At 44.1% G+C, this 72,089-nt stretch overlaps 1 long non-coding RNA gene across 1 annotated transcript; it reads right to left on the bottom strand.

Moving 5' to 3' along the window:
* Positions 1-41,458: 41,458 nt before the first annotated feature.
* On the bottom strand, positions 41,459-54,784 carry Gm38917. Its single transcript, XR_869559.1, has 3 exons — positions 54,498-54,784; positions 54,256-54,393; positions 41,459-41,646 (listed from the first exon to the last, which is right to left on the bottom strand). It is a non-coding gene; the product is annotated as a predicted gene, 38917 (long non-coding RNA).
* Positions 54,785-72,089: the final 17,305 nt, after the last annotated feature.

Consider the following 72,089-nt stretch of genomic DNA (forward strand, 5'->3'; position numbering starts at 1 on the left):
CTCTCGGAAGCTGACAGAATCAGAAAAGTGGCCCCCATGGTTCTGGAAATAAATCCACACACTTGCATACAAAGGCAGCAAGAATGCAGTGATATCCATACACAGCAGAAAGGACCTAGGTCCTTCCTCTCACTGTTGAACGGCTCAGAATGAATCAAAGAATTAAACCAAAGCTGCTTGAAGAAAATACAGTGCAAATGTTTCAGAACATTACCCTGGGCAAACGTATCTTGGCTTGATCCCAAAAGCAAAACCCGGCAAATGGGATTCCCTAAAAATCCACACAACCAAGGAAACGATTAACAACTGAAGAGACAACATACAGAATGAGAGAAAAATATTTGAAAACTCTTTACCCATTAGGGGACTAATAGCCAGAGCATAAAGGGAACACAACTTCGACTGTGAATGTAACTCAGTGAAGGGCTGTGTGTGTGTGTGTGTGTGTCCCTGGATTCAACACCCCAAAGAAAAGAATCAAGTGGGCAAACGACCTGTGCAGACATTCTTCTAACAAGACCAACAAATGTTGATCAGGGATATGAGAAACAATCCATATTGTCAGGGAAATGCAAATCAACACTAAAGTGAGATATCAGCTTACCCCCAAAAGAGTAAATACCATCAAAAATAGTTTTTAAGAAGCGATTGATTTGGGTGGAGAGATGGCTCAGTGGGTAATTAATGTTTGCCACAAAAGCTTGAAGACCAGAATCTGATCACCAGAACTCATAGAAAATGCAGGAAGTGGCAGAGGGTGTCTGTAACCCGGTGCTGAGGGGGGACTGTGGGGGCAGGCAGGTCCTCAAGTCTCACTCACCATCCAGCCTACCCAAAACAGGAAGTTCTGGGTTTGAAGATCCTACCTTAAAAAATAGGGTATAGAGAAATAGAGAAAAAGACCAAAGTTTACTTGTGGCCTCTGTTGTCTGTACGCAAGGCTTCCAACCATCCGATCTGGCAAAGTGGCAAGTCCTGGCTAGGTTTGGTGAAAAACCCCGCCCCCATCTCTATCATCTCTCGGTCATTTCAGTGAGAAATCTCTCCATGGGCTCATCAAGTTTGAACACTTGGTCCCCAGTTGGTACTACTGTTTGGGGAGGCTGGTGAACCTTGTTACTTCGTCTCTGGGGGTTGGAGGGTATTGCTTCACCCCACTTCTAGTTTGGTCTCTCTCCGGATTGAAGGTGTGAAGGCATGATTGAAGGTGTGAAGGCGTGAAGGTGTGCGTTCTCAGCTTTCAGCTCCAGCAGCCTGCTCACCACGCCTCCTCTGTCATCATGGACTCTCCCTCTGTAAACTCTTCCCTCTTAAGTCACTTTGGGTCAGGGAATTTCCTGACAGCAACAAAAAGTAACAAATACATCCTGTGTCAAAGACTAAGGAGGAGTCTGATGTAATGACATATCACTTTAATCCCAGTACTCAGGAGGCAGAGGCAGGCAGAGCTCTATGAATTCCAGGCCATCCAGATCTACACGGTAAGACTCTGCCTCAGGATACCAATCAATCAATAAATCAATAAGGTGGATCTCGCAATAGAGGAAGACGCATGGCATTGACATGTGGCCTCCACTATGAATGTACAAGCATACAAGGCACACACACAAAATGTCATTTCAAATGTTTTACAGATTCAGAAAGAGAAATAATATGTATTTCCTCTCAAATGTGAAAAGTTTTGTGTGTGTGTGTGTGTGTGTGTGTGTGTGCATGTGTCCACGTGTGTGAGTGTGTTTGTGTGTGTGGGTGTGTATGTCACAAAGCTAGAAAAGGGGTAGTGAAAGGGAAAGGAGATATTAAGAGATGTAGCAAGCCACTACACCCTGCATGGCTTGCTCTTGGAAATCTGACTAAGGTGACCAGTGAGTGGAGAAAGGACAGACATACAGACATGGGTGTGAACAACCTGGGATGGGGTGTGCCATGCGCACTCTGATGGAGCAGCACTAACAGAGATGCCTCAGCCTCCTGAACCTCTGCGTGTTTACTAATATAGCACTAGGAGGAAGAGTTAGCTAGTCTCAGTAGGAGTTCTCTGTGGACAGCAGTCTTCGGCTGTAAGCATCCTGGAGAGTGAAGCTGCCGTTGCTAGTTTTTGCTTCCATTGATCAATCATTCCTAAAACTCAGGCTTGGAGTGGAAGGCAGCTTTGCCAGCCTCCAGAGCCTGACTGGAGGAAAGCTTTGCTGTCTTCCTGAGTCTAGAAGAAGAAAGGAAGTCAGCCAGGGGAAAGAAAGTAGACGAAAACAGTTGGGGAAAACAATGAAGGAAGATAATATAAACAGCACATCTATAAAGAGTCCAATTATTTTCTATTCTAAAAAAATTAACTTCAAATGAATAAAATAAAATGTATTCACACAGATGTAGTCAAAAAAAAAAAACTCGTAAAGCTTTGGTTGAGTGATAAGTCAGCTAGGGAACACTTCACATTTTATCAGGCATCTCTCTTCACAATTGTGCCTTACTCATTTTTCTGATGCCAATATAAAAATATCCTGATAATATCCTCCAGCAGATGGGGGGGGGAGGCAGACGGGGATGCAATGACAGGACATAACAGCCAAACATGAGCTGAAGCCCGGGAGTCTGTGGAAGATTGAAGGATAGAAGCGAGCAAGTCAGAAGGGTCAAGGACACCACCAGAAGACCCACAGAGTCAACTAGCCTGGGACGGTGGAGGCTCACAGAGACTGAACCACCAACCAGAGAGCGTGCAGGGACTGGATCTAGAACCCCTACACATTTCTGGCAAATATGCAGCTTGGTCTTCATGTGGGTCTCCTAACAAATGCAGTGGGAGCTATCTTGGTCTCTGTTCCCTACCATTGGGTGCCCTTCCCCTACCTGGACTGCCTGGTTGGGCCTCAGTGGGAGAAGATTTGCCTAGTCCCTCTGCGGGGTGGCACTTCAGAGAAGGGGAGGGACCAATTGGGCAGGATTTGTAAAGGTGGGACTGGGAAGAGAAGAGGGAGTGGGCTGTAATCAGGATGTAGAGTGAATGAAAACATATATATCCTGACAAAAGTGTCTTACAAAGAGATGCAGTCAGTTCATTGTGATGGGAAAGGCTTGGTGGTGGGTGCATGTGGCCAGGATTCCCGAGAGAAAACATGAAGAGGGCACCTATAAAACCTCAAAGCTCCGCCAAATGACCTCTGCCTCTAGCAAGGTTCTGGCTCCTAAAGATCTATTAATCTTCCCAAATGGTCAAACATACGTGTCTATGGAAAAACAATGACTTACAACGTCTACTTTAAAAGTTGTTCAATAAGTCCTTATAAAGAGCAGCAAAATGTGATGCCCCTGGCATACCTGACCATAGCTGAGAAGTAAACACAATTAAAATAGGAAACGTTCATGTAAATCAGATGTCTGCTCGGGACATGAATCCCACTGGTTTACATTTAATAGAGATTAATAAATCATTATCAGTTCAAATCAAAAAAAAAAAGTTGTTCAATAAAATTCTAGTTTCTGTGTTTTGTTCATTTGTGATGAGGTCTCACCATGCAGTCTAGAGTATCTTCCAAACCATGGTCCCCTGCAGGGGCCTCCTACTTGCAGGGATTAGAGCATATGCCACTCCACTCAGCTAAATTCTAGTCATTTTTAGATCACATAAAATGAACATTTCCCCTCCAAAATTCAGCTGAAATATGATTAAATTCAAGAGCTTAGTTAAAACTGAGGCCATTGAGCAATAGGAATGAAGAGAGAAGGGGGTTAGTATATAAAACAATGAAGAAAAAGAAGTGTGGGGAAAAGCCAAAGAACTGTGCTATGTCACACTGTAGCTCCAGGAGGGAAGAGCTGAGCTATGTCACACTGTAGCTCCAGGAGGGAAGAGCTGAGCTATGTCACACTGTAGCTCCAGGAGGGAAGAGCTGAGCTATGTCACACTGTAGCTCCAGGAGGGAAGAGCTGAGCTATGTCACACTGTAGCTCCAGGAGGGAAGAGCTGTGCTATGTCACACTGTAGCTCCAGGAGGGAAGAGCTGTGCTATGTCACACTGTAGCTCCAGGAGGGAAGAGCTGTGCTATGTCACACTGTAGCTCCAGGAGGGAAGAGCTGAGCTATGTCACACTGTAGCTCCAGGAGGGAAGAGCTGTGCTATGTCACACTGTAGCTCCAGGAGGGAAGAGCTGAGCTATGTCACACTGTAGCTCCAGGAGGGAAGAGCTGTGCTATGTCACACTGTAGCTCCAGGAGGGAAGAGCTGAGCTATGTCACACTGTAGCTCCAGGAGGGAAGAGCTGTGCTATGTCACACTGTAGCTCCAGGGGGAAAGTCCGATGTGACATTTAAGTTGATCAGACCTGAACTTGGAGCATGTGCCAAAGCCTTGCATTAAAATCTGATGACAGAAAGGTTTTACTCATCCTTGTTAATGCAGAAGATCATTCATCTGTGCCACTCATTACTAACTCTGGGAAGGTTTAAGATTATGTATCACGTGGTATTGTAATTATATCTAATATGCCTACCATATGTGCACCAAGTTTATCTCAGTAAATCTGCCAATGCTGTAGAATGACGCTGGCCATCTTTCACCAGATCATGTTGTTGGAAAACAAAGCACCGTCCATTAACAGTTTGAGAAGATATTTTTCTAAGCAGTCCTTGTGAAAATGCAGATTTATGTGGAGAATTCAATGGCAGTTAGGCAACACCAGCAGTAGATGAATGGAAACTACTAGTTTCTAGTTCATTTTGGCCTGATGTGACTATCACAGATCAGCTGAGACTAGGTCATGTTTAAACACCAGAACTTCATTTTGTTTTTGTTTTTGTTTTTGTTTTTGTTTTTGTTTTATATATAGCTCTGGATGTAGGGAAGGTCCAGAGCTGGCATCTACTGAGAGCATTCTTGATAAGTCATACCATTCCTGCTAAGTCATACCATTCTTGCTAAGTCATACCATTCTTGCTAAGTCACACCATGCTGGAAGGTAGAAGGGGAAGAAGGTCAAAGGTAACTATGTGCATTGCTTTTATACCAAACTTACTCTCACTATAATGAACCTGGTCCTTGCCTGAGGGCAGAAGACTCATAACCTACTCAGCTTTCCTCTCCTTACTGCACATTACATCCCTAACACATGGTCTTTGGGAGGCACCTTTACCACCATGAAAACTGTGACAGTTTCCTCCTTTTCAACTGCATATTTGTTATTCCATGCATAAGTATTTAAATTTCCAAAAGCTCCAGAAGTATTAAAATTGCCTTCCCATCATTCCTCCCCAACCTATGTATTCCCTACATCCTACTCTCATAGCAGAAGTCTTCATTGACCTTAGAGACCTAGAAAAGTCAGGCAGAGCATGTGGAGGGAGGCGTGACTCCATAAACCCTCCAGGTACTAGAGTCACCCTTAACCAAGGAACCGTTTCTCAGCAGATAGGATATCTGTCCCCACTGACTTTGAATTTTGAGAAATTCCAGAAGAGAGACAGGGGTGGGGAGGACTTCATTGATCTAAAAGCAAACAATGTGGCTCAAAGTCGCTCAAGAAAATGAGTTACCTTGTGGAGGGCTAGCCTTCCCTGTGCAATGGCAAAGACTCTCAGGAAAATGACAGTTACCTTATGGGGAGTCAGCCTGCCCTGTGCAATGGCTTGCTATCTGAAATTAGGCAATCAATTGCTTTTTTTTTTCTTCAAAGACATTGACTAGTCAGGCGCATCACTGTTCAAAATAGGCAGTTCCAGTAAATGGGGTCTGATACATGATCATCTCCATCTATTTCCATCTGTGTTTCAACAGTTACAGCCCTACTAAATAATATGTCTCACCCAAAACACCAGTGGTAAGGTGACTGACTCTTCCTGGGGTGACCTGATCCAAATGCCACACAGAAAAACACACTGTGGAGAGCTAAAAATAAATGCAGCTGGAGCGAGCACTCCTCTGTCTCATCTTCCACACTGGGGTATTATTCCAATTTTAATGATCTGCCTCGACTTTTTCATAAACTTGACACCTTTTGAAGGAAGGACAGGAAACCTATTGAAACACACTAATCTCCTTGAAATGTCTCTGGCTACAGAGCGGTGGGAATATATACTCTGCTGTAAAGAAGGCGAGGGGAGAATAAAGCAGTCATGACTGCATTGCTTCAGTGTGCTGTAATATACTGTCTTTGCTGTAGAGAGAGCAGGTACTTGGGTTGTAAGATTGTATTTTCATTGCTAAAGTATTTCTTTAAAAGAATGGAGAACATCAAAGTCTTCCACCATTACCCCACCTCTCCACCTCCAAACAAATCTTTTCTCTAAATATTTATGCTTCAAAACTTTGTGGGCAACCCAGTGCAGTCATTTGATTTCTGTATATCTGGCTGTCGTTTCTTCCCAAAGGAAAATGTAAGCATTTTCCCAAGAGTAGGAGCTCATTTATAAAGCTGAACTCCATTCTATACTGATTTAATATTTAAGTTTTGCCCCAAAAGGCATTGGAAGCACTAGAGCCGGAAGGCAGAGGCAGTGAAGAGGCTACTATGATCCGAGCAGTTTCCGTGCATGAGCTACTGTGTTGGGTGCATTCAGAGTTCTGACATCGGGGGCTGTGGAGGTGGCTCAGTGGGTAAGGCAGCTTGCTCTGCAAGCAAGAAGATCTGAGGAGAAATCCCTAGCACCTACATAGAAGTCAAGCATGGACACATATACCTATAATCCCATACTGTACAATAGAGACAAGCACGTCCTAGCAGCTCACTGTCTGGCCTACCTGGTTCCCCAAGAGGTAGAGAGCAAGAAAAGACAACACTGACCCCCTCCTCTGGCCTCCATGTGTCTATGTACAGGCATGCACACCTTCATGTGCACATGTGTGTGCATAAACACCCCCCCACACACACACACACACAGACACAGTTACAACATTTCAATTTTCTTCTGGCAAGGAGCTGGAGATGGAGCTCAGTGGTTAAGAGTTCTTGTTGCCCTTCTGACTTCAAGTCCCAGCACCTACATTAGAGAGCTCACAAGTACCTCCAGCTCCAGGGGATCCGATGCCATCTTCTGACCTCCACTGACCCCTGTACACCTCTCTCTCTCTCTTTCTCTCTCTCTCTCTCTCTCTCTCTCTCTCTCTCTCTCTCTCTCTCTCTCTCTCTCAAACACACACACACACACACACACATATAACAATCCAACTCTTCCAGCAAAATAGGGCAAGAACTAACATGTTCAACATCCAATATTTCCTATAAGAAAAAAATTAACATTCCAGCAAGCCCTAAATTCCAAATAATTCTTTGTGGAAAGAAAATGTTCCAAACCTCAAGGTCAAATTAATTTACTTGCCTTACAATCCACCAGTTATCTCTCAGGTTGGTGGCGTGAACCTGGAAGAGCGGAGCCTAAAAATGAGATGAACTAAAGTCTCAAGTCTCACGCAGTAGCCAACTTTACTCAGAGAGTTTGCACTCTGAGGGTTAAGAAGAGTCACCTGAGTAAGAACGCAACCACAGAAACAAGACCCTCATGGCAAAAACATGTTTTTCCATAGAGGCAGACAAACAAAGGATGTAACAAACAATCCGAAGTAAACTCACCCCTATCCAATACACCTGGGAGGGGCACCAGAGCACATTCCAAGAACAATGCTGTGCTTTGAAGAAACTGAGGTCCCAAGACTCTTGTCCTGTTTTCTTGGAGTTTCCTTACAAGCACTCAGAACTCTCACATGACTCTATTCTCAGACTGTGTTCCAACATCCATCAATTACTTAAACTTGTACCACACATTTGTCCCACTGTGTCTTTTGCCCAGTCCCTCAGCACACTGGCACCACCAAGAAGAACACATGCCAGCTACCTCCCAAGATACTCACATGCTAACATACATACGCCCCAGTCACAGCAGGTCTGAGCACCCAGGATGGGGGTGGAGGTCAGCAGATGTCCCCAGCAGCAACACTGCTAGGCACCCCCCAAGCTATGGCCAAAGCCCACATGGTCCTCCATGTTAGTGTGTCGCTTTAGAGGTTTGCCATGGGTTCTCTCCCTCTGTCGGACTTGCTTCAAAAGAAGGAAGGACAAATGGGAAAGCAAAGAACAAGGTGAAGAAAGATGGCTGAGGGCTTGAATCCTGGCCTTCAAGGCCAGAAAAGAGAAAGAACTCAAGCATACTTTGGGGCCAGAAAGCAGCTGGGTTAGGTGTGGGACTCTCTTCCTTCCACCTCAGCTGAGCGCCACATCCATTTAGTGAGATCATTTCATTAAAACTGATCAAACGCCCGCTTAGAGGTCATAGGAGTCTAAAGCATTAATGTTTTCTTGAATAAAATGACAATATTTCTGAAGCATAACGGCCGCATTTCTGAAAGGGGAAAAAAGCCAGACACACGGATTCTAAAATAGACAGCAACTGTGGTATGGGTTGTCTCGGTTAGATTTTAATGTCAACTTGACACAGTGTAGAGTCATCTGGCAAGAGGAAATCACAATTGAAGAATTGTCTCCACCATACTGGCCTGTGATCTTGTCTGCAGGACGTTGTCTTGGTTAATAATTAATGTAGTGGACAGTGCCATCCGTAGGCCTGTGGGCATGGGCTGTATAAGAAAGCCAGCCAAATGGTAGTCAGCAATTGAGCCAGCAAGCAGCGTGTCTCCATAAATTCTGCTCAGGCTTGACTTCCCGCCCTTCCCTCTGTGACAGGGTGGAATCTGGAACTACAAACCAAGTAAATGATTTCCTCGCCGCCGTGTTGCTTTTATTCAGAGTGTTTTTATCTCCGCAAGTAGAACAAAACAAGACAAGCCAGAATGGGGGCCACAGGTATATAATATGCTCAGACTAAGAGGACAAGAAACATTGCAAAACCAGGTTCTCTCCGTCAGGGAGCTACATCTGAGGCCAGGAGCCTGTGCTGGGCTTTGATCTGGGTAAACGCTTTTATGAATATATACCACAGTTCTTACACAACATGTTTGTTTGAGCACTTTTTGTATGTACCTTATGAAAGAAGGTTTTTTTTTTTTGGTTTTTAGAGACAGTGTCTTACTGTGCAACCGGAATGAGCCTCCAAAGAATGGAAATCCTGTCTCAAATCTTCCCAATGCTAGGGCTGTAAGTGTGAACAACACGTTAAACAACTTTTTTAAAAGAGGGATCTTAGTGATTTTGGCTTGAAGACATCTTATGACACAGAAAAATTAAGAAAATAGCACACGCTAACAAAGGGCAGCCACAGAAGGGCATGACCATGCATCTCTGAGCTATTCATTCTCCACAGGTCACAAATGCAATGTCAGACTCGTGGGCAAAACTAAAACAAAATAAAATCATTAGGGAATGATGGGCTTTGAGAGTTCATTATTTGTTTTGGAAAAGACATTTAATTGCATTCCCACATCACTTAATAGTTAATTACATATTTGTTTGGTGTCAATCATAAGACTCCTGAAACCAGTAGTGTCTCTGGTCGGTCATATGTAGGTATTTCCAGCATTATCAACAAAGGTCTTAACATGGATGATAAAGAGCTCCATCCAGCTGAATCCAGGATGCCAACTACCAACTGGCCACAATCTATTCTTATATATTCGGCGTTCTATAGCACTAACAACACAGCTGATTCTACATTGTAACACTCAGTGCTTAACCTGAATCAGTCATCTAGATTGCTCAAGTTTGGCCAGGGTGAAAGAGCCCCCAAGTTTATGTAGCCATGGTTCAAGGCTTACTTGATAGCCCAGGTCAGAGAGAGTTTAGCGTCATGTGGGAAGGAAGTGAGCAAGGAGGTTACTATCATGTGCATCGGGATGAGAACAGCTATTGACAAAGCCTGGTGCAGAGGAGGTCACAGTTGGGTATGAGAGGAGAAAGGTGTATTATCTAAGAGGAGCTATGGAAGCTAGGGTGGAGGGAGGGGTCAGCAAGCTCTAAGAGAGACACAAGATTGAGTAGTAAAGGACCATTAACAGCAAACACTGCTGTCTCAGGACTGTGGGAGCCCAACTTGCGTGGTCCCTAAGCCACATGAAATACATTCCAAAAATAAATTACAAAGGGGAAAAACTGTCACTCCTGCAAAATGCAAGGTTCTAAACAGGTATGCTGACACACACCTGTCATCCCAGCCATCAGTAGCTAGAGGCAGAAGAGTTCAAGGTCACCCTCAGCTGCAAACCAAGTTTGAGACCAGCTTGTGCTATTAGAGACTCTGTCTCAGGTAGGTAGACAGGTAGATAGATAGATAGATAGATAGATAGATAGATAGATAGATAGATTAGATAGGTAGATAGAGATTAGATAGATAGATAGATTAGATAGATAGATAGATAGATAGATAGATAGATAGATAGATAGATAGATAGATAGATAGATAGATTAGATAGATTAGATAGATAGATAGAGATAGATAGATAGATAGAGATAGATTAGATAGATAGATAGATAGATAGATAGAGATAGATTAGATAGATAGATAGATAGATAGATAGATAGATAGATAGATAGAGATAGATTAGATAGATAGATAGATAGATAGATAGATAGATAGATAGATAGATAGATAGATAGGTAGGTAGATAGATAGATAGGTAGACAGATAGACAGATATGGATAGAGGGATATATAGATAGATAGATATGGATAGATAGATTAGATAGATAGATAGATAGATAGATAGATAGATAGATAGATAGATAGATAGATAGATAGACAGATAGATTGGTTCCTTTAAAAACCTGATCTCACAGCATCATATAAATAGAAACCCAGTCTCACGATACAAATAGAAATGAATAAATGGATAGTTTAAATGTTTCTAAGTTCTACCCAAATATAATCAGTATAACATAAAAAATTTAAATTATTGCAAAATTATAAATGGTGTTTCAGAACTTCCGGCACTTGCCCAGATATGGGAACCTTAGAACTCGGTGACTGTGGATAGCAACTTCTTAAATTTAAAAGAATAGCTACATAGCACAATGTAGGAAGCTGTAGAGTTTGAGCCCTAATTGGATACAGGTGTCAAATGATAGGTTTGGCCAAACTCTAAAACTCCTGCTATATTCTATCCTGCTACACTGGCCTCAGCCATAGTGTCATGGCAGTTTTTACATGAGGGACCCAGGGAGGGTGCTTTATTTTTCTGTTCCAGTGTTAAAGTCACTTACATAAATCTCCCATTATTGTTTACACACACACATTTCTGCTTGTAACCTAATAGATGTTAGACATGTTACCTGAACATTAAAACCTCACCTATTAAGCCATATATATAATATTTATTATATATTGTTTATACACACATATATGTAATAGTTGAGGCGACACATATTTATTGTATTGATAGTAGAGATTCCTCAAGGTCCAGTTCTCTGTGGCAGAACACGTAAGACAAGAAGAGGCCTAGCCCATGCCCTGAAGGTTTGTAACCTCAGCAGGGCAGACAGACCTGTGATCTGACTAGCAGCTTTCAAGGAAGACTGAGTTCCTACGTGGATTCATTTGCTTTAGAAATCTTTCTAATCAAACAGAGAATTGTGGGACTGAGAGAAAATGTCATTTTGGAAAGATGGATGTCTGATGCTTTTGCTACCTCCTCACTCTGAGTCTTGCCTGGGGAGCTCCTGGAGCAGCAAAGACATAGTCTGCCAGGCGGCTGCCTGCACCTAACGGTTAGATGCCGGAGGCATCCGTGGAAGTGCACCAGGGAAAACTGGCAGTGAGGCTCCGGAGGTCCTCTTTATTCTGTTCTAAAACCAAAGCCCAGAAAACAACAGACCTTGCTGTTTTATCTGAGGTCTTGCCTCAAAATGGCTACCCTGAGTAACCGCACAAATAAACTACGTCAAGACTCTTAGGATGCGTGCCTATGACTGGAAGCAGATCCTCCCGGCAACATCCTCCATACCTGCCAAAGTCCACCTCTGTTTGCGACCTAAATTAGAATAGATGCTAAACCTGTCCCCTGCACATCAGCACCCTCCATAAATATTGAGTCCTATGTTCTTGAAATGTTGGGAAAGTCCTAGCCTTCAAGAAAAAAAAGAATTTACTTATTTGTTGGCTGTTTATAAAGATAGGCTCTCAAGTAGTCCTGAACCTAGAGCATCTATGCAGCAAGGATGGCCTTGGATTTCTGTTCCTCCTGCCTCTACTTTCTGAGCTCTGAGGTTACAGGAGGGTACTAAGGACCACACCAGGTTTTAAGGTGTTAGGGGTAGAGCTCGGGCTTCCTTGGAAGCCTGAAGCCGCATCCACAGCCCGCTTCCCTCTTTACGGTCGTAGCCCATGGATGGAGAGGTGGTCTGGTAGTTATGAGTGTTCACTGCTCTCATGCTGAACACAGAAGTCCAGTTGCCAGGCCCCAAATTGGTGCTCACAACTACCTGTAACTCTAGCTCCAGAACTCTCTTCTGGCCAGTGCAGGCACTACGCTCAAACACAAATCCACACTCAAACAGACAGACACGTAAAATAAAAAATCATGGCCTACTGAGAAAAGACCTATCTCCCCCTCCCCCGTCCCCCACTGCTATCAGTTGCTCCTCCCACTGCTTTCTGTACGCCAATCACATGAGGCAGTTTCAAGAGACTGGGTGTCCCTCTCCTTTCTCTTAGCTGGGACAGCAAAGAACACGGTCAATGCAGAGTGTTAGAGAGTCAGCCAGACTCCATTCAAGTCTGGATGCAGCCACTCCCATCCTTCTCTCTGCCTGGGACATAGGCAGGAGAGGCAGATGGAGACAGCAACTGACTGCCCAGCCCTCTCCCCTGCCCAGGGAGCAGAGCCATGCAGCTGGATTTGCATTGCCTAGATTCCACTGTGTAAGATCACCACCTCTCCCACCAGGGAAGACAGACAGGAGCTCCATACTCTTTTATATTTTAGGCAGAATGTGAAATTAGTTGAAATCCTTTTGCACACATTCTCTCAAACAAGGGCTGTTTCCTGGGGAGTTTCTGAGTTTTGAGCCCTCTGACCCCCTGCCCCTCCCCCCACGTCTTCCATCCTACAACTCCTCAATGTGCATCTCCTCTGCCTCCCACCCCCTCCATCTCCGCCTTTGGGGGAGGCAGAAAAACTAATGAATAAAATCGCAGGGTACCATCGCAGGAGACTGCAAACAAACCACAGTAGAAGAAATGGCCATAATCTTATGGAGCTGAAATAATTACATCAGCTGAATCGGCTGCATACATTTTCATGTTGCATCTCTCAGATCTGCTGGGTTATTATAATATTTCTAACGGTTCTTTTCAATAGACTGGCAGACTCGGGAGCATGGTAGACCTAAAGAAACTCATGATAAAGGATTTTTTAAAAAAGAAAGAAAGAAAAAGAAAAGAAAAGAAAGCTGATTTCTGCAGCAGAGTTTTAGGAAACAGTCAGTGACCCAAAGCTCACTGCTGAAATTTTAAATCTTTAATTAACTTTTTATGGGTCTCTACCCTGATATTGACAGAAGGGTTTCCTGCTACTACATTCTCCATTTTGTTTTGCTCTGTAACTTTGTCTTTTTGTTTTTAAATGTGGCGTGTGCATGTATGTACGTGTGTCTGTGTGTGTGAATGTGTGTTGATGTGTGTGTAGGGTACAGGCACGCACGTCACAGCATGTGTATTTAGATCAAAGAACAATGTGTAAGGGTCATCTTTCTCCTTTTTATCCTGTGGAACCCAGGACTTGAACTCACGTCATCAGGCTTGGCAGCTCGTGCCTTGGCCAACTGAGCCAGCTCAGCAATTTCACCTTGTTTTCTGAGTCGGGGTCTCTGACTGAGAATTGATGATCCTAGGAATCTACCAGTCTCTGCTCCCCAAATCCCTGCAAGCACAAGTGTGTGCCACCATGGCTAGTCCTTCTGGTGGTGCTGTGGATCTGAACTCTGGCCCTCATGAGCACATGGTGCTATTGGCTGTCTGAGTCCTTTGCCCTGGCTTAGAGCATCACCACCCAAACTCAGCGTTTCATAGAATGTGTCTCCCCACATGTAGATATGGTCATACACAGTCACACATTTCCAATTATCTTGGCTAGAAGTGTGACCAGGAGGGCAGAGATGGTCACAGCCAATGGCTTTCCTACAGTCTCTTTTGCCATTATTTCATTTTCAAGATACTTCTCCGCCAAATTTTTCACAAAGTTTTCTGATATAAACTCAAAGGAAAGACCTATTTTTTTCTGCCTGACTATTCTAACCTACCGATGAACATGAACATGCTAATAAGCAAATCAGTGAATCAATCAATCACAGTAGAACTGTAACTGATCTAGAAAGAAACCTGCGCTCAGTGTGGTGATGAGAGCTGCCTACTCAGTACTGCCTGCCTCCTTAGATACTCTTAATAATCTTGGGAGTGGAAGGGAGATGCTCTTTGCTGGGACTCATCTGGTCCTGAGCGGGGCAGGGTGATGTTGGTACCATAGAATTAATCCTTGCATTTGAGATATTGGAGACTAATGGTCAAGCCAGCTTGCTCAATAGGGCAGGCAACCATGACTTCAACACTGAGTCTCTGAGAGCCACAAAAGGAGAAAGCACGGAAGTGGCTGGACAACACGCAGCAGCTCATGTAAGAGGCCCCCCAGATCTTAGCAGTAATGATGCTGTGAAGGGCGTATTCTGGGTCCAGCACATAGGCAACAACATCCGCCAAAACAAGAGCAAAGACCTAATCCATCAAAGCCCATAGTTCTGGAAACATCCCTAAATAAACTAACTTTGCTTTTGGCTTCTGTGGTTCCAATTCTGGCTAACTCTTCTCTCTAACTGAGGTGTGTCAAGCCAGGGTGTGTGTTTTGTGCTTAAAAAGTCACCCGGAGAAAGGCTCTGGACTACTCGGGTCTCGAACATCCAGAGTAGTCGCCAACCTGCTAATTTAGTCTTTCCGTTGGCTGGAATCCGTGTCCATGTGGTCCTTGCTAATGGATGCCTCACAACACTAAGAGGATTTTGCACTTGTGTGAGACACACCAGCTTGAATCGGCATGAGTGAAAATATGATGCATCTTCTAGATGTAGCAACACTCTAGCTGCCTTTGTGGCCAAGCCAGAAAACCATGGGAACAGACCTCATCAATGTGCTTGAGGGGGGGTGTCATTTTTTTATTTATATTCTTAAAGATGTTGTCTCTGTCTCTCTGTGTGTTCCTTTTTTTTTCTTTTGTGATTTGATATGTTCCCTCTTGCCCTGCCTTTAGGTTTATTTATTTTTCCCTTACTCTTGGATAATGTGTCTTTTTTATATCACAGGAGTCTGGTAAAATGTTATTTCCTTTCTGATAAAAGACTGAGATGACCTATCTCAAGTCAACCTAGAATTATAAGGTAACCTGTGTCCTTGTAAACACCCAAACTCACTCAAAAGCTAGAGTATTTCCAAGATGTGAGGGGATACAATCATACGAGAGAAGAAAACTGACCGGAAACACATTCCCTTTCTTCCCTTGGCTCCTGGTCTCCCTTACCCTGGGGGGATGTGTACCCCAACTGCATCTGAAGGAAGACTGAGTCGACACAGCACAACTATATCCCTAAAGACTGCTTAGTGGCCTCAGGTCTAGGAATACATTCGTTCTGCCCCATAAGCAGGATTCTTTCCCATCAATAGTAGTTCAAGTCACATTCCGTTTTAAAGAGCTGGGTGGGAGTAAGGGGGGTCTGTGAGGTTGAGGACAAGAAGCAAACAGAAACTACAAAAGGAAGCCAAATGTGCCAAATGTGTGCTCATGGACGTATTTGTTTGGACAAGTTTGTCCATGGAAGGTTGTAACGTCAAGCCGGAGAAGTAGCTCGGTTGGTAGTACACTTGTCATGCATGAAGCCTTGGCTTCCATCCCCAGCTCCACATAAAACTGAGTGTGGTGGCACGTACCTGTAATCCCGGCAAGCGGAGGGTGGCGAACGGAGGATAAGGACTTCAAGGACATCTTTGGCTACTTATAAGGATTTCAAGGTCATCTTTGGCTACATAGGGAGTTTGAGGACAGCTTGAAAATCATCATCATCACTAGAAACTCCAGCTTCTCAAACAAATGGTAGGAACTACACTGTCAGGTGAACCCAAAAATGAAGTTCAACGTTCAAACCTCAGTTTTACAGTTCCCTCGTTGGGTAACTTATTTCTCTAGGACAATAAAATGAGCGTGGATTTAGGGAGGAGTTATATGATAGGATACTTACAAAGCTCTTAGTTCCTTACACAGGGCCTGCCAACTATCAGAATTATAATATGAAGAATCATGTGGGATCGTGAACACCATGTGACACTCACATAATACACAGGGTGGTCATATGGTAGAAGGGCTTGATCTCATGTGGTCCTAGTAGACAGGGCTCAGAAAAAATTTTCAGTTTGCTTTGTAGAAACTCTGTTATGAACTCTGAGTGGTACCTGATGACAGTGATGTCTCAAGGAAAGGGAAGCTGCCACTAGATCCTGGAGCAACATCCACTGGGCAACATAGTGGATGCAGCAATTTCTGCAGCACTTGAGGGATTTCAGGTTTCCTCCAGATGACCGTTGGGAATTTTGCATTTTACTGATTTACGTTTATGTGTATGGGTGTTTTTCCTGCATGCGCATCTGTGCAATACATGCACCAGTGCCCTCGGAAACCATAAGGGCCAGAGGATCCCAAGCCTAGAGACTAGAGTTGTATACTTCCATGTAGGTGCTGGGACTCAAACTCAGGTCCTCTGGAAAAGCAGGGGATGCTCTTGGCCACTGAGCCATCACTCCAGCCGCATTCCATATCCTGTTAGGATTCTTTCAAACCTGTGAGAGGTGAGACACTGATACTTTTTTTGCTTTCATTTGCAGTAGAAATGAAGGAGAAGTTAAGCTTTAGCAATGGCAGAAAGGACAACGGAAGCAAAGACCGTTGCTCTATACTCATTGCACAGACACGACAGCCAGAAAAAATAACCTCTCCGACACTCCAGAGGACTCTGATTTTTCAGTCCCATGGCAGCCAAGGCTGGCTAAGAGAGATTCTGACAATTCATCCTTTTTCTTTCATGGTATACGCTTTTCAAAAGTTATTTATTATATTGTTTCTCTGGTGTTTGTGTATGTGTGTGGAGGTCAGAGAATAATTTGTGGGAGTCAGTTCTCTCCTTCCACTATATAGTTTCGGGGATAGAAGTCAGGGGGTCAGGCTTGGTGGGAAGCCCCTTTGCCAGACAAGCTACCTACCAGCTCACAGGCTTTTTTTTTTTTAAATTGTCAAATATCATCCAATATTTTGATTGTGCTAACATGATGTTATCCAGTACTTAAACACCACAGATAGAACGGTTAAATTTTCCTAATTACAAATACCTGATCATGTGGCGTTGTCATCCCAAGTGCTAGCAAATAACACCCCCTCTCCTTACATTTCTCAAGGATGCAGTATGTCACATAAACCATGGTCAAAATGTGTTCAAGGAATGGAAGAGATGGCTTAGCAGTCAAGAGCACAGCCTCATCTCCCCAGGAAGCAGGTTCAATTCCCAACTATCATATGGTAGCTCACAACCATCTCTAACCTCAGTTCCATAGGCTTCAATGCCTTATTCCAGCCTTCATGGCCACCAGACACAAACATGGTCTACAGACTTAAATGTGGACAAAATAAAGACCCATGCACATGAACATAGAAAAGCACTCAGGAGTCCATTAATCAAAGGCACTCATCCACATATATCAGAAGCAAGACTCTTCTTCCTCTGAGCAGATGAATTAATTCAGATTATGACGTGATCTGGTCCAGCAGATATTAAATGGTTGGTTTTCATTAACAGGTAAGTGAAAGGGACACACAGGAGTGGCAAGACTCCTTGCCATCCCAAGAGCAGACTTTGCACATAACTCCCCAGTATGGCAGAAATGCCTCTTTATTTGCTTCCTGATTTATGCAGGAATTGATGGAACAGCAACTATGTTCCTGAGACTTAGAAAGCAACAGTTAGCTGGGCACAGTCCCTGCAGCTGTAGAACCAAATAACTCTTCATTCTGTAGTCTGTGAAAACATGCTTGCTGTTTGCAATAATTTACTATATACATAGATAGGTACCTGGTTTAGGGGGAAGTTTCAAAGTAACTCTTTCTGACACTTAATGAGCTATTGTGCCATGTGAAATTGGTCCTTACTCAATACAGAACAGAAAATGTCTCCATTGGTTGTCACTAGCTTCTGGAGAACTGCCACACGCAAATGAAGACCACTTCTAAAGGATGGCGCTGCTTATAAGTTTTCTCTCTAGACTCAAGGAACCTGGTTCATTTGAAATAAACGCCTGGTTCTGTTTAGAATTAACTAAAAAGTCTACCCTATTGGGGTTGGTTGGATGCTGCCCTGCATTTAAATGCTAAATACTGGCCCTCACTGTCTGGTTGCCCCAGGACAGCGGATCCTCATGTATACCAAGTGATGCTATGTAACCCTTGCTCCTCAATTTAAAAGTATTGATTGAAATGAAGTGGTTACAGCCAATTACTGGGGAGAATAGAAGAGGTGGAGTTTGAGTTATCAGGTTGAGGTGGCAAGTAGGGAAAGTGAGACTAAGGAGAGAGATAGGAAAAAGGAAGGAGGAGGAAGATATGGAGAACAGGAAGTCTCCATTGAACTTGATGCACCAGGAACATGCACCTGAGTGTATTGCTCCCCCAGGACAGACAACAGGAGCAGAAATAGCCTGGGAAGACTCAAACAGCAAATACTTGGGTCACACAGCTGAGATGTAGACAGTAATTGTACTAGAACTGATTTTAAAAATTCATAGTACTGTGCCTTGATTATTGGGCGACTGTATGGGTCATAAGATTGAGTTCATTAAACATCATTTACACTACCTGACTCTGTAACTGAACGTAAAGGTGTGAGAAATTCATATTTACAGGAACTGAAAACACAAACTGGAAACACTTAGGCAAATCCCCCTGCTGAGAACCCAGTTTGAAACAGTGCCTAATTTGAATCATCAAGGACACAAACTCTGCAAAGAGAAAAAGTTTTTCAGTTCAAGTATTTAATAATAACAATAAAAAAAAATCTTCACAGGTCTGCTTATCAAAGGTCCCAGCTATTTTTATCCTAGTGTGGGCTTTAGCTTTTTAGCTTGTACTTACTATTCAATGCCCAGAGAAAAAACTGAAAAGTCTACAATATCTAAAACATTCTTTATTCCTGTTTCCCTAAGAATGAGACAGAGAGACAGAGAGAGAGAGAGAGAGAGAGAGAGAGAGAGAGATACTTTAGACACCAAGAAATCTAGAGATTAAAGGATTAAAGAATGTAATAGTTACAGACTGTGGCATCTACACACTGCAGGAGTCTTTGCTGGTAACTGTTGCCAGTTCCACTTAAGGATCAGACAATAGCGAAGCTACCTACAGGCTGCATCCATTGTTGGAAACCAGTTCTCTGAGCATAGAGCAGTTGCCAGACAGCAGGTCCAGACAGAAACAGAAACATCCAGGCAAAACTCGTTGTCAAAGAAGAAAGATGTGCATCTTGAAATGCTAATGTGGAAAACTGCTTATAGTCCATAGTCCAAGGCCCTTTACTAGGTGGTGAGCTGCAGCTGGCCCAAGTCATCACCAGAGCAGAAGTTTCCCAAACCCCCAGATGGTAATCCTGTCTTTGCCCTCCATCACCCTGGATGAGGCTTATCTTTTACTTCCTAGAGCACTTATTCAATATTCAAATTTTCAAGTTCCTCCGAAAACCACTGCAGCAGTGTCTAAAGATGAGGGGCCTAGAGAGTGAAATATTTGAAAAGATCCTGGCAACTAGTCTTCACAGAGTATAGGAAAAGATTATGAAGAGCCCTAAGCCCTTGGTCACCAGTGACCCTTTGGGGCTCTAAGTGACTTAAGCCCTTCCTATCAATGAGTGCTGGGGTCCACAGCCACTGTGCTTAGTTCTGCAACCTACAAGTCACCACACAACATCTTAGGATGGAAGCTAAATGATACAACTACCCTGCACAAAAGGAAACAGTGTGACTCATTAAATCTCTCAGCACTTTTGGGAAGTCAAAACTGACTAGGCTGCCAGCATATTTGAAACCCTCTTTCAGTGTTTTCTCCCTGAAAACTCTGAATAAATTGTAAATATAGAAGAGCCAAGGCCCTAAAATGCCCATCTGGGATTAAATATAAATACTAATTTATTTTCTATTTTTGTTGTTCCAGGTTTTTCTTTCTTTTGTTTTGAGATGGGCTTCCTGTAGCCCAGGCAAGCCTAAAATTCACTATGTAGGAAAATGTTCTGCCTCTGCCTCCCAAGTGCTGGGATTAAAGGTGTGTACCACTACCATACACAGCCTACTTAGTTTCAATATATGGTGATAGTCTTACTTTTTAAACATCTTACATAGAATTCACAAGTATTTCGAAAACTTTGAGTAGTATTTACAATGCTATATAATGAAAGTTTTATCATCTCAAGTGAAAGTTAAGATAAAATTATTTTATTAGGAATAAAGAGATATGAAATTTTTGGTTTCTGTTTAAAGAGTGTTATTTCTTGTTTTGTTGTTATTTGTTGGTTTTGTGCATCAAAACGTGATATTTTAAGATGGCTCCAGACATGACTCAGTGTTCCAGGTGACTAGCCATAACCATTTGATTAGATTCCACTGAGCAGAATATGTACAACATCAGGAGTCTTTGCAAGGTATAGAGATGTGACCAAGGAATCCCAGAATTCAAAGGCTAAAGTAGGAAGACTGTACATTTAAGGCATCCTGGTGTACATAACACACACACACACACACACACACACACACACACACACACACACTACAGCTGAACCGTCCCAATCACCCCACTCCTATGTTCATGTCTGTGTTTTCCAGTGTGTGTCTTGCCTGGTTATTCTGTTTCTTTGCTCCACTGAGTTTAATTGGAGTTTTCTGCATGAGCATGGCTGGCGAGATATTTACAGAAGCAGAACATTAACAGCAGCTACAGCAATAGTGAAATGGCGCTCCTCCCAGCTCCGCCATTAACTGTCAATACCTCCTGGGGGGCAGGGCATGTTAGCATTTAAAGCCAGTTTAATCTTGAAGCTTAAAAAAAAAAGAAAACATTTATTTGTGTGTTTATCTTATGTGTATTTGTGCCTACACAGCCACATCATGTGTGTGGAAGTCAGAGGAAAACGTGAAGGAGTAGCCAGGACTAGAACTTAAGCTATGAGGACTGGCAGCAAGCATCTTTACCCACTGAATTCACACTGGCCCCTAGTCTGACACATTTCTCTTGCATAATCTAGCCATTACTCTAAATAAAACATCATTATGAGCCAATTGTGTGTGTGTGTGTGTGTGTGTGTGTGTGTGTGTGTGTGTGTGTGTGTAATACACACACACACTATACTTACCAGTAGGAAATTTTTCCCAAAATAATAACACTGAACCCCAGTTGGATACCATTTTTTAAACTTCTAATATCTAAAAAATAAAATCTATGAACCATTTTTAAGGTAATTGTCAATTGTTAACGTCTGATAGTCTCAGTCTCTTCTCTTTGGATGTTATTGAAAACTCTGAGTGACCTTCTAGGTTATTTGTGATGTGAAATGAACGATCCTTAAAATCATTATGCTTTTAACTGTCAGCAAATCCTCTCAAAGTTCAACAGAATCATAAATAATGGAAACTAATATTCTGCTACAATATTTATGAAAACTTTTAAAACAGGCATATATACATTTATTGCATTGCAGTTTAGATCAATGAAGACTGCGTTTCCCAGGCAGAGGTTCTCAAGGTCTCTAAAGGAAAAGGTTCGCTTTTCTTTCTGTCAATTGATGTGAGTGTGCAGAGTCTTTGACCAAAGTTTCAATAGAGATTAATGAAACTCAGGAGATCACAATTCGGAATGTGAAGAATTCTGGAATGTTCTCTTCTCGTTGGTTTCCTGGGTTTTATTCTCTAACTTTGGGGAAGTCATCCTTGTAGGTCAGACCTGTCTTGAGCAATAGCCAAGGTCACAGGTGACACCCTCAGAGATCTTAAATTCTAAGTTGTGTGTGTGTGTGTGTGTGTGTGTGTGTGTGTGTGTGTGTTCATGTTTGTATGCACATCTATGAAGGTATGCACACCTGTTTGTTTGGAGGTCGGAGGTCAATGACGTTTCCTCTTTGACCACTCTCCACCTGATGTTTTGAGACAGTCTCTCACTAAACCTGAGCCTCACCAGTAGGACTAAGCAAACAGCAAGCTCCAGGATTCTAACGCCTCTGCCTCCACAAGCATGGGCTGCCCTGCTCTGAATTTACATGGGTTCCACTAACCACCCACTACCCTAAGCCTAATGTCTAGGGTTTTACTGGCAATATCGGTAATGAAGCCCACAAGCATGTAAAAATTAGTGTGTCTGAGGAAAAGAGCCACAGACATGAGGAAGAGGGGGAGAGGAACTGCCTGTCACCATCTTCCCAGCCCTGCGCACAGAGGCCCATGCAGAACTATTTTATAGAAAGACTGTAGACCCAGTCTTAAGACGTTCTAAACATCGTGAAAGAGAGGGTGCTGCTGCAATTGGTGTCCAGATAAGGATGTCTCCTCTCCACTTCCAAATTGACTGCTTAGGAACTCAGGTGGATACCCTTGGGTACCCTTGGGGGACCCTCACTAACGTGGGCCACCGCATTCAGGCAGGCATCACCTTTAATGGATAAAAATGTATTTCTTTTATAAACAGATGTGACATGCTGTGCATTTGACCATAAATAGCCAGATGAGAAGCAGAGAGACCAGACACCCGTGCATGCCCAGGTGTAGACACCCTGTGGTTATTACCATCCCTGTTTTATTGCTTGTAAATAAATTGCTTATTATCAGTTCCCACCTGATATCCAAACAGATGAGGCCGAGGAATCCAGGTTATGATCCTTGGTAATGACAGAGGTGTCCCCAATCATGCTACTAGGAAGATCTGTGCAAGTTTGAAAGGCATAGACTAGGTCTTTTCCAGGTTGTGAGTGCTCCTGGGGATTTTTTTGTCTTCTCTGAAACTTTCCTGCCTTTCAGTAGTCAGCAGGTTTTTGAGTAGGAGTTGCTGATGGCATCTCAAGATTACCGAGAATTTTCTAACGGGTGAACTTTCAGTCCAAGAGGCTATTCTCTGCTGTCCTTGACTTGGTTACCCTTTGGTCTCCTAAGAAGCCCTCCCATTATACTCAACAGCACTGTATCTGTCAACTACAGATTACCCACCTTTGCTGTTCTGGAAGCTTCCAAGTGCAGCTTTGCTGGAGACAGAAGTCTCCATCCTGTTGTCCCTAAGACACACATCCCTCCATCCAAATATTCTTGAAGAAGGCCTGGAGAGAAGTGTGCAAGTCCTTGGATTTTATTTTTTTACTCTCCTCTAAATAAACAAGTGAAGTTAAGATGCCATCACACTCTCAGATTCCCAAATAAGAGATGCTGGATTGTAGAGTCGGCAGATATGTCAAGAGTTTTCCTCGCCTTCAAAAGATGTCAGAGGCCAGGTGGTGGTGGCACACACTTTTAATTGCAGCACTTCGGAAACAGAGGCAAGAAGATCTCTGTGAGTTCTAGGCCAGCCTGGTCTACAGAGTGATTCCAGACCAGCCTGGGCCACACAGAGAGAGACCCTGTCTCCAAACGAATAAACAAACAGAAAATGTCTGTGATGACTGATGTGGTTGTCAGTTTGCCTTAATTAGGGATTCCCACTACACCTGTACGGAACTGTTAGGTTAGCTTGCCTCTGAGCATGCTTCTGAGGGTTATCTTGGTTAGATTACCTGAAGTGAGAAGATTCCCCCTAAAGGAGGGATGGCGTCAATCCCACCTTACACTGCTTGTAAGGAGGATGCAAGCTGACTACCAACATTCACTGCTCTTCTCCCTGACTTCAGATACAATGTAAACATGCTTTAATTTCAATGTTTCAATTTCCTAATGCCTTGACTTCTCCCCATGCTAGAGTGTCTCTCCAACTGTGAGTCAGAATAAACCGTTCTTTGCTTAAATTGTAACAGAAAAGAATGACGTCTAAGTTCATACTATCTCCTGATTTTAGCAAAGGGAGCTAAGGTGAGTGCGGAAAGCTTAACAGACTTGCCTGAATTTGACCAGGAGAAGTGAACTTGGCATGGCTTGCCTTCCAGTTTCATGCCCCAAGACCACGTAAGTGCAGAAGGAAGGAAATTAGAAAAGACGCTACATAGAGGTTGTATTAGCTGCTTTTTCTTGTTATGACTAAACTTTATTTTCACTTACAGTTTGAGAAGGATAGAATTTATGATGGCAGGTGCCATGGCAACAAGTGAGAGGAGCAAAGGCAACAGGAAGCTGAGAGATCATGCATGCCAGAAGCAGAGACTGTGAGCTAGAAATGGGTTGACTCTATCAACTCTCAAAGGTCACACCAGTGACGTGTTTCAGCGAGGCTCTGCCTCCTGAAGGATCCACAGCCTCTGCAAACAGCACTGCCAAATGGGCAACTCGAGCATCTGCGGGTATCTGTCACTCAAATCACCACAGAGCCCTACAGTCAGAGTCAGAGATGATGTCTAATCCATTGACACCTATCTGTGCAGAGAACAAAGAAAAATCTAGTCGCTGAACTGTTAACCATTATGGGGGAGGCTCCATCTTCAAAGCCATCTCTAAACCGTGGCCTTGCAGGGGCAACACGTCTCAGGCCCATATATGGACTTGCTGACCCAGAAGCGCTTACTTTAGCTAAACCTCTCCGGAAATGCCCTCACAGACACCTCAGAGGTCTGTAGAGTTGACAGCGATGATTTACCATTATAAGTTGGCAGAGTGAAGCTCAGTCCCGCCACTGTGGGCAAGCACCATCCCATTCACTAACAACGAAGGACCAACCAGTTTTGTCTTCAGGAGCATTTGACTCCAGTGGCCCTCAGGTACCCAAACTCCAAATTTAGGGGTATTTGGGCTTCAACCAGAAGGCTGACATCATGATCAGCAGTTCCTAAGCCTTCCAGCCTGGAGTAGAATGACATCAGCAGCTTTCCAGGGCCTCCATCATAGAGAAGGTACATGGTGCGACTTCTCTTCCTCCATAATCTTGAGAGACTTCTCTAAACAACTCCGACTAAAGGAAAAGTCTAGTCTCCCAGCCAGAGTCAATAATTCAGCAGTAGGAACTGTCAGCACGTTTCAGTGGATGAAACTAATGACCTGAGTTTGATTCTAGAATCCACATGGTATAGAGAACCACAGGTTGTCCCCTGACCTTCGTACATGTATTATGGCAAACACATCCCATACATACGCATGCACAAACCAAAAATGAAATTTTAATAATATATCTAGGATATATAATATCAGAAGGTTTAGGGTTGAAAGGAATGGGAGCGAGCTATGGGTGATTACAGAGCTTCTTAGCCGTGTGGTAAAAATGCTGGAAGATGGTGGTAACTGTGTAACATGTGAATGGCCTCAATAAAGTGAGATATATATATATATATATATATATATATATATATATATATATATATATATAATATGCATATATGTGTATGTATATATATGCATATATGTGTATGTATGTGTATATATATATATATATATATATATATATATATAAAATTCTGTAAGTTCAGAATATCGATCCTTTGGGTTTTAGTTTGAGAGACATGGTCTAGTATTTTAGTACATGCTAGTCTGGAAATCTCAATCCTTCTGCCTCAGCCTCCTGCATACTGGCATTACTGGCATGTACTACCATACCCAGCTTGGGACATTTTTTATAAAGATGTACTTTATAATTTTACTTATGTGTTCTGTTTGCACGTATGTGTACATGTGTATGCAGGTACTCACAGAAGCCAGAAGAGGGCATCGGATTCCCTAAAGCATTAGAGACAATTGTGAACCACCAGAGGTGGATACTGGGCATTGAACTTGGGTCCTCTGTAAGAGCAAGTGCTCTTAACTGCTGAACCATCTCTCTAGCCCTTGTTGAGGAATTTTTTTAAAAGCAGCATTTTCTAAACATATAGATCATAGCATGACCTTGTTCAGGAAGTCCTTGCTAAAACACAGGTTTCTTGGTCCCACCACATAAAGCCTACCAAACTAGACTGTTTAAACATGGGACTGTAGCAGGAGGCAGGAGCGAGCTTAGCAAGGATTCAGGAAGCAGAGAGCTGAGATAATTTGTTGTTCTTACTTTACCATTTTAATATTCAAAGTAGCAATTGAGAAGTTTGAATGCTGAGACTATTTTGAAAGTTAGTGCCAGCTCTTAGGTGATTCCTGCCTTCCCATCCCTGTGCCTCGCAGAACACATCTGTACGAAAGCTTCGGAACACCGAGGAGGTAGTCTGAAAATATAGCTTACTATATTGTGTTATTACATAATTACACAGATTTAGATAGAATATTTTTTACATCAAGTATTTATATAATTATCTCGGTTGCTATGCTACTTTCTGTTGAATGGTAAAAAGCATATTAAGATAACACAGAAATCCTCACTCTGAAATGAAAGCTACATACTTCCAATTTTAAAAAATGGAAGGATCATTCTAGCAGGAATGATTGATGCTTATAAACAGGAAGTTGCCGAAAAAAAAAAACAAAAAACAAACAAACAAACAAAAAAAACAACAACAACAACAGCAACAAAACTCCTGGCTTGAAGGCTTTCATCAATGTGATGAGAACAGCAACAGTCCAGAAGGCCAAATCCTCAGCCAGTCTGGGTCCTAACAGGATTTATACATCCTTCCATGAGAAAAGAACACAGAGCAGAGGGTAGAAGGGGAGGGTTGGGGGATGGAGATGGCTGAACCAGTAAAATGTTCACCTTGCAAACATGAAGACCTCAGTTAGATCCCCAAAATTCATGTAAAAATGACAGAAGTGAGGGTATGTGGTCATAGTCCCAGCACTGGGGAGACAAAGACGGGTGGTGTTGTGATCATAAAAGAGAAAGAGCTATAAGAATATGTCTGGTGGGGTGTGTGGGAATGGGGTGCCTCAGCGGGCCCATGCCAAGGCATCCCTTCCCCCTGAGGGACCAGACACACACTGGTATAGGATAGGATAGAGTTTATTTAGGGCATGGGGAGGGGAGTTAAGAGAGTAGCAGAGGCAGAGAAAGGCAGTGAGAAGGAGAGAAGAGAGAGTAGAGGCCAGCACCATGGCCACATGGGGGGGGGGGGAGATGGGGAGCAAGGGGGCAAAAGGCAAGGGAGAGCCAAGAGCATTAGAGGATAAGAGGAGGGACCACGTAGCCCTGTTATAGGGCCATGCCTACCTGACTGTTGCCAGGTAACTGTGGGGAGGAGCATACCTGGCTACTGCCAGTAACTGTAGGGGTGGAGTTTAGACAGAATACCAATAGGTGGATCTCTGGGCTTGTTGGTCAGTCATTCTAGTTTAATGGGTGAGCTCCTGACCTAAAAACAGGGAGGATGGTAACTAAAGACTGACATTCACGTTGTACCTCTGCCCTCTAAATGCATGGGCACTCAAGCGCACGCTTGAATAGGCGTGGGTCAGAAGGGTAGGGACACTATGCATCATGTTTAAATTGTCTCATTGAAAAATATTACATCAGCCATCTATCCCAGAAGATAAATCCGACCATTATCTCTGCAAGCATTTTTCCTGCAAGCTTCGCAGCTGCACTGCACTTTATTAAATTGCAAAAATAATACATACTTGGACCATAGGAGTTCAACACTTGGCGTATTACTTTGGCTGAGTTATGCTTTAATGATACCTTAAGCTTCTATGAAATGTTGCTATAAAAAACAGTCAAAAAGACATTTGCCTCTGTTTGCTACTTAAAAAGTAATCGAGGGTTGGGGCTATTGCTTAGTGGCAGAGCCCTTTCTTAGCACACGTACAGCTCTGGATTCAGTCTCCAGCACTGGGAAAAAAAAACTTTTATGTTGTTTTATTTTATTTTACTCTGAGTGTGTGTGTGTGTGTGTGTGTGTGTGTGTGTGTGTGTGTGTGTGTGTGTGTGTGTTTTACCAGCGTGTATAAATGTGCACCACTTGCATGTAGTTCCTAAAGAGGCCAAAAGAGGGTGTCAGACCCACGGGAACTGCAGTTACAGACAGTTGTGAGCAGACAGTTGTGAGCTGCAACATGGGTGCTGGGACTTGAACCCATGTCCCCTGGAAAAACACCTGGTGTTTTTCTGAACCATCTCTTCAACCCCCAGTCCCTACCCCTCCCAAATTAATGGAAATAAAAAACAGTGGACCCTCCCAAGTTAATGAAAATAAAACAGTGGATAATCAAGTCGATTATTTCACCTTTCCTCTGATGAAAATCCCTCAGTTGAAGAGTGTTCTGAAGCAGCTGCCAGGGACAACTGGTACTTTTGAAATGCATTATCCCTTGTTCTAGTTCGTTTTGTTCTGAGGATTTTTTTTCACACTTTCGAGACAGGGTCTCACATAGTCCAGGCTGGTCCCAAACTCACTATATAAGGATGTCTTTGAACTCCTGATCCTCTCGCCTCTGCCTGAGTACTGACATTACGGGCACACACCCTCATACCCAGCTTTAGGCTTTTGCTTTGTTTATACTTATTTACAAGTTGGCAAGCAGATGCCGTTGTACACTTTGGGGGCGGGGGGACAGGGGGGAAGGCAGGTTAGGATACAGTTTGATGGACTTGGCTCTCTCCCTCCATCATGTGGGGTCCTGGGATGGAGCTCAGGTTGTCAGATTTGGTGACGAGGATCTTTGCCTGCTGAGCCATTTCAGCAGCCTTGGCTTTTCTTCTAATTTCCTAACAAACTGAATAACTTAATAATTGCATGCCTGTTCCTTGACCGCTTACAACTATGTTGCTGATGGCCACACAACAAACATGGGAAAATCTAACTGACCATGTTAGGCTTTTAGCTAATGAGTATTAAGTAAATATGTCATAAGATCTTGTAGACCTGAGACATCCAATACAAGATGATGACGACGACGAGAACAACAACAACAACAAGGTCATGTCTTTAGATACCAGTCAGGGTTTCTAGTGAGAAAGCCCAAGAGCAGGGAAAATGGCCAACTCTCATCTCATCAGAAAGGAAAGGACCTCAGCCCTTCCTGTGCCCCCCTGAGTTTTTAACTCTGCAAAGGCCCTGATCATGGGCAGCTCTCTAAGACTCCCACCAGGTGACCCAGAAAGGAGCATCCACTGGAAGCACTCAATGGGCAAGGGTAAACCTAGGAAAATTAAAGGAGGGTGTGCTGCTGTGTATACATCCTGAGCCTGGAGTCTACAATACAAATGTGCCTGAGATACAGTTACATAACTTGTTATATAACTTCATTATGATAAAAGAAGGAGCTAGTCCAATGGTCCCCACTAAATCTCTCCTCATCTACATCTCTGGCCCCGTGAAGAGCAATACTCCAACTGCTCCCACTGCTATCTTTACTGGCCAGGTCTCCAGTGCTACTCCCTGTGCTGTATGCTATTGCTTTCTTAAATACTTCCGCTTCCAAGTAAAACTTTGCCTAGTTGATCTTCTGTGGCCATGTATCATATACTTTTATTTTATTTATTTTTTCATTGATGAGAGCAAGAACTTAAGCCAGAGGGGTCTGACCTCAACTAAACAATACGAGTACCAGTCTCTCTTTCAGAAATTAAATGCTCACCATATCTTGGTCAACTTAAAGAGACAATTTCTTCATGAGAAGTATCTCTTGGGCACACTTGTCCTCTGTTGACACTGCTATAATTTCTTTTCTAACCAGAAAGAATCTAAAAGATTCCTGTCCCCAGTATACAAACCAACGTGTGTGTGTGTGTGTGTGTGTGTGTGTGTGTATGTGTGTATGTGTATAAATGTGTACATGTAGATATGTGTGCATGAGTGTATAGGGAATCTGCATGTGAACTCTGAAGGTTCTGCTCCCAGTTGGTTCTTGATCAATCAATAAAGATGCTAGCAGCCAATGGTTGGGTGGAAGAGGTGGGACTTCCAGGTTCTCACAGGCAGACTAGCAGCCAGAGCAGGAGGAAAGAGGATTTGCCATGCTTTGGAGTGAGAGAGAGCCACCAGCCATGTGAGATCTCAGGTGGAGTGGCCATTGGCTACTTCTCTGACTGGGCCTGGGGTATCAGGCAGGAGATTAGAAACAGAACTGAGCTGAGGGCAAATTTAGGGTGCTGATCCAGGAGAAGGTAACCAGGCAACTAAATTGAGGGCAGACTTAAAGCATTGAGCTGGAATTGAAGGTAAGGGCATGTGAGCTGGAGGAGACTAGGAGATGCAACTAAGCTGAAGGCAGATTTAGGGTTCTGAGCTAGGACTAAAAGTAACTGAGCAACTGAGCTGAGGTCAGAGTTAGAGGTGTTGAGCTGGGAGTGAGGAGAAGGGCAGGCTAGCTGATAGAAGCTCAGAAGAGCCCAGCCATTGAACATTTAATATATTAAGAGCATATTAAAAATAAAATAATGTGTGTGTGTGTGTGTGTGTGTGTGTGTGTGTGTGTGTGTGTGTGTGTGTGTGTTTTATCCGTGGGTCCAAGGGAACCAGAGCAGTGACTTATAGCTCAGTCCACCTGGAGCTTAAAACAGCATAGTAGAAACTATATGCTACATGCATGTGTGAGCACATGGGGAAGCCAGAGGTTGACATTGAGTGTCTTCTTTGTTACTTTCTGTTTTATTTTTTTGAGACCACGTTTCTCACTGAACCTGGGCCTCATAGATTTAGCCTGAGGCTAGCTAGCAAGCCTTAGCAAGCTTCCTGTCTCCATCTTCCAGTGCTGGGATTCCAAGGGCACACTGTCATACTGATGCTGGAAACTGGAGACCTATACTCGGGTTCTCATCCCTGTGTGGCAAGCATTTTACCAACTGGGCCATCTCTTTGGTACCTTGGCTTAGGTTTGGAACAGAGATGTGCAGATAACTATGGCCATGTTAAAGAGTGTCACAGGGTTGTCCTTTGCTCTGAGAGAAGGCATAGTGTTTGGGTCACTCCATTTGTCTCTCTGACCTGGTTTTTGTTGTTGACTCATCCATCCCTCCTCTCTAGCATCTCAAATTCCAGAACAGTGATCCTTACAGACAACATACACCAGGCCCTGCACAGCAACAACCCCAATGGGTCCAGCAGAGTGAAAATTAACCAAGCCTGAAAAGCAATCACCGTGACCACAGCCAGATCAAGGTGGCTAGCAGCACATATTTCTCAACCCAGCCTTGGCCTTTCCATATGTAATCCTGGGAAATTACCTTGAAGAAAAAGGTGTTTGTTTGCTTATAGGGGTACTAGAGATTAAACCCAAACTCTCCCCTCTCCAGGATAGGCAAGCATTCTACTACCACTGGGTCACACCTCTCTCCCCTCACTGCTGGATTCTAGGTAAATGTTCTACCACTGAACTATACTCCTAACCATTGAAGGCTCTTCTTAGGAAGTCCATGGACCATTGTCTTCTAGTTTGGGTCATACTGAAATAAATTCCTCTCTTGGTTTACTCCCCACTCCCCACCCCACCCCACCCCCGACTCGTTTCTCTACTGTTCAGAATTGAGTGTCTAAACATGATCTGTGTATCCAGAAACCAGGCCTCTCCAGCCCAGGCCTCTGCTAATAACAGAACAGCTAATCCTGAAAATGTGCTGTGAAAATCGTTTTGAGTTGATTTTTATAAACTATGGTCTCTGGGGTTGGGGAGCCCCTCTTATCATGAGACCTTCTTGACTGTGGAGAGCTAGAATAGTCTAAGCACAGAACCAATTGTCTACTGCTGCCTTTAACCCCCCCCCCCCCCCACAGGCATCTATGGCCCACTTCTGTATCAGACCTAACAGACTGTGTTTATCTCATTAACTCTTTAGGGGTGGGCTAACTTAACAAACCTTTGATTCTACCAACCCAGAGGCTAAGAATGCTCTTCAACAGCATCAGAGCCCATATACCCTCACTTAACTGTAACATATAATTTCCTCCAATGTATTTGAAACCTATCCTGACCCATGACATTTTTTTTTTAATCTGTAACTCCAAAACTTCACGAAATGGGTATCACATTGGATCGTGGTATTTAGACTAACCTAAATGTGTGGCCATTCATATGTAACTCAATAAACTTCTGTCTCTTGGAGGTGACAATTGTGTTTTTCACTGACATTTTTATCGGCCTGAACCAAATCCTTTAAAAGAATTAAATTCTGTAAAATTCTTTCTCTTCATAAGAGCATCTCAAGTCTGTCTTCAAGAACAAGAACTTCACCGCACCTGTCCTGCTAAGTTAACCTTTCAAACTTGTTGAAACCCAGAATCATCTGGAAAGATATGGAAATTGTAAATGAGATTGGTCTGTGAGCATGTCTGAGGCAGACTGTCTTGACTATTAACCGATGTAGGAGAACCCAACCTTCTATGAGCAATACCATCCTCTGGTAGTTGGTCCTGAACTGTATACAAAACCTAACTCCATACAAGCTGACCTTATGGCCAGCTAGCAAGCATCGCCTTCCATGGTTCCTATGGAATTTCTTTGACTGTAAAGTGAGTTCCTTGGTCACGCAGTAGGCCTACCTTCAAGGTCCTGCCTTGAGTTTCTGCTTTGACTTTGCTCAGTGATGGACAGAATCCTGGAATTGTAAGCCAAATAACCCTTTCTCCCCCTACAGTTCGTCACAATCAAGTTATTTGTTACCACAACAAAAATGAAACTGGAACACCTTCTGTTCTATCTAAAAAGTACATTTTCCTAAAAGGTCGTTTTTCTTCCCATCGGGCCCTTCACCGAGCTCTCTCCTAAGAAATCATCTGCTCCCCAGGCACACAGTACCCCCACCCCACATCCTCACTACCTCCTCAGTCATTTTGCTGTGAAGATCTACATGCATATGGGAATAAAAAAATCTATTTTTCATCTTGCTGACCCATCTCTTTTCTGTTTAACTTGTGTGCTCCAAGACTAAAACTTAAGAAGATAGAATCCATGCTTTCAATGTGGTCTTGAGTGTTCTCCCACAGTGGTCCTGTATTGAAATTTAAGGCACATTGTGAAGTTTTTGAGAGAGGAAGCTTTCTGAGACAAGAAGTCCTAAATTTAAAGACAAGGATTAGAGGACAGAGGCTACAGGAGGTAAGGGATGAACCAACAGCTTTAGGCCAGACCAACAAAAGACCGTTTGATGTAGCTTGACACCTTGACTTAAATCCAGTCACAGTTGGCCACCAGGCAGCCATGCTCTGCTTACACATAAACAAGACTATTCAGCCCAGCTAACCCAGAAACAGCAGGCACTTCCTAAGCCCTGTTGTCTGTTCTTGTCACCAGCCAACACCTAGCTTTAGTCTTTGTAAGAGCAATGTAACCAATCCAGTGTTTTCCTTCCCAAATTTTCATTACAAATACACCCTTGGCTCTTAGTCTTATTCTCCCTGCTATCTAACCTCCTTGCTGTATTTATAAGAACTCAACCAAGACCTGCTCATTTTCTGACTGACATCCATTCAATAAATGTAAGTGTAATAGTTACAGTGTAGGCTCTAGAATTACCTAGGAGACAAACCTCTAAGCATGCCCCTGAAGGGATTTCTGAACTGGGTGAGTTGTGGTGGAATGATCCATCTTGAATGCTAGAGCCTCCACCCTATGAGCTGGAGTTTGGAACTGAGTTAAGAGGAGAGTGTGAACTGAGCACCTGAACTCACCTCTCTCTGCTTCCTGACTATGCACAAAGTCAAAGTCACCAGCCACCCGACCCTTCTGCTGCCTTTGAGGTTTTGAAAGCCTATGACATTCCCAGCTAGCTCCCCCTGCCTCCTGATTGTGGATCAGATGTAAGCTCGAAGCTTCTGCTTTCATATCATGCCTGCCTGAAGTCATGTTCCTGGTTAGGTCGTGGACTCTAACCCTCTGAAAGTGTAAGCAAGCCCCCTTAAATGCTTTCTTTTATAAATTGCTTTGGTCATTGTGTCTCTTCACAGCAGTAGAAGAGTAACGTAAGACACAACATTTTTTTTTCTGAGATTCAGTCACAGGAGTTTTGGGTTAACTCTGAAGGTACAAATTCGAATATAGGCTTTTTGCCTGGTTCCTGTCGTTTCTCCAGGAAACCAAGGCTTGCCTAATCCTGTTACCATGGAGAAAGATCAGTACCCAATAGTCCAAATAAAACTACTGCCTGACATGGAGAGAAGAGGGACCTAAAACATCTGCCTCTCAGACTTTTTGTTTTTCTGACCAGAACCAGCCCCTGGCAGCTGTTATTATGAGAGCCACCGCAGTTCAACCCTTTGCATGGAAATCTTGCTCTGGCTTATGGCTACCATCCCCTGAAATTCAGACTCCACATTTTCCCAAAGTCTTGCTTATTTGGCCTGTGATAAAATTTATATGGTACTTCTGCAGAATAGACCAGAGTGATCTCAGCCCACCTTGGGGCTTCTGCCTTTCTGACTTGATTTGTCCTTTTGAAATAGTTACTCTGAGGAGGCTGGGGGCATCAGACTCCCCAGGAACTGGAGCAACAATTCATCATCACCTCAACTGAGAACAGGAATGGAAGAGCAGGAAGTGCCCCTAACCACTGACTCATCCATTAGTTCCTGAAACAGAGGAGAAGAAGAAGAAGAAGAAGAAGAAGATGCTTTTGCAACAAAATAAAATAAAAAAAGCATTGAGTAAAAAAGCATTGAGTTCTCTCTTGGTCATGCAAGGTAACCAAATAATAGAACGCGATCCTGGAATCTCTGCTTTCATTCTGTATTTACCATCTGGACTTTGGCTCAAACTTCTGTTTGATTCTAATTCATCCTAGTCTAGCCCACCTGAGCTACCTCACCCTTCTTCAAGGTTGAAGGCACGAGTGTAAGTTTTCATCTTACACTTGTAGCTACTTCAGGTTCTAGGCAGAACAAAACCACCCTCCCAAGATGAGGACAATTTTCCTTGAGGTCTGGTTGTTCCCTGGACCAAAAGGGACCATCTGGTAAGAACAGACTGATCTCCTAAAGTAATGCCAGAGATTAAGAGCTGAAAATCTGCAGCAACCGGTGACCAGATAGAACCAGAGCCAAAGCAATGATGGGCCAATAATGAATGGGACCCGCCCTTGACCAGGACTGCTTAATTATGCACGGCTCTTCTATTTAAACCAATCCCATGTCAGTATCTGAAAGATGGGTGTCGGGGTCAGATGGCACACTGTTCTGAGCTACTCCATACTGTGTAAGACAGTGGCATCTAGGCTGTGTCTTGCTCTTTGGCTCCATTTGAACACAACTGCAGAGATTGGATGAGACTTTGCCTCACTGGGCACGAACGTACCTGTCCAACATCATCCAGGAGGCAATGGCTAATAACTTATTCCTAAAAGCAGAAGGGTAAGCCTTAAACAACATAGGCTGAAAACATCTGAGAAGATAGGTGCATTGATACCACATCAGAAAAGCCAGGGCTGGGACCTATGGGAAAAATACATGACTGTGGAGAGCTCAGCCACAAACGGAAGATCTATATCCTAGCCTTCTCCACAAGGCTTGGGGACCATCACAGAAGAGGGAGTAGAAAGAGTGTAAGAGCCATATGTCTGGGGGGGACCATAGTGATTCGTCTTTGGATGTGCCAGGATGCCACACAGCAGCTGCTGCTGTCTGCACAGAATGAAGTCCGAGAATATTCCAGAGTGGAGTGAGAAGGCGGTCCCCAGCCCTCACCACTAAATGCAGAACTGTGGACACCTGATGGCTTATGAGGAGGGAAAGTTAATTAAGAATGTGGCTCGTGGTGGGTCAGTCGCACCTCAATGGATGACCCCACACCCAGAGCATCCAGAGCACAAATTAAGAGTAAATGGATTCTTAAATTTTAAAGAAGAGGATGTGAAGTAGGGGGAAATAAAGAGTTGGAGGAGCGATTATAATTAAAAAATACTCTGTATGAAATTCTCGAAGATATAATCTTTAAAATGTTTAAAGAAAGAGTAAAAAAATTAAGAAACTAGTTGGCAGAGAAAAAGGAAACTTCTCCCCACAGGACTGTGTAACAAAAGAGCACTTGTGAGGAAGAGCCCATGAGGTCTCTCAGAAAAGGATCCTGGGACTTCTCAGACTCGGACCAGTCCCTTCTCCAGCCCACTCTAATGCCAGGCATCCTTTTCTCACACCTATTAAACCGCCGCTGTTTCCATCACTGCCTGTGTGTTCCTCATCCACATCTTTGTTCTGGGACACTAGAGCCCAGGAGACTCAGGGAATACTCTCCAGACTCCATTGTGAACCAGTAACACACTGGGAAGAGGACATCTAACCTCTCAACAGTGACAGCACCTATTGACCTGGCCCAGGCCACCCAGCGTGTGCATCAAGAGGCCACATAGCAGAGAGCTCCAAGTTGTCCCCAAGGCTTCAACTATGTCCCCACTGCTGACACAGGCCCTCACTCAAGCCTGTGACTGTGGGGCTCCACTCCTGCTGACTGTTAATATCTAAACACTGCCTCGACTTCCTCATCTCTGATTCTGCCTCCATTCAGAAAACTTGAATGGTGCATCTGTAACCCTTGGTAACCTACATGATACATATAGATAAGCGTAATTACAGCACAGTGTATAACATGGAACCTGAGAGTGAATACTAGTAAATAAGATTAAAGGATGTGTAGTCTCCAGTGGCCATCAAGGGAAACAGGGACTACGTGGAAAATGGCAGCCATGTGGCTACTGCTCATGGTCCCGACATTGAAGGATGTCACAACTGCATCTGTGTGTGCTTCTGACACAGTGTGTTCACACTGGGCTTGTGGGAGTCACTGACATAGTGTGTTCACACTAGGTTTTGAGGGGTAACTGACATAGTATGCTCACACTGGGCATTAGGGGTCAATGGACAAAGTGTGCTCACACTGTGCATTGGGGGGAATCACTGGACAGTGTGTTCACAGTGGGCTTTGGGAGTCACTGACATAGTGTATTCACACTGGGCTTTGGAAAGTCACTGGACATAGTATGCTCACACTGGGCTTTGTGGGGGTCACTGGACATAGTGTGTTCACACTGGGCTTTAGGGAGTCACTGGACATAGTGTGCTCACACTAGGCTTTGGGGATCACTGATATAGTGTGCTCACACTGAGCTTTGGGAGAGGTCACTGACATAGTGTGCTCACACTGGGCATTGGGGGGGTCACTGGACAGTGTGTTCACACTGGGCTTTGGGAAGTCACTGACAGTGTATTCACACTGGGCTTTGGAGAGTCACTGGACATAGTGTGCTCACACTGGGCTTTGTGGGGGTTACTAGACCCCCTTATCTGTTCCTCTTCCTGATATGGCCAACATTGAATAAGTCTCTTTGTACTGTTTTCCATTATTTCTCTGCCCAGCCCCAACCTCCCCAAGGTCTTCTGCACTCCAGGCTGGGTTTAAGGTCACTGTAGAGCTGAGCATGGCCTGTTAACTTCTAGCCCTCCTGCCTCTACCTCCTGAGGTTCCGGGATTCTAGGAATCTGCTGTGATGCCTGGTTGATGTGATAGAGGACTCAAATCCCCTAACTTTGCACAAGCTAAGCAAGTAGGCTACCGACTTAGCCACGCCCCTGCTTCACTCCTGGGCACTGGAGCGCTGGCACAGGTAACAGAACCCAGTCTGTGGTGCTGCCAGAGGTCTAGCTTGCCTCCTAAAGACTCTAGTTACAGCTGTTCCTATGCATCCTTCCTGCTGCAGAGGCACCTTCCCTCCTAATCTTTGGCAGATGCTGTGGCTGAGGGAGACATCTCCGGAGAAATAAACAATAATTTCCAGACTCCAGGGTCGACATTTAGAGGGGGAAGGATCCTCTTAAGACAGCATAAGGAGGCTCTGCAGCTTCGAAACTGCTCAGCTTTGCGCTCCTCGGGGAAACATCTGCTCCGGGTTAGGGTTCCACCTTTAGGCCTTCCTCCTCTGTAATAAGAGAAAAAAAAGAGACAACTTCTGACAGAAGCCTTTCATTTGCATATCTAAAAGCCTCAGTCAAGAGTTCCCCCCCCCCTGAAACAAAGGAGATGTTTACCCTCAAAGCTGAATTCAAATTGCCCCCCAGAAGGCTCTGGGACTTAAGATTGACAGCTTTTTTTAGAGGCAAGTGAAGAAAAGTTGAGTTGACATCCAGGTTACCATCGCAGATTTCATCAAAGGATGAGAACTACCTTCTCCAAGGTGTCAAAACAATGCTTCAAATCCAAGAGGAATTAGAAAACCGTGCTCTGTTTCTCAAAGGTGTCTTTTTTTTTCCAGCAGCACTCTGAGCCCCATAGTTGTTGAGGTGGCTCTGTGCAGAACAGCTGTCTCCAAGGGGCAGAAGTTTAAAGTGGAGGATAAATGGTATGGCACGAATGGGAGACACAGGCTCCTCTAAAATGGCAAAGACCAGACCAGGGACTCAAGGTTCAAAATAGATATGTAGACGATTTATTAAGAAAGGAAAGTTGTTCCAGAGAGGAGTGAGCCAGTGAGCCCAGGGCAAGCATGTGCTCAGAGGCACTGGGGCACGATGAAGTTCTTGACCCTGTATCAGCCATCAGCACAGCTCCTGCCTCGCCAGTTTGTACACAGAAGGCTTCTCCTGGGCCTGCTTCAGTTCTTGTCTTCCTCCTCCAACTGGCTGCTTTCAAATGCTAATCTTTTTGTTTTACTCGTTTATTTTAATTTCTTTTGTGTGTGTGTGTGTGTGTGTGTGTGTGTGTGTGTGTGTGTGTGTGTGTTGTGCTCCTGTGTGAGGTGAAAGGCAGAAATCAGAAGAGGACATTGGATTTCCTGAACACAAAGTTAAAGTTGTTGTGTGAGAGCCACCCACTGTGGTGTTGGGATCCGGACATGGGTCATCTGCAAGACCAGCAACCACTGGGCCATATGTCTAGACCTCATGTTATTCCTTTTGATTTGGGCTGATTTGGGTTGGGATGGGTTATATTGGGTTTTCAAGGCAGGGTTTCTCTGTGTGGCCCTGGCTATCCTGGGACTCACTTTGTATACCAGGCTGCATCTTCACACCGTGTCTTTTCAGCATCTGACACCACAGGTCCCACTGCGGCCTGAGTAAAGGCCACTAAAAGATTAAAAGAAGCCCTCAGGGTGCTAAGTGGGACACTGGGGAGCTGTGCTCTGCCCCTTTTCTGATGACCTGAGGGGGAAGTGGGGAGAGAGTCAGAGACTATCCACAGTGAGGTAAGGAACACAAACTAAGTGAAACTGAGCATGCTCAGTAGTGGGAGGCTGTGCGTATACTGAGCATGCTCAATCACTCTGCCTATGCTGATTAAAGTTATACTTCCCTTGAGTATAGGGAGGGAACCTGTCGCATGAGAGTCTATGGCCAGCGTCAGGGAAGGTGGGGAATTCTTCCTCAACCTGCTGCACCTTACACTGCTTCAGTTTAACGCATTCTGTACCGCCAAGGCGCCATGCTGAGGGGAAGGATCGTGAGAGTTCCGACTTTCACATCACTTTGTGAATTGTTTTTTAAATGACACACATCACTGTCAAACATTCTATATATTTTACATATTTGCTTTTCTTTTTTTTTTTTTTAAGTCATCAACAGAATGTGAACAACAGAGGAACAGAGTTTTTACAAATTTTACTCCTTGTTTTTTATTATCCAGTCCTACCTAGATAGAGTAGGGTCATGGGGGGTTCACAATAAATATTTATTCGAATGGATGGACAAATATCCGTCAAGCTAGCAAAGCCAAAATGCCGGATTATAATTAAATCGACTATGATATGGTAATAGAATTTTTCACAAATGTGGAAGCTTACTGAATTTTGGCTTATTTTAGAGTCTTTCAGGTTTTTTTTTTCTTCTAATTCACAACACATGCTGGCAGTAAAGCACTTCAAAACAAGCCAACCCAGAGTATATCAATATGTTGGGGCTAGTCATCAAGACTCCAGAGACGGAGACTGGGCCTCGGGCCTCGTTAAGAGTCTGCTTGGTAACACTAAATCCTCAATGCCCAGCCAATGAAGAAATGAAGCAAACAGGAGACTAGGCCTGCAAGGAATGTTTCAGATTCTCTAGAACAGGGTAGTGTTTGAATATAAATCATTACGTACTGAAATTTAGGTTTTTCATGTAGAGATAAGCTTATGTATAATGCTATATTTAGTGAGCACCACACATCAGTAACTCTAGCACTAGCAAGGTAGAAGCAGGGGGATTGCTCTGAGTTTGAGACCAGACTAGTCCACATAGTGAGTTCCAGACCAACCAGAGCCACATAGTGAAATCTTGTCTTTAAAAATCTTAGGAGACACATTTACTGTTTCCAGGCTATGTATAATTTTGGACAATTGACTTATATGGTTTTAACAGCTGTAAATAGTTTAATTAAACTCTTAGGAGTAAAAGAAATGCATATTTCGACAGGTTTACTTTACAGTTAATACTTTTTCTCCACACTATTCTTCTGTATTGAACTACATTAGTGCACTAATTAAGATATGAAAATAATCACAAATTATTATATACAAAATTTTTAAGAAAAAGAATTTCAAAAATTGAGCTCATGGAGCTGAACCTAAGTTCAGTCTCTAACATTTACCTCAGACAGCTCAAAGCCATCTGTAACTCTAGTGCCAGAAAACCGGAGGCCCTCTTTTGGCCTCCAAAAGTTCCTGTGCTCCCATGCACATAATCCCCTCACACACACACACACAGAGCACACAAATATAATTAAAACTTAAATTAATCTTATTTAAGTAGAGATGGCCGGGAGCTGGTGACGCTAACAGCTGACAGTGTCTTGTCTATGAATGTGTCTCTGGAGAGTTAGATCATGAGGTCCTGATATGAAGACTAGATTAACCTTTGTATGGATTCAGAATGTTAGGAGACCGTGAAAGGCAGAAAAAATGCCCAATTGGAGAAGAATGTCACAGGAAAATTATCTTTCTCTAGCTTCTTCCTGCCTGCCTTATTCTGTGCTTCCTGTCCCCAATGATGTGACAACCCCTGCCCTACACACTTGAAATTCTGATGTTCTGCCTCGCAGTGTGCCCAGAAACAGAGCAAAAGGAATTTGGATGGAATGGCCCCGTGTGCTTTCTAGTACTGAGATAAATACAATGGTCAATAGCCATTTGGAGGAGAAACGATGTGTTTCAGTGTAGAAATCACTTAGAATCTTTCATGGAGGAAAGTCGGGATAGACTACATTCTTATACCATCCAGGGCCACCTGCCCAAGGGTGTCCCTACCCACAGTGAGCTGAACCTTCCAACGTCAATCTTCAATCAGGAAAATGCCCTACAGACTTGCCAGGAGATAATCTGATGGAGGCATTTTCTCAATTGATGGTTTGTTGTTGTTCTTTGTGTTCCAGATAGTTCTAGGTTGTGTGAAGTTGACAGAAAAGCAAAAGGAGGGGAAAAGAAAAAAAAAAAAAACATGATACAAAATAATCTGAAACTGTAAGTTTTTATTCTTTAAATTGTTTCCGTTAGTTATATTTTTCAAAGAACCATAAAAAGTAACTAACATAATATCCATGTGCAAAAGAGTTAAGCTGAAGGCTGGCTTCCCATCACAGACAAAAGCTAATTCCACAGGTAAAGGTGCGCATTGTAGAAGCCTGGTGATCTAAAGTTGTTTCTCAGAACACAATGGTGGAAGGAGATAACTAACTCCACAAAGTTGTCCTCCAGCTCCACGTGCATATCATCCGTGGCACACAGTACTGTACCTGAGGAGATAAGGACACACATCTATTCACCTCTGACAGGGAATAATGACAGTTCCAAGTAACAATACTACCAAAGTGAATCAATGAATTTACTGAGATTCTATCTGGAGTGGGTTGGAAGGGTTACTTGAGTGAGCAGAGGTGACTGAAGGCATCTATGTCACCATGCATGGGTAATGCCTCACAAAAGCTAAAATTGTAGAGCACCATGCAGCATGTGCAGGCAGCTCAACATGTCTGAGAATCTCCTCTCCTGGGCAGTTCTTACTGCATTTATAAAAGGAAGGAGGAATCTTGTGAATGTAGTAAGTTTCAGGGACTTCCTGAGACTTGTGGCTTGTTTACTTCTTAACAAAACTCTCTTTAGAACTTCCTGAAGTCTAAAGGAACTTCTCTGGGGATGTCATATCTCAATTTGGAGGAAAATGCTACACAACACTGTCATGTACATACCTACTCACAAACACACTACCCACTAATAATTAATAAGATTTTTAAAAACTGGTGGCATAAAACTTCAGTCCTAGGAGTCCAGAAAAATATGGATTCAAGGCCAGTCTGGACTACATAGTGAATTCCAGAATAGACTTGGCTGAATAGTAAGATCCAGTTTCAAGAACTAATACTAATAATAATTTATAAACCATCCATCTAGTAAAGGGTTAGTTGTTAAATATATATAAGGAACTTAAATAATTAAATAAGATAATCTGAAAAAATAGACAAAGAACCTAAGTGACATTTCTCAAAGAAAGCACAAGTGGACGAAATGTATTTGAAAAAAAGATAATATGCCATCAAAGATGTGGAAAAGGGGAGCCCTGGTATATTGCTGATGGGGATGTGAACTACCACAGCACCATGGAAAAGAGCATGGAAACTCCCTGGAGAGTGGAGAGTGCAGCGCTGACGGGAGGTAGGCACAGTGGTGAATGTCTGCAGAGGATCTCTGAGTTTGTTACCTGCCCTACTTACAGAACAAGTTCTGGACAGGCCAGGATACATAATGAGACCTCCCCTCAAAGAAAATCAGATAGAATGACCATGTGGTCTAGCAATACTGAGGCCTGGAATAGATCTGAAGGAAGTCCATCAGAGTGGGAAACTGTCCCTGTGCTCCCTGAAGCACACACATTCCAGCACGTTCTTCATTCTTCTAAAAGTAGACAGCTGCTGTGGACATAGTGCCTAGAGCAGTAGCCTAGCATACCAGAAGCCCCAAGCTTGATTCCCAGCACTGCCTAAAATGGGCTGATGGAGGCACTTGGGCTGTCATGTTATCGCTGCCACTTCAGGGCTAAATGGTGGTTAAGACCTCATGCTTCCCCTCAGCCCTCTAGGCCCACTTGAATAACATTAGCTCAGATCCAAAGTTATATGTATGTTATATAAAGTTGTGTGTATGTAAAATTCCATGTATACATATATATACACACACATATTATCTATGTGCTATATATACTATATAGTATACTATATATAGTGCATGTATTATATACTATGTATAGTATATATGTATACATATTTTACTGGAGATATGGCTCATACTGGAATTATGGCTCAGTAGTTAACAGTATGTAATACTTAAACAGAGGACCTGAATTGTTTCCCAGAACCTCTATCAGACAGCTCACGACTGCCTATAACTCCAGCTTCAGGAATTCTGACACTCTCTTCTGAATTTCAAAGGCACCTGCACTCACACGCACACAGCCACACTCACACAATTAATGCACACACCTAAGCATATGCCCATAATTTAAAAATAATATAAAAAATAATTTAAAGGAAATGTATACATGTAAGGTAGCCATAATTATCTTAACTGAGCCACTCCACAATGTATTTATATCCCTAAACATCATGTCATACACTGTCAACATAGATCATTTTTATTGTCAATTTAAAGAACACTGGGAACAATACAGTAAAACTGACAAGAACAATAACACAAATCTTAATGGTAATAAATCGCCAACGGCTTTGCAGGGAAAAAAAATCAAAGGTATAAATGTCAGAGCTACAAATACAGACCAGAGAATAAAACATGAAAGCAAATCTTTGTGGCCTCATCCTAGGTAAGGGCTTCCTGGATACAAGGCTAAAATTGTTTCCAGGACAAGGATCAACACCACAGATGGACAGAGTGTTTCATCAAAATTGAAAGTTTGGGGTTTGCAATATGGCTCAGCAGTCGAGAGTTTACCTGTGTTCCATCACTAGCACCACAGAAGGCTTTGTTGTTAATTATTAATATTTTAATTGGAGGTTTGTGTGCTTCAAAGAGTACTACAAAGAAAGTTTAAAAGCCAGCTTACGTGATGGAAGAAAAATATAACTCCTCGTTCATCTGATAAGAGATGTTTTAGTTCATTTCTGTTATCATAACAAAATACTTCATGCTGGATGATTATTATAGAAATTTATTTCTCACAGTTCTGGGAGAAAAAAAAAGTCCAATATCAGGGTGCCTATAGCTTCGATATCTAGTAAAGTCTAGCCTTAAACGTTCCATGAAGCCTAGGCTGGCCTTAAGCTACTGATCATCCTACCTCTACCTCCCATGGGCAGAGATCACAGTTGTGCACCATAGCTGGCTTTACTCTTGTGGTGGCCCCTTGTTGATGTGTCCTCACATGGTAGAAGACAAGAACATGAAAGTGTTCACTCTCTCCCTTGCACCCTGCTATGAAGTCACTAACCCCTGCATGAATGCAGAGCCCTCATGCTGAATCAGTCACCTCCCAAGTCTTGCCAGGAAGAACGACGCTGGAACAGGATCCTTCTGCACACGTTTATTGGGAGAGCTTGATCGTAGAGGCGAAAAGACCCCGAGCCCAGAACTGGTGCTGCTTTTATAGGCCTAGGAGAGGCGTGTCTTACACCCGGATTGGTTATGCACTACACCTCATTTGCATGTTCCTCATCTGATTGGCTACTCTCTCAGTACCTCACAGAGCCTCATTATCATACCTCATTTGCATGTCTCACATCTGATTGGTTACTCTCTCTCTCAGTACCTTACAGAACCTCATTATCATACCTCATTTGCATGTCTCACATCTGATTGGTTATACTCTCAGTACCTTACAGAACCTCATTATCATGCCCGGGCCAGGCAGTGTCTTTGCAAAAAACTTTATTGCATATGTACACATTGGTTGTTTGTCCAAACTTATGCGTGGTGGCCAGCAGTAGTCAGTGCCACTCTGCAACGGCACATGTGGCTTCCCACACCCAAGGGCCCTAGGTCTTTGAATATCACACAGGTTCCCCTGCATATACCATAGTGGGACTCACAGTCAACATACATGAATAATACTTATAACTTCATAGTAAAAAGATGACTTCCTTAAAACATAGTCAAAGGACTTAAGGAGACATTAAAGAAGACACATATGATTGGTAAGTATGTTAGATGCCAGCATTATTTCATATCATGGAGCTGCAAACCAAAGTCACAGTGAGATGCCAGCTACCAAATACAAGGTAGAAAAAAACATCAAAATGATAGGCAGTAGCAAGTCCTGGAGGCCATTATGGAGAACTTGGACTCCTTACCTACTCACTACTGCTAGGAAAACAAAATGCTGCAGCCACTTAGCATCAGGCCAGTGAGAAGGCTGGTGCCTCCAAACTTGAAGACCTGAGTTCAATTTTCCAGAACCTATATGATGAAGAAGAGAAGCAACCCCCAAAAGCAGCTATCCTTTGACATCCATAGACACCCTGTAGCATGTCTACATGCCATGCATACAACACACACATACATACACACACACAAAGTAAATATAAAACAAAACAATTTTTAAACAAATAATGCTCTCATATGACTCAGAAATTTTACTTCTAGGTTATATCCAAGAAAAGTTAAAATGTGTCTAAAAACTATTGCATATGGGTATTCACAACATTCATTTTTTTAAGGTCAAATTGTAGGAATATTCCAAATGACCATCAACAAATAAATAGATCCATAATGGAATATTATTCAGCCCACAAGAATGCAGTACTGAGACCTGATGCAAGTTTAAACCCAATGCCACACACACACACACAAAAATCAGACATCAAGAGCCATAAGGTTTCTACTTCTACTTACATGAATTACCCAGAATAATCAAATAGAAAAATGGGCCAGTGGTTGCCAGAGGCAAGGTAAAATGAGGAACACAGAGTGCTCAATGGATACAGTGATTTTTATTTTGGTTTTTTGAGGTATGATGAATTGCTTTAAGTGTAGGTCCCGGTAGTAGCTGTACAAGTGGATATAGTAAGAACCATTGAAGTGTGTAATTTAAAAGGGTGAGTTTTATGATATATTAGTGATATCCCAGTAAAGCCATTACTTTTGGAAACATATTGTTTGAGAGCACAAATCCGTCTGAGCCACACCTCAAATCTCTCTCTCTTTTCCCCCCTAAACTTATTTTTGCAGATTTATGCATCTTTGAACGGGAAAAGGCTTCAGCGGTCTTATTTTTATTCTGAGTTGAGAAAGGCCAGCGAGTGAAGTTGCTTTGATGAATGAAATATGTCACACAGATTGCTTTAACCTTCCTGTAAAGATCGGCGGGAGCAACACGAGGCGATGTGCTGAGGCAAGAACTGGCCCTGTAAATACAGCGCTTTATACTGTTGTCATCTTTACAATGTTACAGGCCATAAAAAGCACAAGTGTGTGTCCTTTATCTCCAGCTAGCCTCCCATGCAACTCTAACAGTCTAAATTCTGTTTCTTCCTTCACTGACTTAACTCACTTCAACAGAGAGCCATCTCTTCTCTTCTATATAGGGAGAAGATAACTATAAAACCTTAAGTGTATGGGCAAAGCCTTGCATCCTGCTATGGCTTGAACAAGATATGTTCTCTACCGCATCCCACCAGGCTTAGTGTCTGAACACTTGGTAGCCAGATGTATTGTTTCGGTGAACCTACAAGAGGTGGAGCGAGGGAGGAATGATGGGCTTGCCTCGAGGTTCTATAGCCTCACTTCCTGTCTGCTCTCTGCTTCCTGTTCCGAGACACAGGAGGAAGTACCCTCTGCTGCCATTGTGGATGCCTTCCCGTTATGATGAACGGTATCCTCATGAGCTAAAATAAGCCCCTTCCTCCATTGAGCAACTTCAAGTCAAGCATTTGCCCAACACAGGGCAAGACAAATAACTCTGACTTACCTCTCTTTAGCAGAGTGCCTGCTGGCTTCTTCTGCCTCTGATCGCTTTCCAAAACCTGGAGTGGAAAGAAAGGGTGCTATCTATCTATCTATCTATCTATCAATTATCTATCTATATCTATCTATCTATCTATCTATCTATCTATTCATCATCTATCTATGTATCTATCTAGCTTTAGTGTTCTCCAAGGCCAGCTAAGAAGCTAAAAGTCACATGAAGGGTAAGGATTCATTTGCCTCTTAAACTGTTAAATGAATATCAAAGCAGTAACGTGGTGCTTTCTCTTCAAGGGCTTCTCATGGCTAAGCAAGCCACACTGTCTACGGAGGGTTTGCAAAGAAGTTCATAATGTCAGAGAAATATTTCAACTGAGAAGAAAAACCCATGGAGATAGATGCGTGTGTTCCAAGAACAGTGAGCGAGGAGGAATGAGAACACAGAGGAAAACACTCCCTTCTGGGAAAAGAGAAATCACCTCACAGTCCTTTGCCACTCTGACCAAACTGTCATTAAATTCTGGCAAGATTGTCAAAGGAAAGGGCTGGGTCAACCTGGCTCCTAACCTATTACCCTGAAAGGACTTTAAAGATGGCTACCAGTTTGCCATAAAGTGTCCAAAAATTTTTCTTTGGTCTACATATTTAACAGACATGGGCCAGAGACATTCATGGTACTTACTGTTTATCTTAGACTATTCTTGCTACTATCACAAAATACTCTAGACCCAGTAATTTACAAAAAAAAATAGTTTTTCCCACACATCCTGAAGCTGCAAAGTCCAAAACAAATCTAGTGTCCACTGAGGATTCATTCCACCATTCAAAGACGATGCCTTTAGAGGAGTCACTCCTGTGACCTCATGTGGGAAAAGAGAAGGGCTAGTTCCCGAATGCCTAATTCTGAGGGCATCTGATCCAAGGGCCTGATCATTCCCAGAGGTTACATCTCTGAACACTGCTGTAATGGGGCTGGGGGTGGAGGTTATTGACATTTAAAACAAAACAAAACAAAACAAACAACTCTCTGATCTTAAAGGGAGTAAGAGATAGTTTATTCTGTAGCCATTTTGAATAGCCACAGCCCAGGAACTCCAAATTCCATGTTCCGATGTGGAAGCAGCTTCCTGACATTTTTATAGTTTTACAGAACAAGGAAAGTCATAAATCAAGGCAAGGTTAAATAAAATCCGTTGGTGAGTGCACAGCAGAGGCAGGCACAGCAAGATGCAAGGAGCTTGTCTGTAAACCCAGGATGCTGTCTGCTGACACTCTTAGCTCTTGGATTGGTAGGAGCTTCCGAGATAATACATTCTAAGGGGTCGTTTTCTATTAGTCACAAGATGTTAGTTCTGACACAGAGGCGGGCAAGGATTAGCCATTGCAGAGGGCTAGAACTAGCCCAAGATAAGGAAATTAACCTCTGGGCCCGCAGTACTCCAATCTCTGGGGAGGACTGAAGTTCTAATCAGTCACCAGTCTCTGCGGACACAGCTCCTTTCCAGGGCTTTTCATTCACAATATGAATTGTCGAAGGGACGCAAACACTCAAACCACAGCAGACTTTTTTTCTTTTGCTCTCAGGATAAAATACCAGTGAACCACATGCCGAGGGGTGATCTTAACTCTGTAGCGGACTTGAACGTTCTGGAAGGAATAATCAAACATTGTATGATGTTAAAAGTTCAGTGTGCCTGCTGTCTATAAAATGCTAATGTCTGTACCATGGCTGGGTGCCGTGGCTTTGGGGAAAGGGGAGGAGCTGTTTTCCAGAGAAATGAACTTTTGTCTTGGTGGTTCTTGGTTGGCTGGTTGGTTGATTGATTGGTCAGTTGGTTGAAACAGGGTCTCTTGTAGCCCAGGCTGGCCTCCAACTATGTAGCTGAGGATAACCTTCAACTCCTGGTCTTCCTGCTTCCACCTCCCCAGCACTGGACTGACAAGCACGTGGCAGCATGCCTGGTTTACCTAGGGCTTAGCTAGGCAAGCTCTCCATCAACTGAGCTGCACTCCCAGGCCAAAGAAAGGTGGGATCCAGCTAGACAAAGAAACAGGGCTAAGGAAAGGAACCTGGAACTGAAGAGGCCAGAATCACCAGACAGAGCCAAACCCTGCAGAGTCTTGGCTGCTCTGTAAAGTAGGCAGATTTAATTTTGCAGAAGGGACGGCACGGTGCCATTGGGGAATTTACCACCAGGGAAGACTAATTGCAATCGCAACACCTTTTCTGCAATTTCACCCAGACCACGGGCTCTTTCAGAGCGAGCTGATTCTCCCTAGAAACGTTTAAAAGCATGAGTCTTGGATAATTACCATGGAAGTCCCTGGTTTGTGGCATGTTGCATTTAACATGAGCTGAGTGCTATTTATAGATGTTCGTTTGTTGTTTGCATGGACGTTTTTATCAGTCTAAAGTTACTCTCTATTGCAACATTTTAAAAAGATCAATTGGGGTGGGGGTGGGTGGAGCTGATGGAATGGCTCAGCAGTTAAGAGTGAATACTACTCTTCCAGAGGACCCAAATTCATTTCTCACTAACCAGACCCAGTGGCTCACAGTCACCTACAACTCCAGCTCCAGGGGCTCAGATACCCTCTTCTGGACTGCAAGGGCACCTCTACTCAGGTGCACACACCCCTATCCACAGACACACGCATAGACACATAATTTTAAAATAATCATAATGAAATCTTAAAAATAAAATGAGGCTGGAGAGATGGCTCAGCAGTTAAGAACTCTAGCTGTTCTTCCAGAGGACCCAGGTTCAATTTCCAGCATCCACATGGTGGCTCACAACTGTTCCTAACTCAAGTTCAGAGGCTCTAGTGCTCTCTAGTGGTCTCCAGATATCAGGTACACATAGCATGCACAGATTTTCATGCATACAAACACCCCATGCACATAAAATAATAACAATCAATTCAAGAGCTGATAATCAGACTCCAATTATCTTGCTTCTCTTGTAACCAAATATTCATCAGGTACACATGTTCTTTTCCACGGAAATAAAATCTAGCCAGACACAAGCCCTGGCTTAAAAGATTTGCCAGCTATCCATATAGGAGAGGAGATTCTGAAGTCCATGAAACAGCAAAAGCAGCTTCCTTAATTCAAAGAGAAATTGGTTACAATGTAGCAAATCTGCCAGTCATAGTTCCCAGGACAAAGTGCAATGTGGGCTCAGTGTTTGTCCAGAAAAATGGTAAATCATCAACCACACCTGGCCCCGCTTCTTCCAGGATGTTGTAATGACAGTTAGACAGTGGCTGGGCCGTGGCTCTAGTTATAAGAGCAGCTTATGTGGATGCCACACTCCGGAGAACTCCAGACACTTTTCATCGGGTAAACAACTCCTTCATCAGGCTTTAATCTAAACTCCCAGCTTCTCAAAGCTGCTGTGGACAAAGCCAGAGCTGGGTTGCAGCTCCGGAGGGAGAGGGCTGGCCCAGCATCCGGAGGCCCTTGGCTCTGTTCCCATTAACTGGGTGTGTTGGTACACACCTGGAATCCCAGTTCTGGGGCGGTGGAGGAAGAAAGATTGGGAGTTCAAGGCCAGTCCTTAGGCTATGTGTCAAATTCTAGGCCAGGTTGGGATGTGTGAGACCTGTGTGCTAATGGGGGTGAGGTGAGGGTGGGGAGGGAGGGAGGGTGCAGTGGGAGTGGGGGAGGGGCGGGGAGGGGTGGAGCGATGTGAGGGCAGGGATCAAGTGAGAATGGGGTGGAGCAGGAGCCACTGGAAGCTCTCCTCACTTATGAAAGGAAGCAAATTACTCCCTAATGTATTTTACCTGCACATTTTACTTGGTTTTACTTTCAAGGCCAAAAGAGCCCACAGGCTTGCAACTCAGTGATAAACCAGCCTTAAAGTCACAGAACAATCCACCCTTGACTGCATTAAACAACTGGAATCAGGCAATAAGCCCATTCATTTGCACTCATTACTTCAGAATTAACGTGCCTCGGTGGAATACAGGTATACGAGGCGCGCTACCCCGCCACTCAGAAGCGAATTCTAGGAAAACTAAAAAGACAAAAAGCCTTTGTATTTCCACTAAGAAATACTGTTCCAAGACAGGCAGGGCCTTCGAATATCATCCTCCTTTGGCCGAATTTCATTTTAGTCCCAATTAACTCATAATTACATTAGACATTAGAGAGTAAGACTTCAAAACATCTGCCAGCTTTAAAGGCACTGCATTTAGAAAGCCCTCGGCATGACCCCGCCCCTTGACCAGACTATTTATAGTCCAGTGAAATTAAGTTAGGTTCACGGTGCCTGACTGCCCAGTAGATTATTAGTTTGCAAATGCGTTCATTAAGTGGCAAGATTCATTTGGGGGTACAAAGCCTTCTGCTTCATCTTTACAGGACGGTCCGCTGGGTGGATTTAAAAATAAAATCAGTCGGCAAATAGCATAGCTCAGAGGAAAAGCTTCCTGTTTTGTGGCCATCGAGTGTCAGGCCCACTGTGAAAGCTAGGCTTGCTTGATTCTTTTGAAAGAGCATTGAAGTGCCCACGATGTGGATGGCTCCAAGGTCCCCTAACTGGGGACACTGCTGTGAATTTGGAGTGCTGCTTGCCTTCTGCCTGGGAGGAACAGTTGGGGCAGTCACAAAAGAAGAAAGCTCTTGTCAGAATCGCACAAAAACTGAAAGCTGATGTCAACACATCCGTTCTCGCGCACAGCTGTGTGTTTGGTATTCCCAGTTCTGGACCGGATGGATGGATGCTGCCAGGAGGGATGTCAGGTCTGCTGCGGTCTGGATCAGATAGATGCAGTTTGAAGTTTGAGCTTTCTTCCTAAGAATTTTCTTCTAGGCACTTAACCCAGCAAACGCTATTTAAAAAAAAAAATCAATTAACTATCTGTTTCTGTTTCCCCTTTGAAAGTATTGTACCATTTTATTTGAAGCGCTATGGGGAATTTCAGGGCACCTTCAGCTCTTCTGATTAGGACAAATATGTAAAGAAGTTATTTGAGATGGTGCGGTTATCAAACTGTCTAATCCAGTCAGTATGAAGAACAAGGAGGAGCTGGCGCGACATCTTGGCTGTTACAAGCACTTGCTGCTCAGTCAGAAGCCAGAGTCTTGTTCCCAGCACCCAAAGGGCTGGCTCACAACCTCCTGTAACTGCAGCTCGGAGAACCTGACACCCTCTCCTGGCCTCAACAGGCACTGTAGTGTGTCATACACTCATGCCTATGGATAAACATAAATTAAAAATAACGATAATCAATATTTTAAGTGTAACTTTTCCGATAGAAACAGAGAAAAAAGATATTCATCTTCTGGATGCAATTGTGTTTAACCCCCAAAACTTCACCCTTTGTTCTAAAAATACTTTCTGCCACTATTCTCATTCCATTAAAAGATTGCATGCGCCCTTTTAGACACTGCTCCCTGAATAACCTGCCTTGACCTTTCCCCTCAGGGCTTAGAGTTAATGAATATTTCCCCATTGTTTCCCTTCACAAACCTCTCAGACTTGTTAAAAAGGGCCCTCAGATGTAGTCTTGCTGCCCTCAGAGCCCCACATTCGGGGAGAACTGCATCAAAAGCATCAACATGACAGAAAAATTGGCCATTATTATTTTAAAAATTCCAAGTATGGGATTACAGATATACACCACTGTATCTAGCTTATTTGGTTGTTTGGTTTGGTTTTGAGACAAAGTCTCTCATTCTGAAGACCAAAAAGGCTGGGACTCACTATAGAGTCCAGCTGGCCTCCATCAAATTCATGGTAGTCCTCCCGCCTCAGCCTCTCAATTGCTAGACTTATATACAATATAGAGCACCATGGCTGTTCATCGTAGAGTTTGGGTTTCTTTGTTGGTTCATTTATTTGTCTGAATCTTTTATTGAATGCACCGTGGAGTTTTCCAGACTCTATTTAAAACATCTGCCAGGTAGCTGGTCCTCTCTGTGAGCTCTTATTGTCTGATTTTAGAAGTAAGTCAAGATCTGTCCCTGTGACCATCCCAGGCTCTTCTGTGAAAGGACAATAGTTTCTAGAGAAGTCCAGCTTTCAACGTCCAAGTTTAACGAGCAACAAGTTTTCACTTCCCATAGAAGCTTGAGGCTCTTTAAGAAGACGTGTGTGCACCCAGGCAAAGCTCAACAGATAAGAGCAAGGCGTTAATGAAGGCAAAGGTATCTATTTAACCCCCACATGGGCCCATTAACTTCATTTAGACAAAACCACCATCCTGAAGATGCACGTTAAACTTCTAAACCCAGCCGGCCGCATAGAAAGCACACCAGTCAGCTCGTGGGATGCTAAGAGGGGTGTAGGTGACTCAGGAAACGCCACCACTACTTCCTTGAGAGAAGGGAATTGGGGGGGGGGGATTAGTGAGTGACTTATTCCAAGATAAATATCTCACATGTACAGAGTGCCGAGCAAGGTTCTAAGATAATGACGGACAGCAAGAAAACCAAGGTAAGGAAGGCCATTTACAGCCCGGCATTGGATTTCAGGAGCTGATCTCTGGCGAAGGAATAGAACCTACAATTAAGGTTGAGGCATGTCAAAAAGAAGCTATAATAGAAGTAGGGGTAATTAGTAGGTGCGCGATACGCCATGATAAGCTTTATGGGATTGAGAAAACAGACCATATTACAAACTTTTCTCCTTGCTGTGACCAAATACCTGATGGGGTGGCTATGTTGGCTACAGTGTGAGGGGATTAGAGACCATCAGGGTGGGTGGGAACACAGAGCCATAGGAGCATGGGGTAGTGCTCACCTTGCTGCCATAGTTAGGAAGCAGGCAATAGATAGGAAAAGGGGGTAAATTATAAGATAAGACCTGACCCAGAAACTTACTTCCCCAAGTGAGGCTCTCTCCACCTCGTGGAAGTTTCACAGTCTTCTAAAACAGTGGCCCTCAACCTGAGCTGAGAGCCCTCTGAGAGTCAAATGACCCTTTCACGGGGTTGCCTAGAACCAAGAGAAACACGGATACCTACCTTTTAACTCAGCAGTAGCAAGATTACAGTTATTAAGCAGCAACTCAACCTAATTTTACGATTGGGAATCATCAGATCATGAAGGACTGTATTAGAGAGTCACAACGTTAGGAAGGTGAGAGCCACTGCGCTCGAACATCACCAGCAACTGGGAACCAAATATTCAAACACAGACCTACGGGGACGTTTCACATTCAAGCTATTACATACCAAAAAAAAAAAAAAAAAAAAAAAAAGACAGAACTCACATTTTAGCTGATGTGATCAAAAATGATTTTAAGGGGGAAAGTGAGATTTAGTCAGAAAGTTAGAGGGGAAAGAGAAAAAAAAACTCAAAATATAGATCAAACTAAATAATACAAAACTTGACTATTAAGTAAAAAAAAACTCATTTAATCTTTAAAAATGGTTATTATAAATTTTTAAATGAAGCAGTGATTTGAATTTTAAATGAAGCCTACCGTAGCACGGATGACAGGAGATGTGTGGGTCAGTCTGCTTCGTGCTCCTGCTATAAAAATGTCCGAGACAGTCAGAGGTATGGAGGTGGGTTTTATTGGATCCAGGTTTAGATATCATCCGCTCCATGGCTTTCTGGACTACAGCAAATCAGAACAGCCATGCAACAGTGGAGGGAAGCTCTTTACCTTGGGGTAGCCAGGAAGCAGTGAGAGGGAGCAAAGGGGCTAGAGACAAGACATACCTCTCAAAGATGTGTCTCCAGCAACCTTCTTCTGCAAGCCCCATGTTGTAACATTCTACTCACTGTGTGTTGCAAGAGGAGATACTTCCATGGAGTGGAAAACTGCAGAAGTATGCAGGAAAAAAGGAAAAGGAAACAGTATCTAATTTGTAATAAAGAAACTAGTTGTTTTGCGGCTATCCTCCATTCTCCCTTTGCTGAATACATGGTGGCCTTCTTTCTTCACAAGCAGCCTTGCTGAGTGCCTGGGTCTGTTTGACTAGCTCTGGCAAGTGAGTCTGAAAAGTGGGCTGCTACAGTTTACACCAGGAACCTGTGATTTTGCTAAAACCCAGTAGCTTTCTCATTAGTTTCATCTAGGAGACCTGTTGCTGTGTTTAAAATATGCGTGGGTCTCCCCAGCCTGGGCTCTCGCAGTGAACAGATTCTCATTTCCCCTGCAGTATTGCAGCTGTGTGAATAAGAAGCAAACCTTTGTAAGTGTTTTAATAAGCTGTGTATTTATGTTTGTGTATGTATGGTGTGTACATGTTTACAGGTTTACACTTCTGTAAAGCCAGAGCTCAAGGCCAGGTGACTTCCTCCAGCACTCCCCACCTTCATTTTCGAGACAGGGCCTCCTCTCACTGATCCTGGAGCTCATCAGCTTGTTTAGACCGGCTGGCCAAAGTGGTGTTAGAATCCACCTGTCTACCTCCCAACAGCGAGACTACAGGCCCGGGACACCATCTTTGATTTTTTTGTGTGTCCTGGGAACCTGATTTAGGTCCTGTGGCTGGAACAGCAAACTTTATTTACCGAGCTCCCCATCCCACCTTGGTGGGCTTTAAAAACTTTTTAAATTGAAATATCTTTTCAAACAATATATTTGATCATATTTTACCTCCCCCAACCCTTCCCAGAACCTCCTGCCTCCTCCCCCATCTAATTTTGTGCTTTATCTCTCTCTCTCAAAAACAAAACAAGAAAAAAATAAACACACACACATGAAATGAAAACCAAACTAAATAAGCAAAAGACCAATAATATAAAAAATGCAAAATGGGGATTAAAAGTCTTCAAAAATGCCATTGAAAGGGAAAAGGAAAAGGAGGGGGAGAAGGAGAGGGAGGGGGCAGAGAGAGGGAGAGGGAGAGGGAGAGGGAGAGGGAGAGGGAGAGGGAGAGGGAGAGGGAGAGGGAGAGGGAGAGGGAGAGGGAGAGGGAGAGGGAGAGGGAGAGGGAGAGGGAGAGGGAGAGGGAGAGGGAGAGGGGCCAGCCACTCCTGAGCATGGGTCAACCCTGAAATTTGGTTATAAACCCAGTGAGACTCCATTGGAGAACACTGATTTTTCTTTTTGCCAGTGGATGTCCATTGCTTCTTAGTTAGAGATGGGAGACCATGTGTACTCGCCTTTTTCAGTGCTGGGACCCCGTCTGGAGTAAACTTGTGTAGGCCTTGAGCACGCCACAGTCTCTGTGAGTGCATCAGTCTTGCTGTGTCCCGGAGTCAGCCATGACCTCCGACTTCACCCCTTCACCTCCACTTCAAAATGACTCTCTGAGGCTGGGGATTGGGGAACTTTGATGAAGACATCCTGCTTTGAACGAAGTGATCCAGGGTCTCTTACTTTCTGCACAGCGGCCAGTTGTGGGTCTTTGGGTTAGCTCCCATCTAACCCTAACCACAAGAAGAAAGGTTCTCTGGTGAGGCTGAGTGGAGCACTGATCTTCAGGAGAGCAATCCATCACAAGGAGTCATGTTACTGCTATGTCCCTTTAACAGAATAATAGTATTAGCTATTCCCGCCTGGGCTCATGGCCTATCTAGTGTCTATGAGTGAGCCTTAGATCCGTTCAGAAAGTGGTCGGTTAAGCCCCTAACTTTTGTGCCACTACCGCACCCGTATCTAATGCCTGTGGGTCACTGTTGTACATTTGAAGGATTACGGGTGGAAGATACTGACGATCGACTACCTTCTCCTCTGGAGACATTCAGTGTGCCTTCCAGCATTGTGAATGCCAGTCGGTCGGTAGTAGCGAAGCTTCTAGTCAGCTTCCAGCTCACTTCCCAGTGTCTGATGACATAATGACCAATGTTGGCCTGTGGTGTTTGAAGACCTCCACGGGGCCTCCTTGGCCAGTGACTCAATTAGCTGGCATTCCTGGCCGTGGACGTTTTCGTTGTTGGTGTGAGATGCCTAGTCCTGGCATGGTCTTCCCTGTTCTTTGATGATGCCAGTTAGGCTTCTTTCTTATGTGTGAGTATCTTAAGAAGCTTCTACAGTATCGGGTTCCAAATGACCTTGAGTGTTAGTTGTTCCTCTCTCTATCCCCTCCTGACCCTTCTCTTCCATCCCCTTCCCTATTTAATTTTCCCTTTGGCCTCTCCAGAACAATACACTCTATTCCCCTTCCTTGGTAGAACCTCTCCACCCACACCCCACGCCCAGCCCTAATTCACCCAGGATAATTTAGTTTTCCTGGCTCCATTCATTTACCTGTGAATTTCATACTTTGGTTTTTCTTAACAGATGGATAATATTCTGTGTAAATGTACTACATTTTCAGTACCCATTTATCAGCTGATGGAGACCTTGGCTGTGTCTAATTTCTGGCTATTGACTAGAGCAAGTGTCTACCGTAGGATGAAGCATCCTTTGGGTATACGCCCAAGAGAAGTAGAGCCGGATCTTGAGATAGATCTTTGCACGGCTTCCTGAGAAATCACCACATCACTCTGCGTAGTGGCTGTCAAGTCTCCGTGTCTACCAGCAATGAGTAAGTGTTCATCACCTTCCCCATGTCCCTGTCAGCTCCGCATCCCTGTCAGCCCGTGCTCTCATTTGTATTACTGAGCTCCACTATTCCGACTGGCATAAGACGAAATCTCAAAGTAGTTTCCGTTTCATTTCTCTGACAGCGAAGGATAGTGAACATTTCTTTAAGTGTTTCTCAGCCACTTGTATTTTGTCTTTTGAGAACTCTCTGCTTGGTTCTGTAACCCATTTTTAACTGGGTTATTTGTTTGGGTTTTTTATATTTAGAGTTTTGGGATTTTTTTTAGTTCTTTACGTCTTTATAGTTTTAAATGGCTAAGATTTGACCAGGGTCAAACCCATACTAATGGATGGAAGAGGACTTTGGTCAGGACAGTAGCTTTACTTAAAAAGTAAGAAGAATGTCTGTCTTGAGTGTTAAGAGATAGGGTTGGGGAAAAAAAAGTCAAGTTTCAACAGGAAACTTGTTTTTAATTTGGTCGTGAAAAGATGAAGACAATTCAGCAGCCCTGATATTAATATGAGAGAGAAACAGACGGGGTTGTTTAATGCAAGAACACAGTAACATGAGAAAGGGCTTATGGGAATGAAAAGATTAACAGAGTAAAGGTCAAGGGTCACCTTTAGAACCGAAGAGTCGCACCACTGCCTTGAGAGGGATTAATTAGCTTTCAGGAGTGAGGCTGGGAAAGGAAGAGATGGAAGGAGTTCATGTCAGATGACTTCAGCCAGTCAGCAGTGTCATCCCTCTTCTCAGAGGCTGTCAAGATTTAACATTCCCCAGGATTAAATCTCGACTCATGAAATGCTAAGTAAGGGCAAAGTCTTTCATCAAATTCGTCCTCCTCACTGCATCAGCCTAACTGCAGTGTTCTGAACACAGTGCTACTCAGAGCAAGGGATACAGAGTTTAGGGCGTGCAGAGGAAGCTGGTCGGCACACTTACGCAGCTCAAAAAAGGGCCGAAGTTAATGTGTAATATTAGTGAACAGTGAAAGCGAGTGTTATCTAACACTGAGGTATCAAGGACAGAGGGGCGAATGGTAATTAAGGACTGTAAAAGTCTTCTTGAGCTGAGGGGGTTTGCAGACCCAGACCCATGGAGGGAGCAACAGTGTCAACTGAACAGAACCCCTGGGGCTCTCGGGGACTGGACCACCATCCAAAAAAATACACAGGGAGCGACTCATGGCGCTGTCCACATATGTGGCAGAGGATGACCTTGTGGGACATCAGTGGGAGGAGCGGCTCTTGGGCCTGAGGATTTTCCATGCCCCAGTGTAGGGAAATGCCAGGGCAGAAGGATGGGAATGGGTGGGTGGGGGAGCACCCTCATAGAGGCGGGGGTGGGGGAGAAGGATGGAATAGGGGGTTTCTGAATGGGAGACTTGGAAAGGGGAAAACTTTTGAAATGTAAATAAACTATCCAAAAAAAAAAAGAAAGAAAGAAAGAAAGAAAGAAAGAAAGAAAGAAAGAAAGAAAGAAAGAAAGAAAGAAAGAAAGAAAAGAAAGTCTCCTTGAAGCGATAATACTTTAAATTTTTTTTTCAAAACTTGAATAAATACATAGGAAAGGAGAGGTATTCCAAGTGATTAGAAAAACTTGGACCAGGAAATCCAGAAGCCGTGCCTAGGTAGGTAGGTGGTCAGTCAGGAGTCTTCCTTGTGTGAAGCTGAAAGCAACCTTGGGCTCGTCTGGTGTGACTTACTGATGAGACCCTCAAGAGCAGCACAGAATTGCATCCTGCTAGTAAGTAGCCGGTCGCGGAGCAAAATCACACTGTAGAGTCAATCTGGCTGGACAGAGCTCAGGTGGCAGGTGCATAGCTACTGTGTAGGAAGCTCTCAGCTCCTCTCCCGCACTCCGTAAACCGGGGAGTAATGACTCACCGGATAATGGTCATCCTCGACTACATAGGGAGTCCGAGACCGGCCCGGGACACAGGAGACCATGCCCTGCCACTCTGATGAATGCTTCGCTGTAACACTGCATAGGGAGTCCGAGACCGGCCCGGGACACAGGAGACCATGCCCTGCCACTCTGATGAATGCTTCGCTGTAACACTGATGGGCACAAACGTTGAGTTGCACTGCTGATCATAGCACTGTCACTGAGGCCTCTGAAAGCTGGGTGGCTGCTGGCGCTGTTAATCACCTTAATTTGCATTCTGTGGGGTCTTTGTCTCTCTGTGTCTCTCTCTGCCTTGGCTCATGGTCTCTGAGAGATGTAAGTCCAGAGGCGATTTGAGATCATGACTTTCAGAACAGAGGGGAAGAAGCCTTGTCAGCAGGAGCGTGAGGCCGCTTCAGAAAAGAAGGGAAGGGAAGGGAAGGGAGGGGAGGGGAGGGGAGGGGAGGGGAGGGGAGGGGAGGGGAGGGGAGGGGAGGGGAGGGGAGGGGAGGGGAGGGGAGGGGAGGGAAGGGAAGGGAGCCATAAGCACTTGGAGAGAGAGGCAGGAGGGGAGTAGGGAGTGGGAGAAAGAACAAGAGAGCAAGAGAGAGGAAGGGGCAAGCAGCCCCTTTTATAATGAGTCATACACACCTAGCTGTTGCTAGGTAACTGTGGGGCGGAACCTAGACTAAAAGCTCTTTACAAGAGCAGTTGTAGCCAGGGCATGGTGGCATATGCCTTTAATCCCAGCACTCAGGAGGCAGAGGCAGGCAGATTTCTGAGTTCGAGGCCAGCCCGTCTACAGAATGAGTTCCAGGACAGCCAGGGCTATACAGAGAAACCTTGTCTCGAAAAACCAAACAAAAAACAAGTTGTGTCTCTTCTGCAAACAGCAGTGATTGTTGACTACTCTTTCCCTCATAGAAGGTGAGGGCTAGAAGTATCACTGTGCCCACCTGAGTGTCCCAGCAACCTTCCCCATGCACTTGTGTGCAATTCTGCCCTAAGGGCACATGATCAAGGGTTCTCGGAAAGGGCTAGAGAAGCTGTTAATTGAGAGGACTACATCTTTGCAGGTTTTTAGAAGCCATTATCCTTGCCAGCTGAAGACATCCCAGTACAGCTGCTTTGTGGTCACCCATACTCCTATCAGTAACCCTTTATACCCATGCTCTTAAGTTAGCCCAATAAACTCATAGGTTGGTCAGGGATGGATGTTGCTCATTCTCCTCTGGGGAAAGGAGTTTTGGAAAGAAGTAGATATACAGACTATTAAAATAGGAGATAGGAGTGCATGTCTATCATTCTAGGGAACTGAAGAGATAGATGGTTTCCTGGGACTCAGTTCACTGGCTCACCACTTAGCCCTACCGGGTGAGTACCGTAAGAGACTTTGTCTCAAACACAGAATGGGTAACACCTGAGAAAACATATTTGAGCTTAACCTCCATATGCATGTGCACACATATGCACCTACAATCTCCATACACTTGTACCTGCAAAAACACGAGAGAGAGAGAGAGAGAGAGAGAGAGAGAGAGAGAGAGAGAGAGAGAGAGAGAGAGAGAGAGAGAGAGAATTCTGTTGATGGGTGGCCTCAAGTTCACCATATTGCTTTTGACCAGCAGAACTATGGCTAGGACAATTACTAGAGGTAAAGGAAGTGACTGCAGAGGACCATGAGCACCAAGAGCTGTAGGGTTTGCCTTCCCACTGACGGAGACTTGCAAGTGCTAAACACTCAAAGCAGAGCAGAGAGATGCACAGAAAGAGTGACCTATGCATGAAGTGATCACCGCAAGGATTCCAGGTGGCAGGACAGACGGGACCCACAGGCTGCACCGGTCACACCAGCACAAGGTGACATCTCCACCAGGGACACGGAATGGAAATGGGAGAGAAAAGTAGTCTTGCAAAAAATGTTTTGAGGAGAAGAGCATTAGGGCCTGAAGGCTGGCTGAAGGCTGGTTGGATATAATCAAGAAAAACAAAAAACATCTCTGAAGTGATTTCAAAATCTTGAGTTCATGTCCCTGGGGTAATTTAGATCAAAGCTGATTTGGGGTGAATTTTCTTCCTGAGGGTACTCAACTGTTTCCTGCCATCTCCAATCTCCTGAAGACTGTCTGGAATGTTTCTACTGCAGGCCTGTGGATCCTCGTTCTAGACTTTAACTGTGTGTGTTGGGGGCAGGGGGCAGGGGGTACTTGTTTGGTGATAATATTCCCCTGCTGATGCATTTTTATCTGGTCTCATTACAACTATATTTTTCACGGTGGTACAACCTTACAGACCTACCTGCTTAGAAGGTAGAGGTAAGAGAATCCCTGGGACATGAGTTCAAGACCAGACTGGAGCAGGGTTCTGTTTTAAATTCTAGGGTGTAATTCAGTGATAGAGTGCTTGCCTAGAATACACAAGAGCCTTAGCGTGCGTACTCACACACACACACACACACACACACACACCATTTTTATTTCATCCTTTCAAATAATTTATAATAGATGTGTCAAGTCTTGGCTAAACTCAACAAATGGGCCATCCTGGCCTTGTCTTTTATTAAGTTTTTGTGTGATCTTGTAACATATTGTTTTATTTCTAAAGCAAGTAATAGTGTTTCTGTAACAATGGCTACTACGAACAAATTATTTTTAAAGATTCTGGATTTGTTGTCTTCATTTGAAGAACTAGTTCATTTCGAAGGCATTGCAATTACTTCTGCTCTTGGTGGTGATGGTTTGGTTTGGTTTGGTTTGGTTTGGTTTGGTTTGGTTTGGTTTGGTTTGGTTTGGTTTGGTTTAGTTTGGGGTTTTTGGTTTTTGAAGACAGGGTCTCACTGTGCATTCCTGGTTGTTCTGGAAGTTGCTGTGTAGCCCACGCTAGCGCCACACTCTCAGCAGTGCTCATGCTTAAGCCTCCCGGCGCTTAGACACCTGGATCTTTAACTCTTCAGCAGAGCAGAACCCTGTGGGTTTCAGGTCTTTGTGTTGTAATGGGGAGACAAGAAGACATGCAGGCCAGCTCCGGCGCTCCCCTCAGTGTGTGCTCCTTCTTACGAGGGCCACAGGCTTACAAAGCTTCTTGCCAACATCCTAAAGTGAATCACTGTATGCATTCGGTCCATTTTCATGACTGTCGTGTGAAACTGGTCTTCTACTAGTAGCACTACCATGACCAGAAACAGACTAAAGACATAAGGAGACCCTGCGATGACAGTGACAATTCACTAAACTTCTGAGCTGCTCTCTGTTCCGTCCTCTGGAAGCTCCCAAGTGCTGGCTTCAGTGGACCCTCCCTCCTCCCTCCGGCATTCCTCCAACTTATTACCAGGTCTGGATTCAGGTTCTTTTTCAACCCTTTCAGTCCATCCCCATTCGGCTGGGAATAGGGATCAGGGCTTTGTCCCTAGCTCTAAATTTTTGCCAACGTTGAAACTGAGGATTGTTTTGCTTTTCCCCCTAAAAATAACAAACATAGAACATTCAATATAAAAGTGGTCTTTAAAGAGTCTGCTCCCTTGATCTTCTTGGGGTGAGGACAGGCCACCTTTGGGTCTCCATACCGGTTGAATTTTGTGAAGCAGCATCCTCTTTCTTGCTGCCTTCCTCACATAAAAAGAGAAATCACACAGCGGAGCATGACCATGACGGTGCACACACGCCTGCAACCCCAGCACTCCAGAGGCTGAAGCAAGGATTCAAAGCCAATCCTACCCAGTGGCCCTGAGAGACTGCTGACTGTTCTCAGTGTTCTCTGACAAGGAGCCTGCCAGCACTCTCCCCTCCTTGAGATGTCCCCAGGGCCCCTGCCTGTCACAGGTCTCTTCTGTTGGATTCATTAGGAAAACAAACAAACAAGCAGGAAGTTCCTTAGGCCTTTAGCACCATTTCACACTTTCCAGTAAGTTCCTCTGAGCCCAGAGAGGATCTGTTGTCCCCTTGGACCCAGCAGTGCCCTGGCTTAGAAACTGCTCCTTCTTCCGTTCACCCACACACAGGTTCCCTTGAGCTCTTGGCTCTTCCAGGCGTCCTCAGTTTTCTCATATCTGCCTCTCTGAAACGGAAAACTTAGGCCAGCTCCAACCCTATGTGACAGACCCGGGACGGGGATTTCAGGGACACAAGGACTATGGGCAGAGCTTACATGTTCTTACAGTTAAATATGACAAAATATACAAGTTAAATTCTCATCATGTGTTAGGCCTCCAATATCAGCAATCGGGAGGCAGAGGCAGGCAGATCTCTGCTCTGAGTTCGAGGCCAGTCTGGTCTACAAAGTGAGTTCCAGGATAACCAGGGCAACAGAGTGAGACCTTGTCTCAAAAACAAAAGCAAAATACTCAATACCTCGCCCTGTTAAATATTGCAATTCAACTTGGAAGTCCAGAGAGCAGCCAGACATTTAGAACGTGTGCTCTTTTGTTGAACTTAGCTTCTTTTTTTACATTAGTCTTCTAATTGTCTTTTCACAGTCTAAAATTGTTTGAGGAAAACAAGTGTTCATTTCTGTTACACTTGCAGGAGGGTTGTGCAGCAGCAGTGTCCGTGTGCATGTGTGTGCGTGCAGGTCTGTGTGAGTGCGCAGATCAGAGGGCCTCATGTTCTGCTCCTCAAGAGCTGTCCAAGTTTCTTTTTGAGACAGGGGGTCACCAGCACCTGGAGCTCACGGATCTAGTCACTCTAGCTAACCAGGAAGCTCCAGATATCCTAATGTCTCAGCTTTCCCAGTGCACAGATAAATGCCGTCACCCCTGACCGCTTACATATGCTCTGAAAACTGAACACACTCTCATCCACCGCCCCCTTTTTAAAAATTCATTCTATTGTTGGCTACTTGTATTTGTGTATCTGTCTATGTGGAAGTCTGTACCTGTAGCTGCAGGTACCCCACAGAGGCTGCAAAAATGGTGTCAGTTCTCCTGTTACAGGCAATTACAAGCCACCCAATGTGAATGCTGGGAACAGAACTTGGGTCTTTTGCAAGACAAGTGTGCCTTCTTAAGTGCCGAGCCATCTCTCTCCAGCCTGCTCTCTTCCTTTCTGTTTTATTTTGGTTTTGTGCGGTACTGATGATCAAACCCAGGGCCTCGTGTGTGTTTAGGCAAGCTGGCCACTGGACTGTATTCCCAACCCTCCAAAGTCCTTTACTGAATACACATTTAAGACCTCAGAAACCTGCTCAATAAAAGCTAATCCCGGAAGACAGATGGTCTAGCTAGCCGAGGTTGGATTGAGGAACTAAGAATCAAAAATCCCTTCTCCACTCTTAAGAAAGCACACTTCTCCTCCTCAGGGTGCACCGGATGCTTTTGAGGTCTCAGAACAATTCAAACACATCCGCAGAACAAAAACAATCACACAGCCCTGAGTTTTTAAAACGTTATATCTGTAATGATCCTTTCCTAACCTTATACGGATGGCTAACCTTTTTCCTGTCAATAAAAGGCCAAGGTGCAGTCGAAGATCAATGGACTAACTGTGAGAGTGGCTTCTGGTCTTCCATCATGTGGGTCCTGTGACTTGAACTCAGGTCATCAGCTTGACAGCAAGCACCTTTACCCGCTGAGCCAGCTCTACAACCAATAAAAAGAATTCTGACACCGACTATCTTCCAATAGAAAAATTATTATCTTGGGCCCTGTGGTGTGGCTGGATAATGGAACGGCCTCCGGACCATTTCAATGCTCTGGCTTCCCTCTCTAGCCCTGCAAAAGAAAAACCACCGAACCAAAGAAAAAACACAGTGGCCGTGCGTGAAAGTGCAAGTCCTGTAGATTGCACGTCCTGCTTGCTCTTGATGCACTTAGGGCTATGAACCAGACCGACTTTTAAATGTATTCGATCATACAGGATTCTCGTTCCTGCTCGGGCCTTTAGAAATTGCCTCTGCTACGCATTCACTCTTTAATGGAGTGCAGTGCGGCTCCATTTTCCGTCCGCTCTTCCCATCACCCTCGTCGTGCCTAATGGGCTTTATGCAGCACCCACCCTTCTCAACTTCAGAGCTACACTGGCTGCGATGAAAGTCTTACACATCCATCGTCTTTTCTTTAGTCCCGGTGTGGTGATTGAATACGTAGCCTCACTCGTGGGCAGGCAACAAGCAGTCTAGCCCTGACGACGGCCCCGCCCAGTAACGCGGTACTGTCCAGTCCGCTCTTTTGGTCTCGTTCACATTCTCTAAGGTGCTGAACGTCCGCTTCAGTGTCCAGTTCCTTCTTCGCCATCTCCTTTCGAAAAGCCATCCAGGATTAGAGGGTCAGGCTCCATCAGCACCCGGAATGCCACCCACCATTCGGATGTTCACCCTAGGCTGATGAGCGGCTCCTTTCTCTCCTTTGACTCAGTTATTTCCCTTCTGAGAGTCTCCATAGGCTGCTGGGACTCCAGGTCTGCATGTTCTATTTCAAGTGGCGACACTCTAACCTCGGGTCATCCTGACATGAAAAGGGAGGTTGTTTTAATTCTTCTCTTAACCTTGACCAGTACTTTAAATCCACCAAGCCCACATCTTCCGAATGTCTACCTTCTCTCCCAGCACTGTTCCAAGCACGGGCAGATCGAGGTTTCTCCTCCCGATGCTATTTTAGTGGGTCGTCGTAATGCCTTTTCTTTCTTTCTTTCTTTTTTCAAAAGTGTATCCTCCAAAGAGAAAAGGGCTGGGTTTCTATGCGTTCAGGATAAACCTTTATGTGCGGCATTCAATGCTGGAAGCCTGGAAAGTAGGCTCTGAGTTTCTGAAGAAGGGTTTAGAGCGGGACTCAGCTGGTGGGCAGATGAGACAGGGAAGAAGGCAGAGTTGTTTTGAAGTGGCATTTGCATGGTGGGCACACGGTTTCCATTTGGGCTGCTTAGGTGGCTTAGGGAGTCTTGGAAGGCCATAAAAGGCCCAATAATCTCCCTTAGTGCTGACTCAGCCGGTGAGCATAGAGCCCCCAAATTATTGTATTGAGGAAAGATCAGGGAGAAAGACAACTTCCAGTGATGGTCCAAACAGCCCTTTGCCTTTTTCTACTGGCTTGACTTCCTCTTCGCTATTCTCTGGGGAGTGTCAAGAATCCCCCACTCCCTCCTCTTCCTCCCATCACTCCAGGCTATCCCACGTGCCCGGTTTCCTCCCCCATCCAGGTCTCCCCTGAACATCTTCTGTGAAGGAAAACAGAACATGCATACTACTGTCTCCCAGGTCAGAATGCAATGGAGCATAATATTGCCTAGTTCAAATGCATTTTCTGAGGAAGTCTTTTTTTTTTTTCTCTCTCTCCATTTTACCCTTTTGCACTGTTCCTATCTGGACTAAGCCAGAACCTCAAGAAGACAGAGTTAAGGACTTCAGGCAGGAAACGTGAAAATATACAACCCTATGCTGCCATTCACTTAGTCCCACAAAATCCCACAGTTACTAGCACAAATCAATATTAGAAAGCAAACTAATAAATATCTCATCTGTGGAGATTTGTAAATGAAGTGGATGTTGTCTAAAAACCAAACATACTAAATTCTAATTAATGTGTAACGCTTTATAAAATACAGTGAAAAAATTTAATCCCTTTTCCCCTTGAATTAGTGGTGCCTCTCTAATGAATCTGGCTGTTAATGAATTCAGCTCAGCCTAGTAAAAATCAATGAAGCATTTCTATTGAATCAGTATTCAGAGTATGTGTCCATCGGCTTCGTCAGAATGCTTAATGTGTGAGCTACCCAAACACAGGCTCAGAGTCCCCACGTTAAAAACCGAAGGAAAAAGATGCCGATGTCATAGAGATAACTAACTGTCCAAGGCACAGGTCCAGAGACATGAGTTCCATACACTTTGGTAACTCATGTCCTGCATTTCCAATAAAGAAGCCAACTGGAATAAACTTTAGAGATCGAAAACTGCATGTGTTTGGTTGGCAACACCGACGGACCTCCAGCCCTCCTCAGAAGTCATTTGTAGAAGCCAGATGGAAAATGTGGATAGAAAAAAAAAAGTGTGATGTAAGAAGGACACCTGGGACCGGAGGACAAATTCAAAGGGTCCATTTTCAGTCTGCCTCACGGACAGGGTCTGAACTGTCACAGGAAAGGGGGCTACAGAGTCTGTTTACACAGGGAGCTTCACGAGGTGGGGGCGGGGCTAAAGTGTTCCAGGTAAAGTTGACTAAAGGGCAGCCATTGTTTCTGCACACAGCCCAGCATGGCTCCACCCGTCACAGTGAAAATGGAAAGGAGTCTGCTCTGGCCAGTTCTTGGGAGATTTTGCAGCCTTGTGGACATCGTAAGAAGGGTTTTTCTTGGAGAGAACGCCAGCCAACAGCCATCAGCTGTCGGTTCCCAAAGAGAGGGCTTAAATGGAAAAGCACTGAATACTCATGAGCACGTGTCAAGAACGGCTGGGAGTTCCAGCAGGGACGCAGGGAACTAGAAAAATGAAGCTATAGACCCTTGTGGCCCCATGTGTAATCAACACCAATGAAATGTGAAGATGTTTGGAACAGGCATAGTTTGCAAATTTTGACTCAAAGTTAACTTTTCCAGCGTGTGTGTGCGTGTGCGTGTGCGCGTGTGTGATTTGGGAATTGAGTCTCTCTTTCTACTATGTGGGCCCCGGGATCCTCAGGTTTGGCGGTGACTGCCTGTATGTACCCACTCGATTTTTTCAGCAGCTCAATGTGTGAACTGATTTCTGATCTCACATCTCATTCCTCCTTCCGTCTCAGGGACCCTGTCTTTTGTTGCCCACATCATTTTGATAGAAAGTGTCTATAATCTCCAAAATTACCTAGTAGATGCCATCGCTACCCATAGTTTTTTGGTTTTGTTTTTTGTTTGTTTGTTTTTGGGTTTTGGTTTTTGGTTTTTGGAGACAGGGTTTCTCTGTGTAGTCCTGGCTATCCTGGAACTCACTTTGTAGACCAGGCTGACCTCGAACTCAGAAATCTGCCTGCCTTTGTCTCCAGAGTGCTGGGATTAAAGGTGTGCACCACCACACCTGGCTAGCTACCTATAGTTTTACTAACAGGTATTTTGATAATGAGAGCAAGTTTCTGGCCAAATATGGAAATGCATGCAAATTTTTATTAATATGTGAGCATTAAAAATGCTTTACAACTCAGGAACTTGCTGAATTCAATCCTGCAGGCATTCAAACATCTTTCAAAAACTACAGCTGTACAAGCATTTCTCCTGATCTCCTTGGAACAAAAACAGAACCTGCCATTAAGGATAGACCTCGATCAGATGCAATCTTTGGCCTGAGGACTCCTCAAAGACTTTTGAGTTGATGGGCATCCAAATTCTTATTAAAATGTAATACGATGATGCAATGCTGGGTTTATGTTACATTTATAGAGATATCTACACACCATATCTAGTCAATAAACATACCTTAAATACCAAGTACCTTAGCCCACAAAAAACCTATATACAATATATATATATATAAAATTTCCTACCAATGCAGCAATGATAAAAAGTCCAGGCTTGGATAAAGATGATCAGGGTAAGTTAGGCCTGTCTGAAGTTTCTATTGATCTGATAAAAATTCCCTGGTAAAAGCAACCAAGTGGAGAAATCGTTTATTTAGCTCGCACCTCTAGATTATTGTCCATCATTGTGGGAGATCAGAATTAGGAGCTCTGAGGAAATAGCCTCATCACTTCCATAACCAGGAACAGAGAACAGTGAATGTCTGCCCAGCGGTACTCGGTCCCACTTCCCTGCTGTCACACAAGTCTGGATCCTGTCAACTCACAGTGAGCGGGGCTTCCCACTGCAGTTAATATGATGAAGATAATGTCCCACAGACACGCCCACAGGCCACCCTGCTCTAGACAATCCCTCACCGGGACTCTTTCCCCAGCTGCTTCTAGATTGTCAGTTGGCAATTAAAAGTAATCACTACAAGACAGGCAAAAGGCTCAGCTTCACCAGGGAAAAGATATGATTCCCCCAAGCCTGACCACCTCAGCTTGAGCCCCAAAACCTGTGACCGCCAAAAGCTCTTTGTTGTTGTTGTTGTTGTTTGAAATGCAGTCTCATTCAGTCGAAGCTAGCCTCAAATGCTTGGCCATAACAGACATAAAACAATGAGCAAAATTCTGACCCAAGTCAGAAAACTTCAATGAAACCAACGTATTTCTTGAGGTAAAATTTCCTGAAAATCCTTTCACGGCATGAGAAAGGGGAAGATTTCTTAGGCAAGACCCAGAGAGACGCACCCCTAGGAAAGAAAAGAGACACATAAATCAGATTTCAGCAACAACAAAAGCCATCCTTTTGCTACTTGAAAGATATTGTGAAGGGGAGAAAAGCAAGGTACAGATTGGTACCAATGCTTACAGAGCTTTACACTCAGAATACAGAAAGAATGTTTCCAGCACAAAATGAAGTCAACGAGCTTTTTTTTTAATGGACCAAATATTTAAATAAAGAATTCTTAAAAGAAAATGTTAAGCCCAGAGCTGGCCTGCCCTCTCAGGCAGATGCTCCTGGTTCTGCCTCTGTGGAAACAGTCTGGGTGCGGAAGGCAGAGAGCCAACTCTCAACATGCGAGGGCTGCATGGCCTGCACACCCTCCCCTGGGACTTGGCCAGGCTCCCGGGCGCCCTCTTGACCTGGTGTCCTGGCCATATCAGAGGCAGAACACAGCTTTCTCTTTAGTGCAGGCTTTAATTTCTAGGGATGGGAGTGGGGTGGGTAAAGAATAAGTTAAATAAGTTAATCACAGAGAGAGAAAGAGAGAGAGAGAGAGAGAGAGAGAGAGAGAGAGAGAGAGAGAGAGAGAAAGAGAAATGGGGGAGGGGATGATGGATGAGGGAGGGAGGCTGGGAGAGAGGGAGGCAGGATGCCAGCTCCGTACGATGGTCCATGCCTGTAATCCCAGCATTTGGGATGCCCAGGCAGGAGAATCTCCCAGTTCAAGGCCATCTAGAGTACATATAAAGACATTGTGTCAAAGAAAGAAAGCAGGGGGAGAGAAGAGGGAAGGGGAATCTACTGAAAAGTATTTTGTTCAAAAATGTCATAATGAGATCTGATCCTGTGAACTCTAATGCAAAAACTTTAAACGAAAGATTACTAAGTAATTAAATTTAATTTTAAAAGGGGGGGGCGAATGCCTACCAAAGAGCTTTTGGAAAGACTACTCATATCACTGGCAAGTAGAGAAGTGAAGATGCCTCTGATCCAAAGACAAGCCTTCTCCTAACATATAACACTTTCCACCCTGGGATGGATGACCCAGCAAGAAGACCCTCCACACACACACAACCTCCCTTGATCTTGAGGTTCCGGCCTCTGGAGCCACAACAGACCCCTGTTCTTTATAAATCACACCAGCTCAGGTATTCTGTCATAGCAGAACAAAGTGAACTAAGACAGTCATTTTCTTTTCTTTTTTTAACCCTAATCACTCTCAGGAGGAGCTCTAGAAGATTCCATAGGTTTTAATCTCCCTGAACCTTTATCTAAGAAGTATGACTAATACTATGTACTTAGCTGTTCTGGGAAGAGAACTGTTTTAAATAATTCATATGGACCACTTAGGACAATGATTGGCTCATATTAAGAATAATAACATAAACCCAGGTGCTACTGGGAAGGTTAAAGGTAACATTGGCACTGCTGTCCATTAAGTTTCCCTGAGAAGAAAAAACTCTGAGAGAGCAATTAAGAAAGACATGAATTATTCGGGAAGCATTCCACGTAAGAAATGGCAGACAAACCACAGAGCTAGGCTGGGGGTGGTGGCGCACGCCTTTAATCCCAGCAATTGGGAGGCAGAGGCAGGCGGATTTCTGAGTTCAAGGCCAGCCTGGTCTACAAAGTGAGTTGCAGGACAGCCAGGGCTACACAGAGAAACCCTGTCTCGAAAAACACAACAAAACAAAACAAAAAAACACAGAGGTAAACTGATTCAGATATACGCATTTTGGGGCCCCCATGAGGTATATATTCTCTCTATACTAGCTCTACCTAGTTAATAGTAATGAAAACCAACAAAGAGGCAAGAGAAGAAGTAGGAGGTAAGAAGCTTAGGAGTGCGTAGCCTGAGAACGAGCAGAACATGACTGCGTCAAAGAGAGACGTGAAACATAGAGGTCCGGGTCCTGAAAAGGCCATTCTGAAGACAATGCACAAAGGCAGACAGAAAGAGGCCACGACCTGAGACAGGGAAGTAAAGGTGCGATCTGTCACTGCCAGGCTAGAGGGGACAAGGCTTAGGACACACGAAGAGAAAACCGAAATGCCAGAGCTCCTATAGGAGAACATTTTCAAAAACTGGGACAGGGGCATGTCAATTTGTGGCCCAATTGCTGTCCCGGGATAGATCCAAATGTGGCCCACCATGGCTGAAAATGATGACGCTGGCACTCCTGATAGAAGCAAATAAAAAGGGGGGGGGGGAGGAAAAGAGGGAGGGGGGAAGGAGGGAGGGGAGAGGAAGGGAGGGGAGGGGAAGGGAGGGGAGGGGAGGTGTCACAATAGCTTCCAACCTTGACCTGGGAAATCAGGTTGCCCTCAGAGGCAAGGTCCACATGTACAATAGGTATAGAGTGAGTTCATGAAGGAAAAGGCCACAGAGATGATTAGTTTAAAATGAAGACAGGGTCTAGGAAGATGGCTCCATCACGTCAGTAAGACGCTCACTACCCAAGCATGAGGTTGTGAGTTTGATGCTCTAATTCCAGCACTGATCTGAGACAGGAGCATCCTGGAGACTTGCTAAAGGTTTAAAGGACAGCACATCACTCACACCTTCTCTTCCTGCTACTAGGGCCATTGGGAAGATGCAGGGCAGCATAAATCCATCGTCCCCATGTCACTAGGACACCACAAGGAGTAAGCCTCCTTTTTCACTTGCATGGGGAACACCACCCCAAGAAGCAAGCTCTTTATGCTTTGAGATCATTAAACTTGGGTCGTGTTTGTTACTGTCAGAATCTTAGCCTGCCGTAAGT

This window comes from Mus musculus, chromosome 6, assembly GCF_000001635.26.
Source record: "Mus musculus strain C57BL/6J chromosome 6, GRCm38.p6 C57BL/6J".
NCBI classification, from domain to species: domain Eukaryota; kingdom Metazoa; phylum Chordata; class Mammalia; order Rodentia; family Muridae; genus Mus; species Mus musculus.